Source organism: Hyla sarda, chromosome 9, assembly GCF_029499605.1.
Source record: "Hyla sarda isolate aHylSar1 chromosome 9, aHylSar1.hap1, whole genome shotgun sequence".
Taxonomy (NCBI): Eukaryota; Metazoa; Chordata; class Amphibia; order Anura; family Hylidae; genus Hyla; species Hyla sarda.
In genome coordinates this window covers 149,180,672-149,252,760 of record NC_079197.1, presented here as the reverse complement: position 1 = coordinate 149,252,760, position 72,089 = coordinate 149,180,672, and the positions used below count along the sequence as shown (strand labels likewise).

The following is a 72,089-nucleotide window of genomic DNA, read 5'->3' as shown; positions in this document are numbered from 1 at the left end:
TCAAATTTTTCATCAAATTTGGGGATTTTTCACCAAGAAAGGATGCAAGATACCACAAAATTTTACCACTATTTTAAAGTAGAATATGTCATGAAAAAACAATCTCGGAATCAGAATGATAACTAAAAGCATCCCAGAGTAATTAATGTTTAAAGTGACAGTGGTCAGATGTGCAAAAAAATGGCCGGGTCCTGAGGTGTAAAATGGCCTGGGTACTTAAGGGGTTAAAATGGTTTACACTGCACTATTTGGGTTCAATATTCTCCCCTCCCCGGATTTTCTGGACAGAATTATCAGTTGCCCAAGTGCCAAAAACCCTTGACAAATTTGTATCATGGTGTCTGGACGTGGACCCATTCTGGTTCCTACTGGAAATTAGTAGCAAGTTATATTTATGACCATTGGGGAGCGAGAGTCCTGGTTACACCAAGAAGCATGCTCCTTCACCAGATACATCCCCTGGAGGGTGGGACGGGGAGGGAGGGAAGGAAGCCCCCTCAGATGGTTCATGAGGCCTTGTTGGTGGCTTTACGCTGCCTCTTTGTTACTTGGCTCTCGGATGCTACACCGGATTTGCCCATGCTAATTGCTGAAATGAAGGTCTTCTTCGGGGTGGATAGGCTTGATGCAGAGCCACACAAACTGACTGGCACTAAAAAGTTCTTCCAGAAATGGAAATCATTCATAGTGACGCATTTCAATGAGCAGGAGATAGCCGACATAGTGCGCCCCTTTCTATACACTGAATGGTATAATATGGAGGCTCTCAAGGGCTTTTGGATAGGGGATAAGATGTCTAGGGGGTGGAGTACCCCTTTAAGGGCCCTGTCAGACAAGCAGACCCATTTTTGACATACGCTCTAATGGTTTGGGTGGTCCTTCACTTCCATTATTGTCAGCCACATATCCCCTGTGTACACCTGGAGATGTGCAGCCGACAAATGATAATTTTGAGACCCGTTAAGATTATGCGGCCGATATACAAAACATTTGCTTGTTTGTTGGCTGACCACTGGGTCTGTTACATTGGGCAATATTGGGCAGCTGGGCTGACAATCACCCTGTGTGACACACCATTAGTCCAATAGATGGTTGCAACTGATATTGGAACAATTGTTCGCCACTTTCAGTATTTTATGCTTATTTACGAGCATTGAATATACAAATTATACAGTAAGTCTAATTCTTTAATTTTGCCACTATAACTACCATCTGTACGAAGGAATATTCTCTATTCTATTTTACACCAACATTAGCCGTCAGCCTACAGTGTATCTTGCTAATAATCCCATTAGGAAGCTATTAACAAGAACAGACTGTGAATTTGAGAGCACAAACCAGTTTCCTCTTACACGCTCTTCTCGTACCCCTTGGGGATGGTTCCTATTGTTCAGACCCCGTGGTCCTCCTGACTCTGGAGCTTCGTCAATGTGTCATTGTTCTTCATCCAGGGACATGTGGCCTCGATCAGTGACAGCCAGCGCCGGCCCTCATAACCTCAGGACCAATCTGCTTTTATTCAGCAGCAAGAAACATTCCTTTTATAAATATAAACATCTTGGATTAGTCTGAGGCAAACATCACATGACGCCTACGGGCGCAGACCTTGGTGTGACTGCTCATCTTCTAATATACACACCCTAATTCCTTGGCCTCTATTTCTTCTGCTCCGTTACTGCATAGACAGGATTAGTGGGCGTCAGTTATCAGAGTAGTAAAGGATACTTCAGTAAGCCCCTAGTAAAACAGGGCCCCATATGTCCAACTGATAGGAGCTCCATTATGGGTTGACGTTGGAACCATTCTTGGTGCCACAAGAGTCCAACCAACTAGTCTTTATAGATGATGGGGGAGATTTATCAAAACCTGTGCCGAGGAAGAGTGGTGCAGTTACCCATGGCAACCAATCAGATTGCTTCTTTGATTTTTATAGAGGCCTTTAAAAAAATGAAAGAACAACTGACCACTCTTCCTCTACACCCTTCCTGTATCTTTATGGGAGAGGCGGAGATGCAGTGTTCATGCAGTTCCGCCTCTCCCGTAGAGATGTATGGAGGGGGCGTGTCTGTCGACCTCTTAGCGAGGTTGACGACACAAGCCTTAACCGCATAGAGCCGCGGCAGTTCCAAGTCGCTGCACGGGAGATCAGACACTTATCCCCTATCCTGCAGATAGGGGATAAGTTGTCTATGGCTGCAGTACTCCTTTAAGAACTCCAGCCCAGGAGTGTTCGATGATTGACAGAGTTACATGATCTTAATGCGTTATCAATGTAATGCACTCCATTTGGTTCCTGGCCAAGGTAATTTTGCTATCTTAAAGGGGAACTCCGGTGGAAACAAATGAAAACAAATGTTTTCAAATCATCTGGTGCCAGAAAGTTAAACAGATTTGTAAATGACTTCTATTTCAAAATCTGAAGCCTTCCAGTACTTATCAGCTGCTGTATACTACAGAGAAATGTGTGAATTTCTTTTCTGTCTGACAACAGTGCTCTCTGCTGACACCTCTGTCCGTGTCAGGAACTGTTCAGATTAGAAGCAAATCCCCATAGAAAACCTTTTCTGCTCTGGACAGGTCCTGACACGGACAGAGGTGTCAGCAGAGAGCACTGTGGTCAGACTGGAAAGAACTTCACAAATTTCTCTGAAGTATATCTTTAGTATACAGCAGCTGATAAGTACTAGAAGGGTTAAGATTTTTTAATAGAAGTCATTTACAAATCTGTTTAACTTCATGGCACCAGTTGATTTGAAAAAAAAAATTTTCCACCAGAGTTCATTTTTAAGTAGATCTATACAATATACTTAACCCCTTAAGGACACATGACGTACTGGAACGTCATGTGTCCACTCCCGATCTATAACGCGGGGCCACGGCGTGGCCCCGCGTCATAGCGGTTCGGGCCCGGCCTCTAACAACGGCCGGAACCCGTGGCTAATAGCGCGCGGCATTGATCGCTGTGCCGCGCGCTATTAACCCTTTAGACGCGGCGTTCAAAGTTGAACGCCGCGTCTAAAGTGAAACCGAAAGCATGCCGGCTAGCTCAGTGGGCTGTTCGGGATAGCCGCGGTGAAATCGCGGCATCCCGAACAGCTGACAGGACAGCGGGAGGGCCCCTACCTGCCTCCTCGCTGTCCGATCGCCGAATGACTGCTCAGTGCCTGAGATCCAGGCATGAGCAGTCATGCGGCAGAATCATCGATCACTGGTTTCTTATGAGAAACCAGTGATCAATGTAAAAGATCAGTGTGTGCAGTGTTATAGGTCCCTATGGGACCTATAACACTGCAAAAAAAAAGTGCAAAAAAAAGTGAATAAACATCATTTAACCCCTTCCCTATTAAAAGTTTGAATCACCCCCCTTTTCCCATAAAAGAAAAAACACAGTGTAAATAAAAATAAAAATAAACATAAATGGTATCGCCGCGTGCGGAAATGTCCGAATTATAAAAATATATTGTTAATTAAACCGCACGGTCAATGGCGTGCGCGCAAAAAAATTCCAAAGTCCAAAATAGTGCATTTTTGGTCACTTTCTATATCATGAAAAAATGAATAAAAAGCGATCAATAAGTCCTATCAATGCAAAAATGATACCGTTAAAAACTTCAGATCACGGCGCAAAAAATGAGCCCTCATACCGCCCCATACACGGAAAAATAAAAAAGTTATAGGGGTCAGAAGATGACAATTTTAAACGTATACATTTTTCTGCATGAAGTTATGATTTTTTCCAGAAGTCCGACAAATTCAAACCTGTATAAGTAGGGTATCATTTTAATCGTATGGACCTACAGAATACATATGAGGTGTCATTTTTACCGAAAAATGTACTACGTAGAAACGGAAGCCCCCAAAAGTTACAAAATGGCGTTTTTTTTTTCAATTTTGTCTCACAATGATTTTTTTTCCCGTTTCACCGTAGATTTTTGGGCACAATGACTGACGTCATTACAAAGTAGAATTGGTGGTGCAAAAAATAAGCCATCATATGGATTTTTAGGTGCAAAATTGAAAGAGTTATGATTTTTTAAAGGCAAGGAGCAAAAAACGAAAATGCAAAAACGGAAAAACCCCCGGTCCTTAAGGGGTTAAAGGGGTACTCTGGTGAAAACATATATATATATAAATATATATATATATATATATATATATATATATATATATATATATAATTTTTTTTTTTTTTTCAAATCAACTGGTTCCACTGGTATTACAAACAGACTTCTATTAAAATATCTTAATCCTTACAGTACTTATCAGCTGCTGTATTTTCCAGAGGAAGTTGAGTAGTTCTTTTCTGTCTCACCACAGTGCTCTCTGCTGACACCTCTGTCCCTGTCAGGAACTGTCTGGAGTAGTAGCAAATCCCCATAGCAAACCTATCCTGCTCTGGACACTTCCTGACATGGACAGAGGTGTCAGCAGAGAGAACTTTGGTCAGACTGGAAAGAACTACACAACTTCTTCTGGAGCATACAGCATCTGAAAAGTACTGGAAGAATTAAGATTTTTTAATAGAAGTAATTTACAAATCTGTTTAACTTTCTGGCACTAGTTGATTTGAAAAAAAATTATAATAATGTTTTCCACCGTAGTACTCCCTTAATGAACCATTTTTGTTATGTCTATATCATGCACACTCACCGTCACTAGTCCCAAAGCGCCATCTGTTTTATCCCAGCACAACTGAATCCATATCCAAATTGCTTCATTACAATACTTCACCAGTCTGACTCTCCAAACCTTCCAGTGCCTAATGTGTCAGAACAGGATGTCCGTACTGGGTCAGCTGACTTCCTGTTGACTACAGGATGACATCATCACCTACCAGATCCCTCCTACTAGCTCCCAGGCCCCTCCCAGCTCCATCTGCTACATTGGATCAGGATATATAGTAGTTATAACTCTCCTGAGGCTGTGTTCACATATTACATTTTTTGTTGCATATCACCTCTCCTCCTTGCGAGAAGAGAGATTTTTCTTCACGCCTCTTTTGGTTGGCTGCACATGTGGAGGAGAGGGGATATGCTGCAGAGGGGAGCTCCATTCTGCAGCATAGGAGCCTCAGCACATAGGGGAGGAAGTACTTCTTCTGAGAAGAGGACACTATGCATGGGAATCTAAATGAAATACAAGAGCACTCCATAGCGTAAAACCACCAGCGGGTAATCCACAAAGTGAGTGGTATAGGCTCTTATCGCAGGGGGTTGTGTGAACTCACACGCAACATTGGTCAGCGTGAATGAGGAACAAGGTCCCGTCTGCAGCGTTCATAGCCGAATGAACAATACAATATAACGACTTCACAGGACACGGCAGGTTCCGGACGGTGCTGACCAGGACAGGCACAAGAGATAAGTAACGATTTAATGAATAAAATGCAACGCGTTTCACCGCACATGCGTGGTTTCATCAGGCATGCCTGGTGAAACCGCGCATGTGCAGTGAAACGCCTTGCATTTTATTCATTAAATCGTTCCTTATCTTATCTCTTGTACCTGTCCTGGTCAGCGCCATTCGTATCCTGCCGTATCCTGTGAAGTCGTTATATTGTACCTGGCCATAGGTAGAATAAAGCAAGTACGGCACTGCCACATACCTGAATGAGCAGGAGGCAGTGTGAATGCAGTCCTTCACCTGGGCACAAAAAACTTGGCTGGTCACCGTGCTCAATCCTCCGGAAGTTAAACAGTATTCAGGCTTGGAAGAAGAAACGAGGAGGCACTGGTGTTACTGCCACGTGAAGTTTATTCCATGAGGTCAGTGATACAACATTGGCCGACGGGCCATTTCTCGCTCACATGTGCTCAATCATGGCCATGATTAAGCACATGTGAGCGAGAAAAGGCCCATTGGCCAATGTTGTATCACTGACCTCATGGAAAAAAACTTAATGTGGCAGCAACACCAGTGCCTCCTCGTTTCTTCTTCCAAGCTTGAATATTGTACTATGCATGGGGAGCTTGGGAACACCCCCCTTGTGCACCAAGATCCTGATTAGCATATGAAGAAAAGGAAGAATATTGGGGACCCCTGCGATCTCCGGGCTGGCACCCTGTCATTCGGGTCACAGAGCGAACTCCCCTCCATGCCCGATGACTGGCATTGCAGGCCGCCAAGCCCCCTCCCAAAGACATGAATGGAGGGGGGGCGGTGTGACGTCCAGAATGTGGAAGCTGCAAGTTTCTGTGTTCCGGATGCCGCAGCTGCTGGCCGGGAGATCGCAGGAGTCTCGCCGCTAGGGACTCCGGCAATCTAACATCTTATGCCCAATCCTTTGGATAGGGGATAAGATGTGTGCGGCGGAGTACCCCTTTAAAGTGTAGCCCATACGAGGAGGAAAAAAAAAAGAATCTCCTTTCATTTCAAAATCTTTGTCCTTAGGTCCCTACCATATGTATGTAATGAGTTCAAGAGGGTGGGCGATGGACATAATAAAGTTCCTGGAGTCCTGGCTATTTGCTCCTATGAAACCCAAATATTTCTGACAGCGGTTCTGGTTGGGGACATGAAGAAAACCCTGACTTGTCTGGCACATGTTCTCACTTTCTGTATTTATTTGTTTGCTCTTACTTAGACATTTGTGTATAATAGTCCAGATGTAGACATCAGGCCATGACCACTAAATGTAATTCTTACCATACATGGGACGGGGCCTTTATTCTTCTCTAAACAGAACAAGGAAATAATCTGGATTTTGCAGCAAACTGGTGAATGTGGCTACAAATATTATGCAAACAAAACAGTGAAGAAAAACAAGTTTTTATTCTAAAAGCACTATTACTGCAAGGCAATAAGGACACTCCTCAGCGGGTCACAGGTCAGATCCTCAGAGCATTTTTCATCTTTTATCACAGCCCATTTTATTTTTGTATTTTCCTTTTACATTTTTCTTTTGCATTTTTACGCCTCGCCTTTTAGAAATCCCAACTCTAAGAATCATAATTCTAAATTTCCATTTACATACCCACGTGAAGGCTTGTTTTTTGCGTGACCAATTGCACTTTGTAATGACATCACTCATTTTACCATACAATGTACAGCAAACCCAAAAAATGATTATTTGTGTGAGGAAATTGAAAAGAAAACCAAAGTTTTGCAAGCTTTGAAGGGTTTGGTTTTCACGCTGTACACTTTATGTTAAAAACGACATTTTTTCTTTATTCGGTGGGTCAATATGATTAAAATGATACCCATGGTTAGATGCTTTTCTATTATTGTACTGCTTTTAAAATGTTTCCGTATATGGGGCTGTATGAGGAAATGTAAGGCTATTGACAACAGATGAAGGATGACCCCGCAGGTGCCCCCCTGGACCCCACGCGATGCGTTGCCTATCGGCAACTTTTGTCACAACACCCCTGAGGTAGTTGCTCACGGGCAACGGAACGCATGGGGTCCAGGGGAGGCACCTGCGGGGTCATCCTTCATCTGTTGTCAATAGCCCTACCTTTCCATTGGTATACATATTGGATGAGGTTTTATTTATTATATTATTGCTTAAAGGTTTAATATCACCATCATTATTATCTTCAAACTGAGAAAAGTTTATATGTGATATTGTACTCTATTCATTGATGGTTCTGGACTATTGGGACTATTGTAATATCTATGTCTTGATTTAGCTGGTTTTAAGTGTTTTTGTCTGCTTTATCATCTATGTGTAAATTGCAATAAAGTATACTTTCTAATGGTACATGAATAGTGTGTGTGCGCTTTTTGGTATATTGTCTTTTCTTGTGGTGTTATGTGAATTTACTGATATACACAGTGGCACCCTGGGTATGATTATTGTTGCTGAGCCCGCTTGAGGTTGTATATGGTATGCAAGGTCTCTGAGGCACCTCCTTGGACCCTGGCTGAACTGTATAGAATCTACTAACTGTCTACCCTCAGTAAAGCTACCGTTGTCCGTAACTTGGCGTCAGAGTCTTTATTGCCCCCGTGCCTAGCCCAGGATTCAGCGGTATACCTTCAGGTGTTTATAGGCAAAACCACGCCCTGGCATCACAAATACAAGGGGTTTATGCCATCTGCCCCTAGGGTAACTACATCTGCCCTGCACCTCACACCCCGCCACCACAACTTTTGGCGTCACGAACAAGATACGGGTATGCGCCTTATGCTGCAAGTCCTCCCCCCTAGTCTGAACTGTGCCCGATACTGTCTGCAAAAATGAATTTGTGCCAGAAAGTGTACGAGACTTTTTCAGTGGAATGTGCTTTACCCAAGGTGCTTGTGAAATAGAGGAAGAGGTGAAGAAAAGACTGCTATCTGCTATTGAGGATAACCCTGAAGTCGTGAACATTACAGTGGGGATCAAAAGTTTGGGCACCCTAGGTAAAAAATTTGTATTAATGTGCATAAAGAAGCCAAGGAAAGATGGAAAAATCTCCAAAAGGCATCAAATTACAGATTAGACATTCTTATAATATGTCAACAAAAGTTAGATTTTATTTCCATCATTTACACTTTCAAAAAAACAGAAAACAAAAACATGGCATCTGCAAAAGTTTGGGCACCCTGCAGAGTTAATATCTTGTACTGCCCCCTTTGGCAATTATCACAGCTTGAAACGCTTTTTGTAGCCAGCCAAGAGTCTTTCAATTCTTGTTTGAGGTATCTTTGCCCATTCTTTCTTACAAAGGTCTTCCAGTTCTTTGAGATTTCTGGGCTGTCTGTCACACACTGCTCTTTTAAGGTCTATCCATAGATTTTCAATTATGTTGAGGTCAGGAGATTGTGAGGGCAATGGCAAAACCTTCAGTTTATGCCTCTTGATGTAATCCCCTGTGGATTTCGAGGTGTGTTTAGGATCATTATCCATTTGTAGAAGCCATCCTCTCTTTAACTTCAGCTTTTTCACAGATGGCATCAAGTTAGCATCCAAAATTTGCTGAAATTTTATTGAATCCATTTTTCCTTCTACTCGTGAGATGTTCCCTGTGCCACTGGCTGCAATACAACTCCAAAGCATGATTGATCCACCCCCATGCTTAACAGTTGAACAGAGGATCTTTTCATTAAATTCTGTTCCCCTTCTGCTCCAAACGTACCTTTGCTCATTCCGGCCAAAAAGTTCAATTTTAACCTCATCGGTCCACAGAACTTGTTTCCAAAATGCATCAGGCTTGTCAATATGTTCATTTGCACTCAAACACTGAGTTTTGTGGTGAGGACGTAGAAGAGGTTTTCTTCTGATGACTCTTCCATGAAGACCATATTTGTACAAGTATCTCTTAATAGTGGAATAGTGTACCACAACTCCAGTGTCTGCCAGATCTTTCTGGAGGGATTGTGTAGTCAAACATGGGTTTTTCTCACAATCCTGCGAGCTGTTCTGTCTGATATTTTTCTTGGTCTTCCAGTCCTTGCTTTAACTTCCACTGTTTCTGATGACTGCCATTTCTTAATTACATTGCGAACAGATATTGACATCTGAAAACGTTTTGCTATCTTCTTATAGCCTTCTCCAGCTTTGTGAGCATCAACTATTTTCAGTTTCAGATTTCTAGACAACTGCTTAGAAAAACCCATGGTGCTGATTGTTGGGGCAAGGTCAGATGAGTCTGGGCATTTAAAACCTTTGAGATTGACATCACCTGGTCTTCCCAGATGAGGATTGAAAACAATCCATGACACTGGCAGGTCTCAGCTTTGCTAAGGGGGCAGTGCCTGCTATAAATTCTGCAGGGTGCCCAAACTTTTGCAGATGCCATTTTTTTGTTTTCTGTAATTGTGAAAGTGTAAATGATGGAAATAAAATCTAACTTTTGTTGACATAATATACGAATGTCTAATCTGTAATTTGATGCCTTTTGGAGATTTTTCCATCTTTGCTTGGCTTCTTTATGCACATTAATACAAATTTTTACCTGGGGTGCCCAAACTTTTGATCCCCACTGTATGTGCAAAATTCATGCTGAAGCAATGTTACATGCCAAGATGTCTGCCACCATACCTGAAACGGTTAATCTGTTGGAAGAAAAGCGTGCGAAAGCATGGCCAGTGTCCCGCCTCCGGGCATGGAAGCCAAGTCATAGATTCTCATTCGGGGCTGAAGACGCCCACCTGAAGGTTCCTTTGCCAAGGACGATAGGGATTGACCTGCGACCCCAGCAGAAGGCACGCCAAAGTCTTCACGAGAACCGTCGCTGGTGAGGCTGTCACCCCATCACTGGACCTGGGGATCCTGGGCGGAGATCTACACAGAGGAGTGGGAAGTGAGTACCCCGGCCGAGGCCGTGTTTTCTACCCTTCCATCTACCCACAGTCCAGAGCCAGCTCCCCAGGTCCAGCAGCCCCCAGCACATCCCCAGTCACCATTGCTACCCAAGTGGTTATTCGGCAATGAGCTGGCACTTATCCAGTTCATGAGGGATCATCTCCTACCCCTGCCAGGGAAGGCATATCCTTTTGTCCCAACTGCCCAGGCCGAGAAGGCAAAATGGGAGGCCGAAGTGGCTACCATCATGGAAGAATTAAGGACGCAGAGGAGAATAGAGTATGGCCCTCAAGCCATGCCATATGAAGTCCATCAAGTCCAGCAGCAGGACACTAAGAGCCTTGAAGCCTTGTACATCAGAATGCTAGAACAACCCCTGAGAAGGAGAGCCACCCCTAGAGCGGCAGAGAGCCACAGTCATCAAATTCGACAGAGTGAGGGGGTATGGCACATTGATGGACTGCCACCACGGTAGTACTAGTCTAGTCAACAGGAGAGTGGTGAAGAGAGACTACCTCCCTCCACCTCTACACTCCCTAGAGCGCGGGGAGATTGTAGAATACAAACCTGTACACCAAGCATCAAGGGGAAAGTCGTTCAAGAAGAATGGTATCCTGAGTCACCTGTTATGGACCCCAGATATCTGCATCGAGGGTCTTCTACAGATGTGCCCAGGCCTACTCCTGTGGTCGAGGAAATTTTGCCTAACCAACGGGAACTCAAAATGTACCTGAACTGTAGAGCGGTACCCTTTATATGTATATTCAATGTAATATATTTTGTCTATGTTTTGCACAGGTGAATACACATGTTGCTGTACTATATTGTTTCTGGAGTGTTGAAATAAAATATGTATAATAGGTAAATACAGAGTCGTAGTTGTATCTATGGCAATTTATCTAGGAGGCATCCTGCTAGGTCAGGAAAAGCGTAACTGCCTCACCGCCATGACAACTCCCTGGGAGGTACAAAGATTAGTTAATAAAGTAAAGTTATGTACCACACATAGTCCATTCATATATCGCAAAATAGTTCACACATGTAAATATATAAGTTAGGAATGTAGCCTTATTTGAAGTCCCAGTCCACTAGCTTTAAATGTGTGTAGAAATGTGTCTAAATGTTCTCTCTCATGTCCACGTGTCCAGGATATTCATGATATCTAAACAGAACACGTACAATGACAGAAGTGAAAGTGTCAAGGTAACATTATTGTCCAGTGTAAAATGTATTGAGTACTGGGGGGAAGTGTGTAGAACCGAGGGCCCCCAGCAGCCAAGGCATTGGGTAGATAGCCTTCACAAAAAAAAACACACCACATGATACAAGAATATATCAAATTATAACAAACTTTATTGGTTAAAACAAGAAAACAAGAAAGTAAAGAATAGTGATACAAAGACACATAAATGTGTACTCCGGCGTGGCTAGTAGCACTAACAGAAAAAAAGGGAGGGCTGTACTAGGTAACATATAGGTGGTAAATGTTCAATACAATATCACAAATATGCATATTTAGGGGTATACAACATAGGAAAAACAGCAAACATTGACTGCAAAGAAAGAAGGCTACTTGCCTACATACTGGCATCAGCAATAGAAAAGATGAACTGTGCACCTAGTGGACATCTCACCTCCAGCCCCAAACACGCGTTTTCGCCCTGTGCTTCGTCAGGGGGCGTGTACTTGGCATCAGACAGGAAGGGTATATATCTGCAGAGGCCACCAATCAGCACCTCATTCATGCTTGATGGATGTCCCATTCATTCAATCCCATTCATACGGTTATTATCCTATCAGGATGGCTTCATCAGGGCATCTGTGATAATCATATGCGCTTGCGCAGGAGATACCTGATGTTGCGTCGCCATGGTGATTGTATGCTATTGTGCGCCGGCCGCAGTAATCGCGGTCATTGGTAGTATTCAGTGGTGTGTGCGTCAGTTCTGGTCTCGTACTCGTCAGTGACATAAGCACACCACATATAGTGTATTCCCGAGCTGCCGGTCATGTGACTCGAGCTGCCGATCACGTGTGCCGCATATAGTGTATTCCCGAGCTGCCAAGCATGTGGCCAGGCAGGTGACCGTCACATGAGCGGACTCGGAGATTATTGAATACAGCGCCATTATTCACAAGCCTGAGCATTAACCCCCAGTTGTCCACAAAGGTGCATGCAATAGGCATGAAGGTGAATACTGTGTATGAGGGGTAAAGAGGTGCAAAAGACACAATAGGGTGATGGGTAGGTAGCCTCCGGCAGCCCAATCCGAAAGGTCGTATATAATTGTTATGCATATTGTTGTTGGAGTGTGTCAAGAAAGCAGTTACAAGGTCAAAATTCCCTTCATATGTTTAAGAGCATGTCTGGACATTCACCATGCCATATCGACTTATTTTTATCTGTCATCAGACCTGGAAAGGACATTGTGTTAAAAATGCCTCAGGAACTGTCATTGGCCCCTCAGCCCTCCAGGACTGGGCGTCAAGGGCAACTGTACTTAAGAGGGGGAGTTTGTGGTGGCCCAGTACTTGTGGTGGCCCAGCACGGGATGGTGTTAACCCGTACCTTTCCTGCCCGGTCCGGCAGTGTCCCTCAGGGCCCCCTGTAGTTGTTTCCCCATTTCTACATATGTTTTTTATTATAAGATGTGTTATACCTTTAATAAAATGTACCATGTGATTGTTACCCAGGAGGTATCAGTGACCAGCTGACCACAAGGGTGACCTATGGGCTCCCTGCTTGTTCTCCCCCATATAAGCTATGGGTGGAGCTTCTCTCTCTTGTTGCTGAGGTCCAGTGCAGTAAAGCTGTCTCAGTGTGTTTCCAGAGCATTGGAGGCCTCAAGCCCAGTCTGCAGCCACAGTCAAGTGCAAGTAAGCTAAACCTGCAATAATTGTCAGTCACCAGTCAAGTCAAGTCGTCTGTCTATTCAACGTGGCATGCACTAAAATACCCAGGACAAGGAGGGCTCTGTGCACTGAGGACAAGCAGGGTTCTGTACACTGAGGACAAGCAGGGCTCTGTACACCGAGGACAAGCAGGGCTCTGTACACCGAGGACAAGCAGGGCTCTGTACACTGAGGACAAGCAGGGCCCTGTACACTGAGAACAAGCAGGGCTCTGTACACTGAGGACAAGCAGGGCTCTGTACACTGAGGACAATCAGGGCTCTGTACACTGAGGACAAGCAGGGTTCTGTACCTGAGGACAAGCAGGGTTCTGTACCTGAGCACAAGGAGGGCTCTGTACACTGAGGACAATCAGGGCTCTGTACACTGAGGACAATCAGGGCTCTGTACACTGAGGACAAGCAGGGTTCTGTACCTGAGGACAAGCAGGGTTCTATACCTAAGCACAAGGAGGGCTCTGTGCACTGAGGACAAGCAGGGCTCTGTACACTGAGAACAAGCTGGGCTCTGTACACTGAGGACAAGCAGGGCTCTGTACACTGAGGACAAGCAGGGCTCTGTACACTGAGGACAAGCAGGGCTCTGTACACTGAGGACAAGCAGGGCTCTGTACACTGAGGACAAGCCGGGCTCTGTACACTGAGGACAAGCAGGGCTCTGTACACTGAGGACAAGCAGGGCTCTGTGCACTGAGGACAAGCAGGGCTCTGTGCACTGAGGACAAGCAGGGCTCTGTGCACTGAGGAGAAGCAGGGCTCTGTACACTGAGGACAAGCAGGTCTCTGTACACTGAGGACAAGCAGGGCTCTGTACACTGAGGACAAGCAGGGCTCTGTACACTGAGGACAAGCAGGGTTCTGTACACTGAGGACAAGCAGGGCCCTGTACACTGAGGACAAGCAGGGCTCTGTACACTGAGGACAAGCAGGGCTCTGTACACTGAGGATGAACAGGACTGTGTGCACTGTGGTTTTGTAACATGCCCCTGGCTCACACAGCAGGCTGATTGATAAGCCCTTATTGTCCTGCCCTCACTTCCTGTGTTTTGTCTCGGCACACAGGAAATAGCTGCACAGACAATACAGCATTTTTTCACCTAAAAATATGCACATTTATTTTAATATATTTTACATATATTGTTAGAATCGACATTATATAAACAGTTTTTTTTACAAATTATAGGTACACCTTATGTAAACTTACATAAACTTACAAGGGAATTGTTTCCTGAGATAGTATTATTATGTGATGTTCCCATTAAGTTCCCATTAAGTTCACATCATCATTATGCTCATCCCCTTCAGAGCTCAAAAGACAATGCCGGGTCCCGAATGGTCCCATTGACTTTGAATGGAGTCCATTGTGTTTCCGTCAGTTGTTTGAACGGAGAAAAAAATATATACTGCTTGCAGTCAGTGGTGTACCAAGGGGGGTGCATCACCTAGACTCCATTATTTTGGTTCAGTACCATAATTCAGGGCTTTTCAAAAAGTCTCCCTTTTTAGGCTGTCCGGGCATGCTTGGAGTAGTAGTTTTTCAACATCTGGAGGGCATCAGTTTGGAGACATAGACATAGGATAAATAGGTTTGGTTACCAGACACATATAAGCCGGCGACACCAGAGAGGCAAAGCTGCCTAATCCCTTTTGTTCAATTGGTATAACTACAACAGACAAAAACAAGAGTTGCTGGGACTATCGTTCCTAGCAATGTGGTCAGTAGCTGATGTGTCAGATTCACAAACCCTGATTAAAGGGGTACTCCGGTGGAAAACTTTTTTTTTTTTTTTAATCAACTGGTGCCAGAAAGTTAAACAGATTTGTAAATTACTTCTATTAAAAATCTTAATCCTTCCGGTACTTATTAGCTGCTGAATACTACAGAGGATTTTTTTTTCTTTTTGGAACACAGAGCTCTCTGCTGACATCATGACCCCAGTGCTCTCTCCTGACATCTCTGTCCATTTTAGGAACTGTCCAGAGCAGCATATGTTTGCTATGGGGATTTTCTTCTACTCTGGACAGTTCTTAAAATGGACAGAGATGTCTGCAGAGAGCACTGGGGTCATGATGTCAGCAGAGAGCTCTGTGTTCCAAAAAGAAAAGAATTTCCTTTGTAGTATTCAGCAGCTAATAAGTACTAGAAGGATTAAGATTTTTTAATAGAAGTAATTTACAAATCTGTTTAACTTTCTGGCATCAGTTGATTTAAAATAAATAAATAAATAAATAAATAAAAGTTTTCCACCGGAGTACCCCTTTAAGGTTCCTTTTTTAACTTGTAGGGTTAACTGCTCCTAGAGGAGTGTTACCCAACCTGGCTGTCAGGGCATGATGGGAGTTGTAGTATTGCAACAGCTGTTGAGTTTCAGGTTTGGTGAAACCTGCCTAAAAAATAGTTTCTTTATCCACCATTGTTTCTCAAAATATGCATAAATATTACAATGCTGCCCTCTACAGGGTAACTTAGATTCTGCAACTACTAAAATACATTGGTTACAACATTGGTTGGTTCCAGGATGACTATTGTAGGTTGAAACCATTGTATGTTGAGACCAGAACGCTATGGAAACCTGGTAATTGGTTCTGAAGCCTCAAAATGTCATCCAAAAATAGGAAAAAGTGAGGATTAAAGAAAAATAAGTAGATAACTAATACAGATAAAGCAAATCCTTACATATAAAAGTAATAAAGATCTGCTGGGAGCTTCAGGGTCCTGAACTGTACAAACAGTGTCCCAAAAAGTAAAATGGAGCCCCGCTCACCTTTTTGACACAAGGCTTGGTAGTGAAAACCGTGGACTTAGTTTATATAGGACTATTAAATTGCTTTTTATTCAATTGTTTAAATGTGATGTGACAAAAAAAACTACAATTCTGGTGTATGGGTTTCAATAAGTTTTTTTTTATGTATATATATATATATTTTTTTTACGCTATTCACTGTGCAGGATCAATAATGTTATCTTTTATAGATTGGACAATTCTGCATGCGCGGATACCAAATATGTGTATCTCTACTAGTAAGGCCTGACACGGGCAGGCTCGACCAATAGAAGAGCCACAGCAGCGACAAGAATCAACCTACAGCTTCTTCCCCGCCAAAAAGTTTCTGGAGCAACTGAGCCCACGTGTTTGTCTGCAGTAAAATATACAAAGCTCTGCCTGACACGAGCGGCGCACCCAGCCTGTCTGGCACGGATGACCCCACCAGGAGCACTAACTCCAGCCAGTCTACGACTTCCAATGGAGGGCGCCGTAGCTTCAATGTCCGATACAGACTTTGTACACTTTTATATGTGGTACGCCTCGGGGGTATGTAGGGTAGTTGGGGTGTTGCTGTTCTGAATAATAAAGGGCGCTGTTAACCCTTGTTACTCGTGACGCCAGGGTGAGGGTTAAATACTGTAATGGTGCTGGGCCTATCACCACCCTTCCCAAGAACGATAGGTGAATGCGTAATAAATGTATTGTCCACAACCGTTGTTTAACTGAAAACTTGCAGGAACTTTTACTGAAGATTTTCTGTAGCAGACAATAGCAATAACAGTCCAGATAACAGAGTCTATTTCTAGTTGAGCAGCGATTGACAGTTGGTTGGGATCAGATAAGCTCAATTTAGCTTTAGGAAGATTCTGTAGCATAGATCCTCTGGATTTAGGGGTGCGTTTAGGTCCAGTGGTCTTGCGGAGAGTAGCGGGGAATTGTAGATATATAACCGCTGTAGTATAAGCCGAGGCCGCAAGGCTTTGGCCTAGTAGACGTACTTGTAAGTTGCGGAGGTCCTACCTCATTCAGTGACAGCAACCCAAGAGAGCGATCAATGGCCGCAGCTCCCTTATATGGGCAGGGGCTGAGCCGTTTTGGATTGGTCCATGACAACTGTCACTCACCTTTACACAGCATTGTGGGTGAACACGTGACACAAGAACCACCTAAGGTCCTTCAACATTCAATAGAGTTCTGAGTAACGGGTCACATGACCTAAGGTCCTGCGACGCCAAACAAGTGAGTAATGCAATATACATATTTACAATGACAATATTTATAAATATCAACTTACTAAGGGGTGATTAGGGGCTAACTAGGGAAGCGGACCCCCACAGTCCTAGGGACTCTGACTTTGGGGATCCCCCCACCAAGGCACAGTATGAAATACGGTGCCGGGACACCACATATACACATTATGGACACACATATATGTGGTGGCCCAGTATGGGAGATGTTGCCCCGTACCCTTGCTGTCCTGTCAGGCAGCCTCCTTCATTGTCCCCAGGGCCCCTTGTACCTGTTTCCCCCCTGTACATATGTTCTGCAGTGTATTGTATTATAAAGTGTGTTGTATCTTTAAGAGTTATACCATGTGATATACCATGTGATTGTTACCCAGGAGGTACCAGTGACCAGGTGATACCAAGAGTGACCTATGGGCTCCCTGCTAGTCTCCCCCATATAAGCCCTGGGTGGAGCTTCTCTCTCTTTCCTTACAAGTATTTGCTGAGGTCCAGTGCAGTCTTGTCTAGTGTGTGTGTCCAGAGTGTTGGAGACCTCAAAGTCCAGTCCTGCAGCCACCATCAAGTCAAGTAAGATAAAGTCACAGCTTTATGAGTCAAGTCAAGTCAGTCCCTGTCATCTGCCAAGTCAGTCATCTGTCATGTCCCAGCAAACCCTTAAGGTCTCTGAGTCACTGGTCACCTCCTTGGGCCCTGGCTGAACTGTATAGACTTTACCATCTGTCTACCCTCAGTAAAGCTACTGTTGTCCGTAACTTGGCGTTGGAGTCTTTATTGCCCCCCGTGCCTAGCCCAGGATCCAGCGGTATACCTTCAGGTGGTTATAGGCTAAACCACACCCTGGCGTCACGAATACAAGGGGTTAATGCCATCAGCCCCTAGGGTAACAACATCTGCCCTCATCACACCCTCACCACATATGGATCGCATTTTCTAATATGCCGGCTGTAGACAACCTTCATCCATATCACTCTGTGGGCCATTAGAGAGCCAATAATCCAGTGACAGTTCTAGGATCCATTGCCACCATTAAAGAAGTAATGTACAGATCCGTCTTATATTCACCTGAGATAAAGAGCACTAATCCTGTCTTATACACAGCCCCTAACATTAACAGCTCCCCAGTCTAGTCTTATACACGGTTCCTTACATTAAAGGGGTATGAGGCACGAGGCACAGTATTGGGGGGCAGGCATTAGGCACAGTAAGGGGGGCGAGGGGCAGGCATGAGGCACAGTATTGGGGGGGCGGGCATGAGGCACAGTATTGGGGGGGGCGAGGGGCAGGCATGAGGAACAGTAAGGGGGGGTGAGGGGCAGGCATAAGGCACAGTAAGAGGGATTGGCATCAGGCATGAGGCACAGTATTGGGGGGCAGGCATTAGGCACAGTAAGGGGGGCGAGGGGCAGGCATGAGGCATAGTATTGGGGGGGCAGGCATGAGGCACAGTAAGGGGGGGCGAGGGGCAGGCATGAGGAACAGTAAGGGGGGGTTGAGGGGCAGGCATGAGGCACAGTAAGGGGGGCGAGGGCAGTCATGAGGCACAGTATTGGGGGAGTGGGGCAGGCATGAGGCACAGTAAGGGGGGCCGAGGGGCAGGCATGAGGCACAGTAAGGGGGGGTGAGGGGCAGTCATGAGGCACAGTATTGGGAGAGTGGGGCAGGCATGAGGCACAGTAAGGGGGGGCGAGGGGCAGGCATGAGGGACAGTAATGGGGTCAGACATGAGGCACAGTAATGGGGGGGCAGGGGCTGTTGATTTGTATCACTATAACTGGGAAAAACAAGAGATGCTGGGACTAAGAATGTAAAGTGAGTGGCGATGCATGCAATGTATACATCAGCACTAAGTATTGTACAGGTGCAGGGGGTCCTTCGATAAACAGGAATCCCTGCTCCTGTATGTACATTCTATGGAACAATATGCTCATAGCTTTTAGCGCTACCAAATGTACGGTACAGGAGCAGGGACTCCTGTCCTGTCTGGACTCCTTTCTCCTGTATGGTACAGCGGCACAGAGCTTCTGGTGCAAGCTGAGCGTAACAACATCATTTCATCACTTGCAGACTGCAGAAGAAGGTCCTGCGCTGCTCTGGGTGCCATAAAATACAAAATCCCCATATGCCTATAGAAGACTAACAGCACAATGTCTTTGGGCCAAATTTAAATGAATACTCCGGGATATGAAAACTTATTCCCCATCCTAAGGATGGGACTCCCCACGATCTCCCATACAGGGCCCCAGCAGTCCACAGGAAACCATCAATCAATTGCTATTTGGCTGGAGAGCCCCATACAGGAGATCATGGTATGCTTAGGATTGGGGATGAGTTTTCATATCCCGGAGTAGTCTTTAACCCCTTAAGGACGCAGCCCTTTTTCACCTTAAAGGGGTTCTCCGGTGCTTAGACATCTTATCCCCTATCCAAAGGATAGGGGATAAGATGCCTCATCGCGGGAGTCCCGCCGCTGGGGACCCCCTGGATCATGCACGCGGCACCCCGTTTGTAATCAGTCCCCAGAGCATGTTCGCTCCGGGACTGATTACCGGCGACCACAGGGCGGGCGGCGTGTGACGTCACGCCTGCGCCCCCGTGCGAAGTCACGCTCCGCCCCTCAATGCAAGCCTACGGAAGGGGGCGGGATAGCTATCACGCCCCCTCCCGTAGGCTTGCATTGCGGGGCAGAGCGTGACGTCACACGCCGCCCGCCCTGTAGTCGCCCATAAGATGTTTAAGATGTTTAAGCACAGGAGGACATGGCAACCCACTGTCCTGCCCTGCCATTGGTCAGAATCAGTTCTGACCAATGGCAGGGGATAGGAAGAGATCGCAGCACTGCAACCTCGCTCCTAGCCTTCAGGCTGATCAGGGCTGTCCCTGACCGCTCCGATCATCCCTATTTTCCTGGTGATCGGGTCACCAGAGACCCGATCAGCCCGGAATAGCAGAAAATCACATGTCTGATTTGACATGGGATTTTCTGTGATCGCCGACATGGGGGAACCGGAATTCCCACGGGCGTATGCATACGCCTCACGTCCTTAAGGACTCGGGATGCAGGGCGTATGCATACGCCCGGCGTCCTTAAAAGGTTAAAGGGTACTCCACTGGAAAACATTCATTTTTTAAATCAACTGGTGCCATAAAGTTAAACAGATTTGTAAATGACTTCTATTAAAAAATCTTAATCCTTCTGTCAAGGATGCCGTAAGGTGAGGCCTTAAACTGTGAGTGACTACCGCTGTGCTATTTTGCTGAGTGTCGACATAAGCAAATTCCCACCAGACAATGTTGGTATAAATCCCCTTCTCAGCACTGACTCCCAAGGAGTTCTGCCCTTTACTAGAAAATCACATTCGTTTTTACAATTGACAAAAAGATGAGGGTAAAACTATCGCATCAAATCATGATTTTATATGCTGGTCATTAGAGCGTGGCGTAGCATTGGTCACTTATGTTGCAACTTCTCTATCTTGAGATTTTTCCATCCTTCCACAAAAGCCCAATGTTTAGACTTCAGCTCCTAACTTTTTGCATCTTCATTCTCCATCCAGGGTTCTCGTCTTAATTAAAGGCAAAGAGCAGCTGAAATGTTTTGAATTAAGGAAAACAAAGTTCTTCTGCAATATTTTAGCAATAGCATATAGCAAAGGCATTTGAGTATAGATATAGCGATCAATATATCAGAATAATATAGACCCAATGCTTCCAGTACTTATCAGCTGCTGTTATGATCCACAGGAAGTTATTTTCTTTTTGAATTTCCTTTCTGCCTGACCACAGTTCTCTCTGCTGACACCTCTGTCCATTTTAGGAACTGTCCAGAGTAGGAGTAAATCACCATAGCAAACCTCTCCTGCTCTGGACAGTTTCTAAAATCAACAGAGGTGTCAGCAGAGAGCACTGTGGTCAGGCAGAAAGGAAATTACAGCAGCTGATAAGTACTGGAAGGATTTAATTTTTTTTTTATAGAAGAAGTGATTTATCAATCTGTTTAACTTTCTGTCACCGGTTGATAAAAAAAAAAAAAAAAAAATTCCAGTGGAGTACCCCTTTAAGAGTGGAATCTCAGTACCCTCTACATTTTACCATTTAATCTTACTAAAAGGGGTACTCCGGCACTAAGACATCTTATCTCCTATCCAAAGGAAAGAGGATAAGATGCCGTATCGCGGGGGTCCTGCCGCTGGGAACCCCCGTGATCTTCCACACCGCACCCCGTTAGAATCAGCCCCCGGAGCGTGCTCGCTCCGGGTCTGATTACTAGCGTTCACGGGGACGGAACATAGTGACGTCATGGCTCCGCCCCCATGTGACGTCACGCTCCGCCCCCTCAATGCAAGCCTATGGAGGGGGTGTGACAACTATCATAGGTGACCAGAAGGTGCCATAGGTGACCAGAAGGCGCTGGTGCAAGGCAAAGCAATTCGGGGTCTATAATTCAGGACAAAGACACAGAAAACAATGTAGAAATATTGATTTTTTTTTATTAAAACTATCAAACTAATATCTAAAAAAAAAAAAAAAAAACACTTGATATATGTGAATGTGGATACTTTACAAACATTGAATCAGCAGAAAAAGTTCTTAGAAAGAATTTCCTCCTAAAGTCATAACAATGGAAGCAACATTAAATAGTATAAATAAGCGGAACGTGGTCTTGGAATTTACATGGAACCTATAGAGTCGACAGACCCTTATCCCTAGTCCCTGACAGGGATTTTCGTCAATGAAGAAGCGAAGCAATCTGGGGAAAAAATTAAATTAAAATCAGACACCATGTGTTTGCGATTCAGTGTGCAGGTTATGCGCCTTTGCCTTACAGTAAAGTATACAGTAAAGCACAATTCATAGTTCAAATAGATATAGAATATACAAGTTATTTTTTAAACAAAATATTGCGGTAATACCCATTTTTGACCAGCAGAGAGCAGTAGAGGTGTCCGAATGATTTCTTGTAACCCATAGTTTAGCGTAGTGTTTCACATCCTGCTGCAAAGCTATTGCAAAACTACAACTCCCAGCATGCCCGGACAGCCAAAGGCTGTCCGGGCATGCTAGGAGTTGTAGTTTTGCAACAGCTGAAGGCACAGTGGTTGGGAAACACTGGTTAGCGTCTCCACTGTATTTTGTAAGTGTTCTAGATACTGTCAGGAGATCATCATTGTTTTTTAGGTCATGGGATTTAAGTGCTTATCTCTAAAAATAACAAATAACTTTCCTCCAGAATTGTGCCTGCTATGGGGGCCATCAATCATCACTACCTTCCTAAAATCATATATAACATAATAACTATACAATCTCCCCCCTGACAGAAGGTTTCCGGGATAAACAATACATGAGCAAACTGTGGTGAGGACTTTTAGGTTATATATATATATATATATATATATATATATATATTTATATATATATATATATATATATATATATATATATATATATATTATCATCATATTTCAAACAAAGATGGTACCCATGTTACTTATATGGCAACTAAAAATATGGTGTTAAATTAAAGGGGGTATCCAGGAAAAAACTTATATATATATATATATATATATATATATATATATATATATATATATCAACTGGCTCCAGAAAGTTAAACAGATTTGTAAATTACTTCTATTAAAAAATCTTAATCCTTTCAGTACTTATGAGCTTCTGAAGTTAAGGTTGTTCTGTCTAAGTGCTCTCTGATGACACGTGTCCCGGGAACCGCCCAGTTTAGAAGAGGTTTGCTATGGGGATTTGCTTCTAAACTGGGCGTTTCCCCGAGACAGGTGTCATCAGAGAGCACTTAGACAGAAAAGAACAACCTTAACTTCAGAAGCTCATAAGTACTGAAAGGATTAAGATTTTTTAATAGAAGTAATTTACAAATCTGTTTAACCTTCTGGAGCCAGTTGATATATATATATATATATATATATATATATATATATATATATAAAGTTTTTTCCTGGAATACCCCTTTAATCTTAAATCACACCCTTATGTGAGGGTAGGGTTTTTTTCTGAAGTCCCATGCAAGTCTATAGGACTTCTGCTCCATCTCCTGATCAGGTTACTCTGAGGCTGCAGAGATTGCCCGGGACTTTTAAACATCCTCACGACTGCAGGGGCAGGATATGAGGTCAGGATATGAGGACGAGATTTGAGGTCGGAATATGAGGTTGGGTTATGTGATCGGGATATGAGGTCAGTTTATGAGGAGAGGTTAGAAGGTCAGGATAGGGGAATGGGATATGAGTACTGGATTTGAGGACCGAAATTGAGGATGGGATATGAGGATGGAATATGAGGTTGGGATATAAGGCCAGGATAGGAGGTCAGGATATAAAGACCGATATGAGGGCGGTATATAAGGACAGGATATGAGATCGGAATATAAGAACATGATGAGTACAGGATATGAGGTCGGGATATGAGGACAGAACTTGAGGTCGGAATATGAGGATGGGATATATGTACAGGATATTTGGTCGGAATATGAGGATGGGATATATGTACAGGATATTTGGTCGGAATATGAGGATGGGATATATGTACAGGATATTTGGTTGGGATATGAGGATGGGATATATGTACAGGATATTTGGTTGGGATATGAGGATGGGATATATGTACAGGATATTTGGTCGGAATATGAGGATGGGATATATGTACAGGATATTTGGTCGGAATATGAGGATGGGATATATGTACAGGATATTTGGTTGGGATATGAGGATGGGATATATGTACAGGATATGAGGTCAGAATATAAGGGCGGGATATATTTACAGGATATGTGGTCAGGATATGAGGATGAGATATTAGGTTGGGATATGAGGTCAGTATATGAGGATGGAATAAAAAGACAGGATATGAAGACAGGATATGAGGATGCCATATGAGGTCAGGATAGGAGGTTGGGATATGAGGATGGCATTTGAAGACAGGATATAAGGATGGCATATGAGGTTGGGATATGAGGTCGGGATATGAGGATGGCATATGAGGTCAAGATAAGCGGTTGGGATATGAGGCATATGAAGACAGGATATAAGGATGGCATATGAGGAGAGAATATGAGGATGGGATATGAGGTCGGGATATGAGGACAGGATATAAGGTCAGGATAGGAGGACGGGAAATGAGGTCAGGATATGAGGGCAGGATATAAGGACAAGAACGTCATTGTTGGTTTTCCTCTCCCACAATGTTATGTCAAGGGAGACAGATTTTGCTTAGCATTGTGGCCTTAACCAATGTGAACAGTTACACCAATCTAGTGACCTTTATAAATACAGTAGCTGAACCCAATTTTGTGATCTCAATGCAAAGTTGAGCCCAATTTGGTGACTTAGACATAAAGCCAAGCCTAATCTGGTAAGAAGTATACAACACAAAGTCCAATCTCATCACTAGTCTACAAAACTAAGACCAGTCTAGTGACATGTATACAAGGCTAAGCCCAGTCTGGTAAATGGTATACAAAGCCATAATGGGGACCTGTATTTAAAACTGTGCCCAGTTAGGTGATCTCTGTGTAAGGCGATCTCTAAGCAGTATACAAAGCAGAGCTCAAATCCTTCGCCCAGTATGTATTACAGAGTCCAATCTAGTGACCAGTATACACAGTATACTGATAACATGATAACCAGTATACAAATTGCGGTGGCCCAGTACAGGAGGTGTTACCCCGCACCCTTGCTGTCCTGTCCAGAAGCCTCCCTTCAGTGTCCCCTGGGCTCCCTTGTACTTGTTTCCCCCCTGTACATATGTTCTACATTGTAATGTATTATAAAATGTAATGTTGCTTTAAGAGTTATACCATGTGATATGTCATGTGATTGTTACTCAGCAGGTATCAGTGACCAGGTGACCTCAAGAGTGACCTATGGGCTCCCTGCTAGTCTCCCCCACATAAGCCCTGGTCCAGTGCAGTCTTGTCTAGTGTGTGTGTCCAGAGTGTTGGAGACCTCAAAGTCAAGTCCTGCAGCCGCCATCAAGTCAGCTAAGCTACAGTCATAGCTTTGTCAGTCTTCAGTCAAGTCAGTCCCTGTCATCTGTCAAGTCAGCGTGGCCTGCATTACATTGTCCAGTCCTACTACAAGTCCCAGCAAGCCCTTAAGGTCTCTGAGTCACCTCCGTGGGTCCTGGCTGAACTGTATAGACTTTACCACCTGTCTACCCTCAGTAAAGCTACTGTTATCTGTAACTTGGCGTCGGAGTCATTATTCCCCCCGTGCCTAGCCCAGGATCTAGCGGTATACCTTCAGGTGGTTATAGGCTAAACCACGCCCTGGCGTCACGATTACAAGGTGTTAATGCCATCTGCCCCTAGGGTAACAACATCTGCCCTCATCACCACCTCAAAATGAAAGAGCCTTCCAGTGACCAGAGCACAAAGCGGAGTTCAATCCTGTGAATACCAAACACAGTAGAGCCCAATCTGGTGACTAGTACACACATCTGTATATACAATGAGGCAATGTCTGGTGGCAGAATCATAGGCTACACCCATTGGGCCATCATACGTCTTCCATCACTTTCCTGCATCTCACTTTCTCTTATGTCTCTCTGATACTTTCCACATTTTATTGAACCTTGTAATTCTTTCTCTTCTATGTTTTGTTCCTGGAGCCATTTGAGAACTGCACGTACATAAGTGACCATTAAGATTATTCAGACGTGGCACATTTTATTTCAGAAGTTTCTTTGACTGCCCAAGTCATCTGAATGGAATTTACAGAAACCCATATGCTTGCCACCAAACCAGGCCCATATATATATATATATATATATATATATATATATATATATTTAAAAAAAAGAACAGATTTTTCACAAATTTCTCCTCCAAAATCTGCCTTGTGCGTACCCACCCTTGACTTATGGCAGTGGTCTTGACTACTATTCACATGTTTATGAGATTACGGAGCTAATATGTCTCGGACAATGCAACAATCGGATGCCACTTTAAGAAAGACATGGTAAAAAAACATGGAAACATTAAAAAAAAAATTCTATGGTGAACTTTTTAGGCATATTTTGTAACAAAGCCATAAAATCTGACAAACAGTCAATAATTAAGTTTTGGATATCCATAGGAAAAGAAGAAACTCATTTTGGGGAATTAAGTGTCAGAGTTCTTGGGGGGGGGGGGGGGGTTTGAATTTTCCAAAATGATCCAATATTCACAGTGTCACCAATGTCAATAGAGTAAGTCACAGAATTACCTGGAATAAGCCAAATTTCTCAAAGAATTTTATATTTTTTCTTCTTTAATGAATCAAATTTTTTACAAAAAATAACATGCATTTCATGGGATTTTTTTTTACCAGTAAGGTAAATCTTAAATCTTAGGAACTCATGTAAAATACTGATATAAAAGGGTCTGATTGAAAAGATGTTATCCATTACTCTAGATGACTAGATTGTCGATCGCTGAAGCATCGCTACACAATAATAAATAATGTCCATTAATGTCCATCTTCAGTTCCCTATGGTCATTCAGTCATGAGGCTTTGTAATCATCCATTATCCTCAGAACATCATCCAGAATTGAAGGCCCGAGGTCCAGCTCCAGCCCAAAGAGAGATTCGGAAGGAGGATTCTCCTGGTTTTGGGAGTCCGTGTTGTCCATTTTACTTTGTGATACATTGGTCCCATATCCAGGACTGAACATTCCACTTCCAGTAATGGAACCTTCAGAGGAACTTGCAGAAGGTGTCAAAAACCTGCTGCTTTCTTCTTTAGAGATGGACGAGAAAGACATGTCTTCTTCTCTACGAAAACATCCTTCTCCGTAGCTGATGGACATAGAACGTTGGCTCGGGACTTCTTCCAAATGGAGCCTTGGGGGTTTCGGAGGAGCTCTCTCCTTACTCTGCGTTCCAGTGAAAACGGGAAGAGAAACTGCATTTTTTAAGAAAGGGCGAAAACTTCCATCACCGTCATGAAACTCTTGGCTGTTGTCTGTGTTTTGAAGGGTCAACTTTCGACCCGAATTTGGGATCAGGTCATACTTTCCTTGTAAGAAAGACAACTCCCCAAACATGTCTTCTTCTCCATCTAGTCCTATATGAGCGCTGTGTCTGAAGTCACCCAAAGGAGGGCTGATCATTTCCCTTGACAACACATCTCGAAGTTTCAGCTTCTTACCTCTCTTGGGAGTGGAGGTTTTTAAGTACATTGGGGTTTTCGCTGGCATCTTGTACACTGGGAGGTCAAAGTTTCTAATGGAAGTCACTTCTGATGAATGAAAACCATCAACTGGAACCCTCACTTTAACCTGGAGGACATTATCTTCATATTTAACCAATATCCCAAGATTTATTTTGGATTTTCAGCAAATCTTCCGTTGGATCTGGAATAAAAATTTGATATGTTAAAAATGGAACATCGTATATGGACACATACAAACTGTCTTAAATGGGTTCCTAGTGGGGACTGTATGGAGATTTATCAAAACCAGTACAGAGGAAAAGTTGCCCAGTTGCCCATAGAAACCAATCAGATCGCTTCTTTCATTTTTTAGAGACCTTGTTAAAAATGAAAGAAGCAATCTGATTGGTTGCTATGGGCAACTTTTCTTTTCTATAAGATTAGATGGAGCATGCCACAATTAGCTTTCTGTGTAGTGGTCTCAAACTGTGGCCCTCCAAATGTTGCAAAACTTCAACTCCCAGCATGCCCGGACAGCCGTTGGCTGTCCGGGCATGCTGGGAGTTGAAGTTTTGCAACATCTGGAGGGCCACAGTTTGAGACCAATGTTTCTGTGGGATGGGTAGGCCTCATGGTCAATGTCCCTCAGTACCCATAGATCTCTAATACATCTCCCCATGGAGGGAATTATTCCTCTGTGAAGTCATGTTGGCAGTGCCTTAGAAGAGTTTTCCCCCTAATCTGGATCAGCCAAGGTTAACCAGGGTAACCTTCTGTTTGGTCTCATGGTAAGTCAAATAAAGTAGCAGTAAAATTAATCTTCAATGTACCAGGGAGGATTGGTATTGGGATATAAATATCTGTTCCTATGCTCATTAGTTCATGGGATTTATATAGATTTCCTGTGGAAATGAGGGCCTTTGGGATAAGCTTCCTTCCCATTAAACAAACAGGATGGAAGCCCCTCCCAGAGCGAACGGCGGACACGATCCACTGTCACAGTCACTTTCATCCCACTTGGCAAACTTTCTCTTGTGCACATTGTACATCTATTTATCTTCTATTTATCTAATATCTATCTATCTATCTCATATCTATCTATTTATCTACATATCTCATATCTATCTATCTAATATCTATATATCTCATATCTATCCATCTCATATCTATCTATCTATTGTTACGCCGAGCGCTCCGGGTCCCCGCTCCTCCCCGGAGCGCTCGCTACACTCTTCTCACTGCAGCGCTCCGGTCGGATCCACTGACCCGGGGCGCTGCGATACCGCCTCCAGCCGGGATGCGATTCGCAATGCGGGTAGCGCCCGCTCGCGATGCGCACCCCGGCTCCCGTACCTGACTCGCTCCCCGTCAGTCCTGTCCCGGCGCGCGCGGCCCCGCTCCCTAGGGCGCGCGCGCGCCGGGTCTTTGCGATTTAAAGGGCCACTGCGCCGCTGATTGGCGCAGTGGTTCCAATTAGTGTTATCACCTGTGCACTTCCCTATATCACCTCACTTCCCCTGCACTTCCTTGCCGGATCTTGTTGCCATCGTGCCAGTGAAAGCGTTTCCTTGTGTGTTCCTAGCCTGTGTTCCAGACCTCCTGCCGTTGCCCCTGACTACGATCCTTGCTGCCTGCCCCGACCTTCTGCTACGTCCGACTTTGCTTCTGTCTACTCCCTTGTACCGCGCCTATCTACAGCAGCCAGAGAGGTTGAGCCGTTGCTAGTGGATACGACCTGGTCACTACCGCCGCAGCAAGACCATCCCGCTTTGCGGCGGGCTCTGGTGAAAACCAGTAGTGACTTAGAACCGATCCACTAGCACGGTCCACGCCAATCCCTCTCTGGCACAGAGGATCCACTACCTGCCAGCCGGCATCGTGACAGTAGATCCGGCCATGGATCCCGCTGAAGTTCCTCTGCCAGTTGTCGCTGACCTCACCACGGTGGTCGCCCAGCAGTCACAACAGATAGCGCAACAAGGCCAACAGCTGTCTCAACTGACCGTTATGCTACAGCAGTTACTACCACAGCTTCAGCAGTCATCTCCTCCGCCAGCTCCTGCATCTCCTCCGCAGCGAGTGGCCGCTTCTGGACTACGACTATCCTTGCCGGATAAATTTGATGGGGACTCTAAATTTTGCCGTGGCTTTCTTTCCCAATGTTCATTGCACTTGGAGATGATGTCGGACCAGTTTCCCACTGAAAGGTCTAAGGTGGCTTTCGTAGTCAGCCTTCTGTCTGGAAAAGCCCTGTCTTGGGCCACACCGCTCTGGGACCGCAATGACCCCGTCACTGCCTCTGTACACTCCTTCTTCTCGGAAATTCGAAGTGTCTTTGAGGAACCTGCCCGAGCCTCTTCTGCTGAGACTGCCCTGTTGAACCTGGTCCAGGGTAATTCTTCCGTTGGCGAGTATGCCGTACAATTCCGTACTCTTGCTTCAGAATTGTCCTGGAATAATGAGGCCCTCTGCGCGACCTTTAAAAAAGGCCTATCCAGCAACATTAAAGATGTTCTGGCCGCACGAGAAATCCCTGCTAATCTACATGAACTCATTCACCTAGCCACTCGCATTGACATGCGTTTTTCCGAAAGGCGTCAGGAGCTCCGCCAGGATATGGACTCTGTTCGCACGAGGCGTTTCTTCTCCCCGGCTCCTCTCTCCTCTGGTCCCCTGCAATCTGTTCCTGTGCCTCCCGCCGTGGAGGCTATGCAGGTCGACCGGTCTCGCCTGACACCTCAAGAGAGGACACGACGCCGCATGGAGAATCTCTGCCTGTACTGTGCTAGTACCGAACACTTCCTGAAGGATTGTCCTATCCGTCCTCCCCGCCTGGAAAGACGTACGCTGACTCCGCACAAAGGTGAGACAGTCCTTGATGTCTACTCTGCTTCTCCACGTCTTACTGTGCCTGTGCGGATGTCTGCCTCTGCCTTCTCCTTCTCTACTATGGCCTTCTTGGACTCCGGATCTGCAGGAAATTTTATTTTGGCCTCTCTCGTCAACAGGTTCAACATCCCGGTGACCAGTCTCGCCAGACCCCTCTACATCAATTGTGTAAATAATGAAAGATTGGACTGTACCATACGTTTCCGCACGGAGCCCCTCCTAATGTGCATCGGATCTCATCACGAGAGGATTGAACTTTTGGTCCTCCCCAATTGCACTTCTGAAATTCTCCTTGGACTTCCCTGGCTTCAACTTCATTCCCCAACCCTGGATTGGTCCTCTGGGGAGATCAAGAGTTGGGGGCCCTCTTGTTCCAAGGACTGCCTAAAACCGGTTCCCAGTAACCCTTGCCGTGACTCTGTGGTTCCTCCTGTAACCGGTCTCCCCAAGGCCTATATGGACTTTGCGGATGTTTTTTGCAAAAAACAAGCTGAGACTCTACCTCCTCACAGGCCTTATGATTGTCCTATCGACCTCCTCCCGGGCACTACTCCACCCCGGGGCAGAATCTATCCTCTGTCCGTCCCAGAGACTCTTGCCATGTCTGAATACGTCCAGGAAAATTTAAAAAAGGGCTTTATCCGTAAATCCTCCTCTCCTGCCGGAGCCGGATTTTTCTTTGTGTCCAAAAAAGATGGCTCCCTACGTCCTTGCATTGACTACCGCGGTCTTAATAAAATCACGGTTAAGAACCGCTACCCCCTACCCCTCATCTCTGAACTCTTTGATCGCCTCCAAGGTGCCCATATCTTTACCAAACTGGACTTAAGAGGTGCTTATAATCTCATCCGCATCAGAGAGGGGGATGAATGGAAAACGGCATTTAACACCAGAGATGGACACTTTGAGTATCTGGTCATGCCCTTTGGCCTGTGCAACGCCCCTGCCGTCTTCCAAGACTTTGTTAATGAAATTTTTCGTGATCTCCTATACTCCTGTGTTGTTGTATATCTAGACGATATCCTGATTTTTTCTGCCAATCTAGAAGAACACCGCCAGCATGTCCGTATGGTTCTTCAGAGACTTCGTAACAATCAACTCTATGCCAAAATAGAGAAATGTCTGTTTGAATGCCAATCTCTTCCTTTCCTAGGATACTTGGTCTCTGGCCAGGGACTACAAATGGATCCAGACAAACTCTCTGCAGTCTTAGATTGGCCACGCCCCTCCGGACTCCGTGCCATCCAACGTTTTTTGGGGTTCGCCAATTATTACAGGCAATTTATTCCACATTTTTCTACCATTGTGGCTCCTATCGTGGCTTTAACCAAAAAAAATGCCGATCCCAAGTCTTGGCCTCCTCAAGCGGAAGACGCCTTTAAACGGCTCAAGTCTGCCTTTTCTTCGGCTCCCGTGCTCTCCAGACCTGACCCATCTAAACCCTTCCTATTGGAGGTTGATGCCTCCTCAGTGGGAGCTGGAGCTGTCCTTCTACAAAAAAATTCTTCCGGGCATGCTGTTACTTGTGGTTTTTTTTCTAGGACCTTCTCTCCGGCGGAGAGGAACTACTCCATCGGGGATCGAGAGCTTCTAGCCATTAAATTAGCACTTGAGGAATGGAGGCATCTGCTGGAGGGATCAAGATTTCCAGTTATTATTTACACCGATCACAAAAACCTCTCCTACCTCCAGTCTGCCCAACGGCTGAATCCTCGCCAGGCCAGGTGGTCTCTGTTCTTTGCCCGATTTAATTTTGAAATTCACTTTCGGCCTGCCGATAAGAACATTAGGGCCGATGCTCTCTCTCGTTCCTCAGATGCTTCTGAAGTTGAACTCTCTCCGCAACACATCATTCCACCTGACTGCCTGATCTCCACTTCTCCTGCCTCCATCAGGCAGACTCCTCCAGGAAAGACCTTCGTCTCTCCACGCCAACGTCTCGGAATCCTCAAATGGGGTCACTCCTCCCATCTCGCAGGTCATGCGGGCATCAAGAAATCTGTGCAACTCATCTCTCGCTTCTATTGGTGGCCGACTCTAGAGACAGATGTGGTGGACTTTGTGCGAGCCTGCACTATCTGTGCCCGGGATAAGACTCCTCGCCAGAAGCCCGCTGGTTTTCTTCATCCTCTGCCTGTCCCCGAACAGCCTTGGTCTCTGATTGGTATGGATTTTATTACTGACTTACCCCCATCCCGTGGCAACACTGTTATTTGGGTGGTCGTTGATCGATTCTCCAAAATGGCACATTTCATCCCTCTTCCTGGTCTTCCTTCAGCGCCTCAGTTGGCTAAACAATTTTTTGTACACATTTTTCGTCTTCACGGGTTGCCTACGCAGATCGTCTCGGATAGAGGCGTCCAATTCGTGTCTAAATTCTGGAGGGCTCTCTGTAAACAACTCAAGATTAAATTAAATTTTTCTTCTGCATATCATCCTCAATCCAATGGACAAGTAGAAAGAATTAACCAGGTCTTGGGTGATTATTTACGACATTTTGTTTCCTCCCGCCAGGATGACTGGGCAGATCTTCTACCATGGGCCGAATTCTCGTATAACTTCAGAATCTCTGAATCCTCCTCCAAATCCCCATTTTTCGTGGTGTACGGCCGTCACCCTCTTCCCCCCCTCCCTACCCCCTTGCCCTCTGGTCTGCCCGCTGTGGATGAAATTTCTCGTGATCTTTCCATCATATGGAGAGAGACCCAAAATTCTCTCTTAAAGGCTTCTTCACGCATGAAGAAATTCGCGGATAAGAAAAGAAGAGCTCCTCCCATTTTTTCCCCTGGAGACAAGGTATGGCTCTCCGCTAAATATGTCCGCTTCCGTGTCCCTAGCTATAAGTTGGGACCACGCTATCTTGGTCCTTTCAAAATTTTGTGCCAGATTAATCCTGTCTCTTACAAACTTCTTCTTCCTCCTTCTCTTCGTATTCCTAATGCCTTTCACGTTTCTCTCCTTAAACCACTTATCATTAACCGTTTTTCTCCCAAATCTGTTCCTCCCACTCCTGTTTCCGGCTCCTCAGACATCTTCTCCGTCAAAGAGATTTTGGCATCCAAAAAGGTCAGAGGGAAAACCTTTTTTTTAGTGGATTGGGAGGGTTGTGGTCCAGAAGAGAGATCCTGGGAACCTGAGGACAATATCCTAGACAAAAGTCTGCTCCTCAGGTTCTCAGGCTCTAAGAAGAGGGGGAGACCCAAGGGGGGGTACTGTTACGCCGAGCGCTCCGGGTCCCCGCTCCTCCCCGGAGCGCTCGCTACACTCTTCTCACTGCAGCGCTCCGGTCGGATCCACTGACCCGGGGCGCTGCGATACCGCCTCCAGCCGGGATGCGATTCGCAATGCGGGTAGCGCCCGCTCGCGATGCGCACCCCGGCTCCCGTACCTGACTCGCTCCCCGTCAGTCCTGTCCCGGCGCGCGCGGCCACGCTCCCTAGGGCGCGCGCGCGCCGGGTCTTTGCGATTTAAAGGGCCACTGCGCCGCTGATTGGCGCAGTGGTTCCAATTAGTGTTATCACCTGTGCACTTCCCTATATCACCTCACTTCCCCTGCACTTCCTTGCCGGATCTTGTTGCCATCGTGCCAGTGAAAGCGTTTCCTTGTGTGTTCCTAGCCTGTGTTCCAGACCTCCTGCCGTTGCCCCTGACTACGATCCTTGCTGCCTGCCCCGACCTTCTGCTACGTCCGACTTTGCTTCTGTCTACTCCCTTGTACCGTGCCTATCTACAGCAGCCAGAGAGGTTGAGCCGTTGCTAGTGGATACGACCTGGTCACTACCGCCGCAGCAAGACCATCCCGCTTTGCGGCGGGCTCTGGTGAAAACCAGTAGTGACTTAGAACCGATCCACTAGCACGGTCCACGCCAATCCCTCTCTGGCACAGAGGATCCACTACCTGCCAGCCGGCATCGTGACATCTATCTATCTATCTAATATCTATCCATCTCATATCTATCTATCTCATATCTATCCATCTCATATCTATCCATCTCATATCTATCTATCTAATATCTATCTATCTCATATCTATCCATCTCATATCTATCCATCTCATATCTGTCTATCTAATATCTATCTATCCATCTCATATCTATCCATCTCATATCTATCCATCTATCTCATATCTATCTATCTCATATCTATCTATGTATCTCATATCTATCTCATATCTATCTCATATCTATCTATCTATCTATCTATCTATCTCATGTCTATCTATCTATCTATCTCATATCTATCTCATATCTATCTATCTATCTATCTATCTCATATCTATCTCATCTATCTCATATCTATCTAATATCTATCTGTCTATATATCTAATTTCTATTTATCTATCTATTTATCTCATATCTATCTATCTCACATCTATCTATCTCATATCTATCTAATATCTATCTGTCTATATATCTAATATCTATTTATCTCATATCTATCTATCTCATATCTATCTATTTATCTACGTATCTCATATCTATCTAATATCTGTCTATATATATATATATATATATACTATCTATTTATCTATCTATCTATAAATTATCGTCTATCTATCTATCTCATATCTATCTGTCTATCTACAATCTATTTATCCATCTATCTCATGTCTATCTATCTAATATCTATCTATTCATCTCATAAATATCTATCTATTCATTTATCATCTATCTATATCTATCTATCTATCTATGGTATCTATCTTATCTTTCTCATCTATCAATCTATCTAATATCAATTCATCTCATATCTATCTCATATTTATCTATCCTATCTCTCTAATCTATCTCTTCTATCTATCTGTCTGTCTATCTAATATCTATCTATTCATCTCATAACTATCTATGTATCCATTTACTGTATCATCTATCTATCTATTTATCATCTATCTCTACTATCTATCTCCTATCTATCTGTCTATTAATGTGCATAAAGAAGCCAAGGAAAGATGGAAAAATCTCCAAAAGGCATCAAATTACAGATTAGACATTCTTATAATATGTCAACAAAAGTTAGATTTTATTTCCATCATTTACACTTTCAAAATAACAGAAAACAAAAAAATGGAGTCTGCAAAAGTTTGGGCACCCTGCAGAATTTATAGCATGCACTGCCCCCTTTGCAAAGCTGAGACCTGCCAGTGTCATGGATTGTTCTCAATCATCATCTGGGAAGACCAGGTGATGTCAATCTCAAAGGTTTTAAATGCCCAGACTCATCTGACTTTGCCCCAACAATCAGCACTATGGGTTCTTCTAAGCAATTGTCTAGAAATCTGAAACTGAAAATAGTTGACGCTCACAAAGCTGGAGAAGGCTATAAGAAGATAGCAAAAAGTTTTCAGATGTCAATATCCTCTGTTCGGAATGTAATTAAGAAATTTCAGTCATCAGGAACAGTGGAAGTTAAAGCAAGATCTGGAAGACCAAGAAAAATATCAGACAGAACAGCTCACAGGATTGTGAGAAAAACAATTCAAAACCCACGTTTGACTGCACAATCCCTCCAGAAAGATCTGGGAGACACTGGAGTTGTGGTACACTATTCCCCTATAAAGAGATACTTGTACAAATATGGTCTTCATGGAAGAGTCATCAGAAGAAAACCTCTGCTACGTCCTCACCACAAAAATCAGCGTTTGAACTTTGCAAATGAACATATAGACAAGCCTGATGCATTTTGGAAACAAGTTCTGTGGACCGATGAGGTTAAAATTGAACTTTTTTGCCGGAATGAGCAAAGGTACGTTTGGAGAAGAAGGGGAACAAAATTTAATGAAAAGAACCTCTGTCCAACTGTTAAGCATGGGGGTGGATCAATCATGCTTTGGGTTTGTATTGCAGCCAGTGGCACAGGGAACATCTCACGAGTAGAAGGAAAAATGGATTCAATAAAATTTCAGCAAATTTTGGATGCTAACTTGATGCCATTTGTGAAAAAGCTGAAGTTAAAGAGAGGATGGCTTCTATAAATGGATAATGATCCTTAACACACCTCGAAATCCACGGGGGATTACATCAAGAGGCGTAAACTGAAGGTTTTGCCATGGCCTTCACAATCTCCTGACCTCAACATAATTGAAAATCTATGGATAGACCTTAAAAGAGCAGTGCGTGACAGACAGCCCAGCAATCTCAAAGAACTGGAAGACTTTTGTAAGGAAGAATGGGCACAGATACCTCAAACAAGAATTGAAAGACTCTTGGCTGGCTACAAAAAGCGTTTACAAGCTGTGATACTTGCCAAAGGGGGCAATACAAGATATTAATTCTGCAGGGTGCCCAAACTCTTGCAGATGCCATTTTTTGTTTTCTGTTATTTTGAAAGTGTAAATGATGGAAATAAAATCTAACTTTTGTTGACATATTATAAGAATGTCTAATCTGTAATTTGATGTCTTTTGGAGATTTTTTCATCTTTCCTTGGCTTCTTTATGCACATTAATACAAATTTTGATCCCCACTGTATCTATCTATCTTTCTATCTATTCATCCCCTATCTATCTATCTAGATATCAAGAACCAGGGCAGCACTAAAGATAAATGCGATGGTGCAAGCTGTAGTCGACTTGAGTCCACAAGTCCAAGGCAATCCACGTACACAGAATGGCAGCAACAATCAGGAAATATAAGGAATGTGTGGCATTATTCACCAAACATAGGCGACGTTTTGGCCGTCTCGCATGTTTCGGCTCCACAATGGCCGTGCGAGATGGCCGAAACATCGCCTATAATAAAGCCACACATTCTATATATTTCCTGAGTGCTGCTGCCATTCTGTGTTTATCTATCTATCTATCTATTTATCTCACATCTATCTATCTATCTATCTATCTATCTATCTATCTATCCATCTCTATGCACCATAAATATATGAAATATATCCCTCCTCCAATATTACAGTTTTGGCCTTAGTTCAGGGGGTTTACATTGGGGTTATTCCTATTTGTTGTAGACTGCTTTCCATCGAGCAGCGTACAGTAATAGACAGTATATGGCATGGTATATGTTTTTTCACATGTATGTATGACGGATGCCTCTTAGGTGACACGCCGGTCATTGGTATATCAGTATATACATCCGACAGACACAGTGTGTGAAAAGATCCTGACTGAAAACTGGGGGAATATAAAGCAGAGATTTATAGGAACATGGAGTCAGATAATAAACGTGGGTCTGACACAGGGGAGAGGATGGTAGACATGTTTTCTTCAGTCAGCCCCCCCACCCTTTTCACTATATAAATGGAGTGCTCTGGTGGACAGATGGCCGTAAAGCTGATCTCATAGATTATATCAGATAGCAGTCACCTCCCAGCTGGCCGCCTCTGTTAATGGGAGACACGGGATCCATTACAGGACTGGTCTCTGCTGCTCCTTTATAGTGGGAAGTGGCTGGAGAGTAAGAAATGTATGAAGTTCAGAGAATCCCAAATGTAAAACACGACTCCATCTGGTGCAGTCATGTGGTGACCGACCCTCTAGAATACATTCCCCCCATGGAGAGTCCTTAGCTACAAGCCTTTAATCCTTGTGGAAACGAGCAAAATAGAATGTGTCTCAAACATACCTGGGCCCAAAAGGCTTTCTCAGAAACACAATTGGTTCCTTCCCAGTTGGCCACCGGATGTCACCAACTTATTATAACCAGATAACGCGCAAAATACAGAGCGCTACCTTGTGTGGTAACTTCTAATGCGGTGAGTTATGGCACTGACCAAAACAAACTGTTACGCCTAGCGCTCCGGGTCCCCGCTCCTCCCCGGAGCGCTTACGGCGTCTCTCTCTCCGCAGCGCCCCGGTCAGTCCCGCTGAACGGGAGCGCCGCACTGTCATGGCCGGATCTTGTTGCCATCGTGCCAGTGAAAGCGTCTCCTTGTGTGTTCCTAGCCTGTGTTCCAGACCTCCTGCCGTTGCCCCTGACTACGATCCTTGCTGCCTGCCCCGACCTTCTGCTACGTCCGACCTTGCTTCTGTCTACTCCCTTGTACCGCGCCTATCTTCAGCAGTCAGAGAGGTTGAGCCGTTGCTAGTGGATACGACCTGGTCACTACCGCCGCAGCAAGATCATCCCGCTTTGCGGCGGGCTCTGGTGAACACCAGTAGTGACTTAGAACCGGTCCACTAGCACGGTCCACGCCAATCCCTCTCTGGCACAGAGGATCCACCTCCTGCCAGCCGGCATCGTGACAGTAGATCCGGCCATGGATCCCGCTGAGGTTCCCCTGCCAGTTGTCTCTGACCTCACTACGCTGGTCGGCGACAACTGGCAGAGGAACTTCAGTCGCAGCTACAGCAGCTTCAGTCACAGCTACAGCAATTTCAGTCACAGCTACAGCAGCTTCAGTCACAGCTACAGCAATTTCAGTCACAGCTACAGCAGCAACAACCATCTCCTCCGCCGGCTCCTGCACCTCTTCCGCAGCGAGTGGCCACTCCTAGCCTCCGCTTGTCCCTGCCGGACAAATTTGATGGGGACTCTAAGTTTTGCCGTGGCTTTCTTTCGCAATGTTCCCTGCACTTGGAGATGATGTCGGACCAGTTTCCTACTGAAAGGTCTAAGGTGGCTTTCGTAGTCAGCCTTCTGTCTGGGAAAGCTCTGTCATGGGCCACACCGCTCTGGGACCGCAATGACCCCGTCACTGTCTCGGTACACTCCTTCTTCTCGGAAATTCGAAGTGTCTTTGAGGAACCTGCCCGAGCCTCTTCTGCTGAGACTGCCCTGCTGAACCTGGTCCAGGGTAATTCTTCCGTTGGCGAGTACGCCATACAATTCCGTACTCTTGCTTCCGAACTATCCTGGAATAATGAGGCCCTCTGCGCGACCTTTAAAAAAGGCCTATCCAGCAACATTAAAGATGTTCTGGCCGCACGAGAAATTCCTGCTAACCTGCATGAACTCATTCATCTAGCCACTCGCATTGACATGCGTTTTTCTGAGAGACATCAAGAGCTCCGCCAGGAAAAAGACTTAGATCTCTGGGCACCTCTCCCACAGTCTCCGTTGCAATCTACGCCTAGGCCTCCCGCCGAGGAGGCCATGCAAGTGGATCGGTCTCGCCTGTCCCAGGAAGAGAGGAATCGCCGTAGGGAAGAAAATCTTTGTCTGTACTGTGCCAGTACCGAACATTTCTTGGTGGATTGCCCTATTCGTCCTCCACGTCTGGGAAACGCACGCTCGCACCCAGCTCACGTGGGTGTGGCGTCTCTCGATTCAAAGTCGGCTTCTCCACGTCTCACGGTGCCCGTACGGATTTCTCCGTCAGCCAACTCCTCCCTCTCAGCCGTGGCCTGCTTGGACTCTGGTGCCTCTGGGAATTTTATTCTGGATTCCTTGGTGAATAAATTCCGCATTCCGGTGACCCGTCTCGTCAAGCCGCTCTACATTTCCGCGGTCAACGGAGTCAGGTTGGATTGCACCGTGCGTTACCGCACAGAACCCCTCCTGATGTGTATAGGACCCCATCATGAAGTCATTGAGTTCTTCGTCCTTCCCAACTGTACCTCTGAGGTCCTCCTCGGTCTGCCATGGCTCCGGCTTCATTCTCCCACCCTTGATTGGACCACCGGGGAGATCAAGAACTGGGACTCTGCCTGCCATAGGAAGTGCCTCTCCCCCCCTCCCAGTCCAGTCAGGCAAGCCTCGGTGCCTCCTCATGGCCCCCGTCCTGGTGTCACACTGCCCCGTGCCAGGCCTCGCCCTCTGCCCTCCCTCCCCATTCCCACTCCTGCTGTACTGCCTGCCGTTGAGGAAACCCTCCATTCTTTCCCGGAGTCCTCATCCCAGGGGAGGCAGTTACCGGACAAAGAGAAGGGGAGACCTAAGGGGGGGGGTACTGTTACGCCTAGCGCTCCGGGTCCCCGCTCCTACCCGGAGCGCTTACGGCGTCTCTCTCTCCGCAGCGCCCCGGTCAGTCCCGCTGACCGGGAGCGCCGCACTGTCATGGCCGGATCTTGTTGCCATCGTGCCAGTGAAAGCGTTTCCTTGTGTGTTCCTAGCCTGTGTTCCAGACCTCCTGCCGTTGCCCCTGACTACGATCCTTGCTGCCTGCCCCGACCTTCTGCTACGTCCGACCTTGCTTCTGTCTACTCCCTTGTACCGCGCCTATCTTCAGCAGTCAGAGAGTAGTGTTGAGCGGCATAGGCCATATTCGAATTCGCGAATATTCGCGAATATATGGACGAATATTCGTCATACATTCGCGAATATTCGCACATTCGTTATATTCTCGTTATATTTTCGCATATGCGAATATACGCGTATGCGAAAATTAACATATGTGAATATTAGCACATACAAAGTTAGCATACGCGCAAATTCGCATATGCGAAAATTAGCATATGCTAATATTCGCATATGCGAATTTTCGCACGCCAGTCTCACACAGTAGTATTACAGCCTTCTTTACACCACACAAGCTGGAAGCAGAGAGGGATGATCACTGTGATGTGTACTGTGAAGAAAAAAAAAATAAAAAAAAAACGAATATTCGTAATTACGAATATATAGCGCTATATTCGCGAAATTTGCGAATTCGCGAATATGCGATATTCGCGAATAATATTTGAATTGCGAATATTCGTGAGCAACACTATCAGAGAGGTTGAGCCGTTGCTAGTGGATACGACCTGGTCACTACCGCCGCAGCAAGACCATCCCGCTTTGGGGCGGGCTCTGGTGAACACCAGTAGTGACTTAGAACCGGTCCACTAGCACGGTCCACGCCTATCCCTCTCTGGCACAGAGGATCCACCTCCTGCCAGCCGGCATCGTGACACAAACTCACTCAGGGATTAAAGGTCGCTGCCAGGAATTTTCATATGATCAACAGAATCAAAGTATAGTAAAGTGCAATGTTAATGTTCGCGTACAACGTGTTTCTGGGCTGGTATGTCCCCTTCATCAGTGACTGGATGGATCAGGGGATGGATGGAATACAGCCAGGAGGTGTGAGTGTTGTACATTGGGGGGTGTATATGTCTTATACCCCCCCTCCCCCTGATTATATAATCCCACCCATTACCCATCACTTCTATTATTAAATTAAGTTCACGCCCATCTGACTGACTCCATATATTGTCAGACAAACTATAAACCCTTATATCTCGGAAACAGAAGGATGTATCAGGAAACTGTAAAAAAGTGTGTGATCAGGGCCCCTATTTAGCTATTTAAATGGGCACTGTCAGATACAATAACTTTTGATATGTTATAAAGCATGCAAAAACAATATGTTTTGCAATTGCTTTTATCAGAAAATTTTCAGTATTTAATACTGAAAAAGCCAGTCAAAAAAGTGGCCACTAGGGGTGCCTCCTGGGACACATACCAGTCCTGCAGTGTCCAGTGGTCATCGACACGTCATGGACACCATGAGTGATTGACAGGGCTGCAGGCAGGTCTAGAGCTGCTGTGCTCGCTCTTGGCCCTCTGTGAGTCAGAGCAGAGTGAGGGAGGGGGAGGAGTCATCACAGTGAGGAGAAGAGAGGGACACGCCCCATGCCTCTGCATGGACGGAAACCTCACTGAGCAATGATGGCAAGTAAATAAAGGTAATTCTGAGAAAAATATAGGTCGTTGACACATACAAATTAGATGTACATGATCAGGATGAGGTACTGAGCAACATATAACAGTATTATTATTTTTTTGTTTTCTTTTTTTTTTTGGGGGGGGGGATCTGACAGGTACTCTTTAATGATAATGCAATCTCATCTTTTGGGGGTTGGCCCTAGGTCCTCTTTAAACTAGGTAGTCTACAGGTGCCCCAATTGTTTTCACAATGACTTATGCGGTATGATAACCTTGTAACTTTAAACTTGTCTGACTTTCTTCCATTGTAAACCCACCCTTAGGCTAGACCACACCAATTCCATCTAAGCCAAATGAATTTTCGACAACACATAATAAATGTGGTACAAAAGTACCTACAAAGAGATGCATCAAATTTCACCAAAAACTGCTGAATTTCTGCACATTTTACATCAAGGACTAGACACAAACGCTGCCCCAATATCCTACCGATGGAGGACATGTAAAGATGTATTTGCTATAAGGATTTCATCCATTTCTACATATATTGGCAGTAATGCCAAGACCACTTTATGGTACAGGTAGAAGATGCCCCTGGACCCTCGTGTCTTAAGGGGCCCAAATGCCACAAAGAAGGACTCTAGTGTTATGAATTGCACTTGTTGCTTGTGGGGAGCTTGTTTAACATTTTGTATTGGGGCCAAATCTTTGATGAAGACTTGTGCCTCATCTTACCTGGCATCACGTTGGTGCCTGACTCTGGAGATTACACCTAATTAAAGGGTACACGACCCGGAGGCTGGTAATGCAAATAGTAGTGGATGTATATATAGCGGCATAATCCACGGTGCTAGATCAACAGATTCTTTGGCAACAAACATATAAGCCAATCAGTGTAGAAGTATGAATACTGTTCTAATCCCCATATGACTTCACCATCACGTTACTCATTGGAGATCGCCCTGAGAATAAGAAATCTTATGAACGCGACATCATGTTACTGCCAAATGGTTAAATTTAATGGTTTTCATGATGTCATCTCCTGCCACATGTAGATGCTAATATAGATATAATGAATGATTAGGTCATCTTGTAAGATATGTAATCGGTTCCATGTACAACATGTGTATCCAATTTCTGAACTGTACTTATGCCAGGACGTAGATTTAAAGGGGATATCTGTTCCAGGTCTCTCTACATCAGATGGTAGTGTGTGAAACTTAAACATTTCAGATGGTTTGATCAGAGCCTCCGTTGTAGATTCTACTACAATGGATTTTGGACAGGAAAAGCAGCTCTAAATGCCGCACTATTTGTTCCAGATAGCTTATAAGTCAGGGGATTCCATAGGGTACCATTGTTGGTCCTCTTTGAAGTGCATCTGTCAAGGCATATATACTAGTTAATCTGGCGACATGTAGCAGAAGGGGGTCACAAGTAAATGGTAGGCCTACCATGGTTGCTTTATCTTCATTATAAAAACCCTTATAATACCGTTCCTGGGTGTCAGAGAGGTGTGGCCTGGGGTCCGCTATGACGCCATTCTCTCAGCTGATGTCACGCCTGCCCATCCTCCTTCCCACTGCGGCCCTGTGTGGTTAGTCAGCACATGCACTTCAATATGTATTACGGTGCACACGCGGTGAGTCTGTGAGTGATTCCGAACCTCTCTGACTAACCGCACAATTGCCATAATACACATGATGTGTGGGCTTACTACACTATCATTCACCGAGAGTTGCTGGTGTGATGTCAGTGAAGAGAGGTGCTGTGATACTCAGGACGAGATTAAAAATGTTTTTTAATGGAAATAAGGCAACCAAATTGCCAAAGAAAGGCATACTTGGTATATGCTTGTTAACCCCTATCGCCAGTTTAACAACGGAATTCTGCCAGACTGCATTGGGATCTATAAGACGGCACACGTCTGCGGAGTCCTACCGCCGCCGATTTCGATGGAGCCTGCTGAAGCGGACATTGAGCCCGCCGATTGAATGTCCTCAGTGTGAACGAGCCCTAAAGCTACGTTACCATGGCATATATCCGCACAGAAAATCTCATAGACGGCAATGCATTTCCGTGTGGACATATCCATTCTATTCTTTCCGCGGACACCGGAATTTTATTTCTGTTGTGTGAACAGTACAGTAGAATCCCACTGATATTAATGCTGCTGCAGAAATTCCGTGTGGAACCCTAATGCGGAATTCTGCATGGAAATTCCGTTGTGTGAACATACCCTAAGTCTGCCTAGCAGCTGCAGAAAATCAAAAAACAGATACTTTTATCCCCTTAGTGACTGCCCAGACGCGTTTTTACGGTTGGTTACTGCACATGGAGCTAACTCAGAAGCCCAGTCCGCTCCATATGCGTCAGGTGCCAGCTGTATCTCTACTAATACAACCTGCCACAGGCTGTATTAGTGGAATATGCAGAATGAGCACCGGACCGGGGAACCCAACCTGCTGCGCTCCTCATTTTGGCATTCACAATTAATGAACTCGATCAGATCTTAAAGGGGTACTCCCGTGGAAAACTTTTTTTTTTTTTTTTTTTTTTTATCAACTGGTGCCAGAAAGTTAAACAGATTTGTAAATGACTTCTATTAAAAAATCTTAATCCTTCCAATACATTTTAGCGGCTGTATACTTCAGAGGAAATGCTTTTCTTTTTGGATTTCTCTGATGTCACGACCACAGTGCTCTCTGCTGACATCTCTGTCCATTTTAGGAACTGCCCAGAGCAGCATATGTTTTCTATGGGGATTTTCTCCTGCTCTGGACAGAGCTGTCAGCAGAGAGCACTGTAGTCGTGACATCAGGGTAATCCAAAAAGAAAACCATTTCCTCTGTAGTATACAGCCCATAAAAAGTACTGGAAGGATTAAGATTTTTTAATAGAAGTAATTTACAAATCTGTTTAACTTTCTGGCACCAGTTGATTAAAAAAAAAAAAAAAAAAATTTCCACGGGTGTACCCCTTTAAATAACAGATACCAGCTGATTAACTTTTGTCATTAGTTGTGGCCTCAGTTGGGTTCACAGAGCTGGACGCCAGACATATGTGAACCAAGCCTTATTAGGAGCGTGTGCACGCTTGGCAGAGTCGAACATGCATGTGTATGGGAAAGTGAACAGCTATCTTAAAGGGGTATTCTGGGCAAAAAAATCATCTTATCCCCTAGCCAAAGGATAGGGGATAAGATGTCTGATCGCTGGGGGGCTGGAGACGTGACATCACACTATGCCCCCTCGTGATGTTGTGCCACGCCCCCTCCATTCATGTCTATGGGAAGGGGCGTGACTGCTGTCATGCCCCCTCCCATAGACATGAATGGAGGGGGCGTGGCATAACATCACGTCTCCAGTCCCAGAAACCCAGAGGTTGCAGGGCGGGCCCCCCACAATCAGATGTTAGGTTGTATGGCCACATTAACACTAGAACATTGGCCCCACCTTATCTCCTTCCGCGGGACTTAAAGGAGTAGTCCAGTGGTGAACCCAGTGGTGAACAACTTATCCCCTATCCTAAGGATAGGGGATAAGTTTGAGATCACGGGGAGTCTGACCACTGGGGCCCCCCGCAATCTCCTGTACGGAGCCCCAACAGCCCGCGGAAAGGGGGCGTGTCGACCTCCGCACGAAACGGCGGCCGACACGCCCCCTCAATACAACTCTATGGCAGAGCCGAAGCGCTGCCTTCGGCAATCTCTGGCTCTGCCATAAAGATGTATTGAGGGGGCGTGTCGGCCGCCGCTTCGTGCGGGGGTCGCCACCCGCTATCTGGCCGGAGAGCCAGGGCCCTGTACAGAGAGATCGCAGGGGGCCCCAGCGGTCTGACCCCCGCGATCTCAAACTTATCCCCTATCCTTAGGATAGGGGATAAGTTTTTCACCACTGGACTACCCCTTTAACTTCCAAGACCTTCCAGGATGAGTCGGGTGCAGGACAGTGAAATCATGTTCTTCTCATCAGAACCCAGTGATCAGTGTCAGCATTTCCTCGCAGGAAGAAGGTTATGTTACACATATCAGTCTCCTTACTCCTGTCCAGATCCCTCAGCCAAGAATGTGTCAGTATAGAGGAGTGGACCGCCATCTGTCAGTCCATCCCTGATGATAAACTCTCACTGACTCTGCAGGGATCGTCCGGGTGCAGAATGGAAACCTATTGTACTCTGTCAGTTGTCCCAGACTGACCACGTCCACAACACATTGTATTATACATCTCCAATATCATAATTCAAACTATTTCATAAAAAGACAATGCCATGGTTTCATCTTAAAGCAGGATTTCTAAAGGTTCTTACATTTTTTAAAGTCCCAGCATACCCCCCATGCCATCTGATACTTGTAACTCAATGACGGCTGGGGAGCCATAATCTTCCTAAGCATTCCGCAGATACTGTTCAGATGACATATTGTGTCTATGGAGTATAGAAGTGCAGATCAATCAATCCCTTTATGGGTAACATTCTCCCTTGTACAAGTTGTGCAGAGGCAATTTATTCAGGCCTGTATTTTAAAGGGTATTCCTGATGCCAAAAAGTTATACAGATTTGTAAATTGCTTAAATGTAATAATCTTAATCCTTCCAGTACTTATCAGCTGCTGTATACTACAGTGGAAGTTGTGTAGTTTTTTTCCAGTCTGAGCACAGTGCTCTTTGCTGACACCTCTGTCTGTGTCAGGAACTGTCCAGAGCAGGAGCAAATCCCTACTGCAGTACTGTTTTAAGGGTGTTTATTCCCAGATCATGTGCAGTGGTTCAGACCCTAAGGGCCATTTCTCAAGTTTGAGAAAGACCCCTCAAGTGTTGAAACATTGCACATGATCTGATGAATAATCGCCCTTTTTTCTCTCGATGTCACTGTCTAGGAGTGCGGCGGCTTTCTTTTGAAATGCTAGTATCTGAAAGGGATCATTGTACCAGGATTTTTTTTCTACTGTCCTGTGGCACTTGCTATATATGTGGTTGTTCCTGACACGGACCACGGACCGAAATCAACCACAAACCCCCAACATAATGAGTGGCTGCAAATCTACAGGTACATTTTAGGTGCATGAAAATAGAAAAATTAAAGGAACAAACAAGTCTCCAACGTAGCGTTTCACATTTAGATCATCAGGGGGACTCAGCCTACAAGCCTACATACAATGTGGCAATGAGTTTTACCCTGACCATATTTGACATGATACATGTATAGGGATTGATAACAGTATGTACAAATGCTAAATAGGCATTACAAATATTTGTTGTGGGATTTTGTGGATTTTTACCCTTTAATTCTATTAAAATGTTATCTTGCAAAATTTCGTAACCAGGTATTTTTGGTTTATAATTCCCACTTGATTGGTGGGATAGGTGTTCTCTAGAAACATTAGTATTTGCCCCAGTAATGTTTGGTGAAAACACTGTCCTAATGCAGCAGGAAAGATTCATCAACAAGGTACACGCCATCCCTATCTGGTTAAAAAATAAAAATAATAACATTAATAATTAAAAATAAATAAATATTTACCGTAAATAACCAAATAAATACACACACACACACATATATATATACAGTCCAAAAGTTTGGACACCTTCTCAGTCAGAGTTTTCTTTATTTTCATGACTATGGAAATTGTAGATTCACACTGGAGGCATCAAAACTATGAAGTCACACATGTGGAATTATAGACATAACAAAAAAGTGTAAAACAACTGAAAATATGTCATATTCTAGGTTCTTCAAAGTAGCCACCTTTCGCTTTGATTACTGCTTTGCACACTCTTGGCATTCTCTTGTTGAGATTCAAGAGGTAGTCACCTGAAATGGTTTTCACTTCACAGGTGTGCTGGTGTGGAGGAGGCGGTAAGATGGTGTGGGGGAGGAGGTGTGATGGTGTGGGGGTGCTTTGCTGGTGACACTGTTGGGGATTTATTCAAAACTGAAGGCATACTGAACCAGCATGGCTACCACAGCATCTTGCAGCGGCTGCTATTCCATCCGGATTGCGTTTAGTTGGACCATCATTTATTTTTCAACAGGACAATGACCCCAAACACCTCCAGGCTGTGTAAGGGCTATTTGACCAAGAAGGAGAGTGATGGGGTGCTGCGCCAGATGACCTGGCCTCCACAGTCACCGGACCTAAACCCAATCCAGATGGTTTGGGGTGGGCTGGACCGCAGAGTGAAGGCAAAAGGGCCAACAAGTTCTAAGCATATCTGGGAACTCCTTCAAGACTGTTGGAAGACCATTTCAGGTGACTACCTCTTGAAGCTCATCAAGAGAATGCCAAGAGTGTGCAAAGCAGTAACCAAAGCAAAAGGTGGCAGGAGCCTAGAATATGACATATTTTCACACTTTTTTGTTATGTCTATAATCCCACATGTGTTAATTCATAGTTTTGATGCCTTCAGTGTGAATCTACAATATTCATAGTCATGAAAATAAAGAAAACTCTGAATGAGAAGGTGAGTCCAAACTTTTGGTCAGTACTGTATATACATATATATATATATATATATGTATATATGTGTGTGTGTGTGTGTGTGTGTGAAAAGCAGCCATGTATAGCAAGTGCCACACGACAGTAGAGAAAAAAAACTGGTACAATGATCCCTTTCAGATACTAGCATTTCAAAAGAAAGCCGCCGCACTCCTGGACAGTAACATCGAGAGAAAAAAAAGGGCGATTATTCATCAGATATGCAATGTTTCAACACTTGAGGGGTCTTTCTCAAACTTGAGAAATATCCCTTAGGGGCTGACCCATTGTACATGATCTGGGAATAAACACCCTTAAAGGAGTCCTACAGTGATAGACACTTCTCCCCTTTCCGCAGGATAGTAGATAAGTGTCTGATCGCGAGGGATCCAACCGCTGGGACCCCCTGCAATCTCCCGTACGGAGGCACGACATTGCTGCGGCACTGTGCCGCTAATGCGTGTATCGACGTCCTCATTGAGGTCAACGACACATCCCCCCCCCCCTCCATACAGCTCTATGGGAGAGACGGGGATGCACGAACGCTGCATCTCCGCCCCTCCCATAGAGATACATGGAGGGGGAGTCTCGGCCACGGCGTCATGCCTCCTTTGTTGTTCTTAGTGCCCATTCACACTACGGAATTTTTCAGTTCAGAAATTCCAATGCAGCAGCTTCCCATTGTTTTCAATGGGATTCTGCCGCTCAGTGCACACTGCTGAGCCCACCTCTGTGCCCAACAAGAATATTGTGCCCCATAATAATAATGCACCCATACAAAAACACTTTTCCCCATTATGCTGTATGTCTGTAATGGCCTATACACAGCACTGGCACCTTCAGAGAATGGAAGGCCAGGGAGCCAAAGGCTTCCAGTGGATGTAGACATAGGTCAATGTAATGGTCACCAGGGGATCAAGGGCACTGACCCATAATCCAGGGCATGGGCTGCTTAATATTAGCAATGTTTTCAGTTATGTTAGGTCCTTGACCTGAGAGACGTCAGATGACAGTATTGGGGTTCATGAGTTAAAGGGTTACTCCGACCCTAAGACATCTTATCCCGCTGCCAGCTCATAAACTGCCGGGTGCTGACCACAGGGCCGGAGTATCATGACGTCACGACTCCGCCCCTGTGTAATGTCTCGCCCCGCCCCCGCTATGCAAGTCTATGGGAGGGGGCGTGACGGCCGTCACGCCCCCTCCCATAGACTTGCATAGCGGGGGTTGACGTCACACGAGTCGTGACGTCACGATACTCCTGCCCCGTGGTCGGCACCCGGCAGTTTGTGAGCTGGCAGCGCGGCGTGCAGCCCAAAGAGGTGGGTTCCGAATGCAAGATGGCGGGAGTCCCCAGCGGCAGGACCCCCGCGGTCAGATAAGATGTCTTAGGGCCGGAGTACCCCTTTAAGAATCTCAACCTGGGTCTTTCATAGAAATGCTGGCTGTCATGTTGGGCATCTGACCTCAGAGAAGGAGTTTTTACAATGAGAAGAGGGATAGCAGGTGGTGAAGTCCCTTGGGTCTATCATGACATCACATTACTATGGTAAAACAACGCCAAATCGATGACATCGTGCAATACTCACATCAAGATGATGGTCACCAAGTAACATGATGGTCACCTTTATATGACAACATATCCTTCTCATATATATTTAGCCAGGGACAGCACCAGATATGCAGCGTATCCCGGTGTGTTGTTGCATTAGTAGAGAATGTTGCTCTAATAGTTAATATTGAGATATATTCCTCTGGCAATGTCTTTTAATCTCCATTGTGACTCTGCACATTATCACGTCAAGGCTGGAATTCATGGGCTACCAGTGGATGGGTTGAGGTTCTTGGCCTCTTGCATCTGTTGCATTCTTCATGTGGGACCACCATGGGGCTGCAAGGGGGTCTGAGGTGAGAGTTCACCCACTTCTCACAATCCCCTTTCTGGAGAACCAGCGTTCCTGTTAACCCTTACACTTCCAGAGGTTCACCCTAAGAGACGTAGAAGCCTTACAGATAGAGTTGTGTGTTTACAGTGAGGTTCCTCCCTCAGGGTCTTTAATCATGTGCTGGACATCTATGGTATGCGGTGGTCTTCTAGGAGCAGGAAGTGTGTGTTTATGTACTTAATATTATTGTGCTCGGTACAGTACACCAGGCATTTTTGTTGTTTTTTCGTAGATGCACGCTATATTTCCTATGTGTTAAAGGGGTACTCCGGTGGAAAACATTATTTTTTTTTAATCAACTGGTGCCAGAAAGATTTGTAAATTTCTTCTATTAAAAAATCTTAATCCTTCCAGTACTTATGAGCTGTTGTATAATACAGAGGAAGTTCATTTATTTTTTTATTTTTTTCTGTCTTACCACAGTGCTCTCTGCTGACACCTCTGTCCATATCAGGAACTGTCTAGAGGAGGAACAATTCCCCATAGCAAACCTCTCCTACTCTGGGCAGTTCTTGACATGAACAGAGGTTTCAGCAGAGAGCAGTGTGGTCAGAAATTCAAAAAGAAAATAACTTCCTATGTAGTATACAGCAGCTGATAAGTACTGGAAAGATTAAGATTTTTTTTATAGAAGTAATTTACAAATCTGTTTAACTTTCTGGCACCAGTTGATTAAAAAAAAAAAAAAAAATGTTTTCCACCGGAATACCCCTTTAAGTAAGCAGTAGGTATTAATACAGGAATACAATCCACATATACAGTGACCCCCCAACCTACGATGGCCCCGACATACGATCATTTCAGCATACGATCACTCTCAGAGGCCATCGCATGTTGAAGGCAGCATCAACATACGATGCTTTTGTATGTCGGGGCCATCGCATAAACGGCTATCCGGCAGCGCAGACTGCTTCAGCCACCGCCGGATAGCCGTTTACGGTGCCCTGTGTGGTCCGGTGATGGTCACTTACCTGTCCTCGGGGCTCCGGCGCGTCCTCTTCAGGATCCCCGCATCGTCGGCGCTCTCCATCATCGTCATCACGTCGCTGCGCACGCCGTCCCGTCATCCAATAGGAGCGGCGTGCATAGTGACGTGATGGCGGCGACGGAGAGCGAGGATGCCGGGGAAGCAGAGGCCTTGCCGGAGCGTCGGGGACACCTCGGGGACGCGGCGACAGTGATGGACGGCGACATCAAGGGCAGCGGTGACGAGCGGTGACGGTCCGGAGCGGCAGGGACAGGTGAGTACAACTTCCTCTAACAGTGGTCTACAACCTGCGGACCTCCAGATGTTGCAGAACTACAACACCCAGCATGCCCGGACAGCCAACGGCTGTCCGGGCATGCTTGGTGTTGTAGTTTTGCAACATCTGGAGGTCCGCAGGTTGTAGACCACTGTCCTATACTTTACATTGCACGGATCCCTCAACATACGATGGTTTCAACAAACGATGGTCCATTTGGAACGGATTACCATCATATGTTGAGGGACCACTGTACTGTATGTATACAATCAGAATATTGGAGTTATATGTAGCTATTCTAAATGTCTGTGCATGATCCAGGTCAAGTACAACTTCTGCCATACGTATACATAGGGTGGTTTATGGGGAAATTGTCATCCAAGTTCTGGCTGACCAAGAGGAAACCGGTCTTTATAATCAATATGGACACTGAGAGTAAAAGACAAAAGTTTCTTGGCAGCCATTTCTGCACATTAGATCAGTGTTTCTGGACCGGGGTGCCTCCAGCTGTCACAAAACTACAACTCCCAGCATGCCCAGACAGCCTTTGGTGAGGCTCGGATGTGCTGCTGTAGACTATTCCCCCTCCGTATGTGTACATTATCTTGTTAGTGTGGTAGCACGGTGCTGCCCCTCTCAGGTTCACCCTAAGGACCATCAGGTACACAGCCACCTTAGTGCCCACCAGTGCTCTGTGCAGATATAAAGTCCTCTTTTGCGCTGTATAATACTTGAAGATGCCGCCCCATACTGTCTGACTGCTATCTGAGTCCATAGGGCCCAGCAGTGCCCTGGGCACACATCATGGCACATCTGCTTACAGTAGCAACACATGGCTGGTTGGCCACCATTACTACCCCCAACACCATTACAGGGACTTTTATATGAGTTGTAAAATGTGCCTTTGCCATTCAAAAACATGGGAAAGCTGGGTGTGACATACTTGCCTAGCTCTTCCATGCTTCTGAATGGCATACCTGCTTATAGCTGTATCACTTTACGCACTGGCACCCTTCACAAGTCATATAATAGTCTCTGTAAATTACTGGCGGCCATGTGGATTGCAGAATTAAAGGGGTACTCCACTGATGCGCATCTTATCCTTTATCCAAAGGATAGGGGATAAGATGTCCCAGCGGCGGGACCCCCGTGATCTCACACCACGCACCATGCCTTCTCCATTCGTGTCTCCCATAGACACGAATGGAGGGGTCGTGGTGTGATGTCACGAGGGGGTGTGGCGAGACGTCACGACCACTGCCGCAGGGCTCTACTGTGGTATTACTACTTCATTCACTTCATGCACGGACCTTGATTGACAGCTGCACAGAAAGTGAAAGCTCCACAGATTCTCACAGAAAGCTGCACAGACTGAAAGCTGCAGAAAAGCCTCACTGATAGCAACACAGACTGAGACATGCACAGAGTCTGTGGTCTTCTATTCATCACAGCACTTCAACCATGTGAGGGCGGAAGTGGTCCCCCAACAGGCTTCAGTGATGTAATTCCTGCTGGGAAACACCCACTTTCTCCTGATGGGAAATTGCACTATGTGAGCAAGAAGAACGGTAAGATACACAACTTTTTAAAGCTCTGAATTTTTTTTAAGGGCAGAAGGGGTGTTAGGAGTAGTTAGAGAACATAGCCTGAGTTAGTTTAGAACAGTTTATTTGGTGACAGGTACTCTTTAAGATTCAAAGTGATTTAGCTTTTGGAGACCCAATGTAGTATTACATGGCCATCGGCCATCGTACAGTTGGCATGAGTTTACTAGAGGGAGATCTGCTTTTTGTCTCCTGTGATGTCCCAGTACGGGATATGCATCTCACAGTCCTATCAGCTTGAGTCCCTGCACGTCCCCAGGACTCACCTGCAGTGTACCCCAATAATCTATATAATTGTATATTATGTGTAAAGGACCTTTGATATGGTCACATGGTTATTAGTCACATGATAATGGTTGTCACATGTTAAAGTCACATGTTTTGTAACCCAGAGAGCACCAGGTGAGCAGATGACCTGCAGCTAGCCAATGCACTGCCCCCTTTATAAGGGGGGGAGGTACTACAATCACGCTCTTAGATCCTGAGGTCCAGCCCAGACATCTCAGAGCCAGTGTCCAGCACATCTGGAGGCCTCAACCTAAATTCCAGCCACAAGTCCGTAAGTCAAGTCATCTCTGTCTGCTGTCACTATCCTCAGTCAAGTCAAGTCTATTACAGTCAGCGTGGCTGTGCTAAAGTCTGTCCAAGTCACTGCAAGTCCCAGCAAGCTGCGAGGTCCCATGTGTTACTGGTCACCTCTCTGGGATCCTGGCCTAGCTGTAAAGCTACCATTAACCCTGACCTGGACTCTTATTTGCCCTGCCTAACTAGGACTAGCGGTGCTACCATTCAGGTGGTTCTCGGTTGAAACCATGCCCTGGCGTCACGAACATTTAGGAGTTAACCCCATCTGCCGCGGGCTACAACATCTGCCCCTACACCTCACATCTCACCCCCGTGGAGTACCACACTTCTAATGGCAGTTCCAGAGTAGATGGTATAATAGGGACGGAGATTTCTATGGGTGACGTCATGGAGATTGTCTGGGTGAGAAGTCTTACGCTGCTTATGCTCATTGAGTTATATCCCCAGTCTATTTATATATAAACCTCTGATCGTGTAAAAACAAGGCAGAATAGAGACTGTTCATAATCTGTGCAGAGGAATAAATAAGGTAATAAATGGCTGACATATGGAAGATGAAACCCCTGTAGGTTACTGCTGGGGGGGGAGTCCAGATAGAGCGGACGTCTCAGACATGACATCACTGGCAGCTCATTGTATGTGACAGACGCTCATTACTGGTATCTAATGAGTCAGAGGAGGAAATAAATCACCAAATCACAGAATTTCCACACTGTGATGTAACTGCGTAAAAATGCCCCCGATCCCCCCCATCTCACATTCCAGGCTTACCTGGTACAACATGACACTGCTACATCAGATCAGATTACACACTGGAGGCACTATAGCTGTGCTCCACAAGATACTGGGAGATTTGCAACAGCTGGAGAACCACAGCTCGGGGAACACTGAACTATAACTCAATGAAGAGACTCATTCGCAAATCACAAAATGCTAAAAACATTAACATACACCATATATTGTATTGTACCCAATAATTGTAAGCGCTGCGGAATCTGTAGGCGCAATATAAATAAAATTATTATTATTATTATTATATATTTATACATTTTTGTTGTTGTCATGTACAGTGGGGGATATTTATCAAAGGATTTAGACTGTTTTTTCTTGTCTAAATTTGTCCCACAGAAAGTCGCAGTCTTTTGATAAATTTGATAAATTTTCTATATTTTATTTATTTCTATTATATATATATTTATATATAATTATATATTATATAGAATTGATAAAAGCCATTTGATAAATTAGGCGCACAATAGACCAGTCAAACCCTCTGTAGTTTGGTCTATATTGATGCGGGACATAGACAGCTTTGATAAATATCCCCCATTATGTCTATATACAAGCAGTGGCATAGCATGGGTTGCCTGCACCTGAAGAAGACAAGTATTGCTTCCCCTAACCCAGTGTTTCCCGACCAGGGTGCCTCCAGCTGTTGCAAAACTACAACTCCCAGCATGCCCGGACAGCGTTCAGACAGATGATAGATAGATAGATAGATATGAGATAGATAGATATGAGATAGATAGATATGAGATAGATAGATATAGATAATAAAAAATAGATAGATATGAGATAGATAATAAAAGACAGATATATAGATATACCGTATTTTTCGCCCTATAGGACGCATCGGCGTATAAGACGCACCCAATTTATAGGTGCAAAATCTAAAAAAATTAAGATTTTGAACCCAATAGTGGTCTTCAACCTGCGGACCTCCAGATGTTGCAAAACTACAACTCCCAGTATGCCCGGACAGCCGTTGGCTGTCCGGGCATGCTGGGAGTTGTAGTTTTGCAACATCTGGAGGTCCGCAGATTGAAGACCACTGTATAGGAGGTAATACTCACGTGTCCCCGCCGCTCCGGACCCGTCACCGCTGCCCTGGATGTCGCTCCATCGCTGTCGCCGTGTCCCCGTCGCTCCGGAACGTCTCTGCTGCCGGCCGGGTATCCTCGCTCTCCGTCGCCGCCATCACGTCGTTACGCACGCCGACGCACTAGGAAGGAGAGCGCCGGCCATGCAGGGGATCCCTGAACGGAGAAGACACCGAGGAGGTAGGTAAGGTCCCTCCCGGTGTCCTGTAAGCACTAACCCAGCTATTCAGTCGGGCTGTTCAGGACCGCCGCGGTGAAATCGCGGCGGTCCCGAACAGCCCGACTGAACAGCCGGGTTAGTGTCACTTTCCCTTCAGATGCGGCGGTCAGCTTTGATCGCCGTGTCTGAAGGGTTAATACAGGGCATCACCGCGATCGGTGATGTCCTGTATTAGACGCGGGTCCCGGCCGTTGATGGCCGCAGGGACCGCCGCGATAGGGGTGTATTCGGCGTATAAGACGCACCGACTTTTTCCCCCCAGTTTTGGGGAAGAAAAAGTGTGTCTTATACGGCGAAAAATACGGTAGATATGAGGTAACTAGATATAGATGACACATAATAAAAGACAGATAGAAGATAGATAAATAGATAGATAGATAGATACAGAGCAAATAAAAACGGCACAACCAAAGTCCAGAAGAAAATAAGAAGTCGGGGTGCCCACATACTTGGAACCTGGGTCCACTGGTTCCTCAATCAATACACAGAACAATATGATGCAGCACGCCACGAGGTTGCAGAAAATGGTGGTTTATTCCATCATGTGCATATGCAACGTTTCACCAGTCTCACACTGGCTTTTTCAGTTGAATATTGTCTATGCACATGATGGAATAAACCACCATTTTCTGCAACCTTGTGGCGTACTGCATCATATTGTTCTGTGTATTAATAGATAGATAGAAATAAGATAGATAATAAAAGACATATATATATATATATATATATATATATATATATATATATATATATGAGATAAATAGATATAGATAATAAAAGATAGATAGAAGATAGATAAATAGATATGAGATAGATAATAAAAGATAGATATATATGAGATGAATAGATATAGATTATAGATAATAAAAGATAGATAGATAGATAGATAGTACACTGCCTATACACTGGGAGATGATTTAGAGCAGTGTCGGGAGTTGTAGTTTTGCAACAGCTGAGGCACACTGTCTGGGAAATACTGCTATATAGGATACTATGTCATACTAGGTCCATGTATATCTGATTCTGCCATGATAACATCTGATCAGAAGATCTCTTTCCTCTATACTAGGTTGCATAGGGTATGCTGGGAGTTGTAGTTGTGCAATAGCTGGAGACATTCTGGTTGGGATTTAGAGATTATTAGTGAATGGTAACACCTTATGTTCTCAGACTTAAAGGGGTTATCCAGGAAAAAACTTTTTTTTTATATATCAACTGGCTCCAGAAAGTTAAACAGATTTGTAAATTACTTCTATTAAAAAAAATCTTAATTCTTTCAGTACTTATGAGCTTCTGAAGTTTTTATTTTCTGTCTAAGTGCTCTCTGATGACACCTGTCTCGGGAACCGCCCAGTTTAGAAGCAAATCCCCATAGCAAACCTCTTCTAAACTGGGCGTTCCCCGAGACATGTGTCATCAGAGAGCACTTAGACAGAAAAGAACAACTTTAACTTCAGAAGCTCATAAGTACTGAAAGGAGTAAGATTTTTTAATAGAAGTAATTTACAAATCTGTTTAACTTTCTGGAGCCAGTTGATATATATATATATATATATATATATATATATATATATAAAGGTTTTTTTCCTGGAATACCCCTTTAAGTCAAAGCGTTAGGGCAGTGGTCTTCAAACTGTGGCCCTCCAGATGTTGCAAAACTACAATTCCCAGCATGCCCGGACAGCCGTTGGCTGTCCGGGCATGCTGGGAGTTGTAATTTTGCAACATCTGGATGGCCACAGTTTGAAGACCGCTGCTTTAGGGGTCTGATCCTGTTTCTTCAAATAAGGATTGGTAAAAGGTGATTTCCAGTTTCATGTCAGCGGTGTAAAATGTCTTCCCTGCCCTGAGGGGTTTCTGTAATGTATCGGTAACATATGTCTAAAGGGGATTGTCTAGACTGGATACATTGTATCCACCTCTTATTTGTTTGCGCTGGGCTAGTTCTGAATGAATTTGCAGCTCGTGGATGTAAATAGGAAAGTTTCTATACCATGACAGCAAGCAGAGATCTTAGGAGTATTCCCTTTGTATTTGTTTATTTATATATTTTTATTTATTTTGTCTGCTCATAATATTATGTTTGGTTATATTTCTATCCATCACTTTTCCAGACATGTCCAAATTGTTGGCTCTGTTATAGCCTTGGGTCAAATCGCCATGTGACCAGTCACATGTCACAGCAGTACTCAGAGATATAGGTACCATAGAGTCAGACAAAAACGCCATTTTGTAACTTTTGGGGGCTTCCGTTTCTACGTAGTAAATTTTTCGGTAAAAATGATACCTGATATTTATTCTGTAGGTCCATACGGTTAAAATGATACCCTACTTATATAGGTTTGACTTTGTCGCACTTCTGGAAAAAATCCTAACTACATGCAGGAAAATGTATACGTTTAAAAGTGTCATCTTCTGACCCCTATAACTTTTTTATTTTTCCACGTACAGGGTGGTATGAGGACTCATTTTTTGCGCCGTCATATGAAGTTTTTATCAGTATGATTTTTGTTTTGATCGGACTTTTTGATTTCTTTTTATTCATTTTTTAATGGTATAAAAATACACTTTTTTGGACTTTGGAATTTTTTTACGTGTACGCCATTGACCGTGCGATTTAATTAACGATATATTTTTATAGTTCGGACATTTAGGGAAGGGGTTAAATGACCTTTATTAACACTTTTTTAACTTTTTTTTTTTGCAGTGTTATAGGTCACATAGGGACCTATAACACTGCACACACTGATCTCCTATGCTGATCACTGGCGTGTATTAACTCGTCTGTGATCAGTGTTATCGGCGCTTGACTGCTCCTGCCTGGATCTCAGGCACGGAGCAGTCATTCGTCGATCGGACACGGAGGAGGCAGGTAAGGTCCCTCCCGGTGTCCTGTAAGCTGTTCGGGACGCCGCGATTTCACCGTGGCGGTCCCGAACAGCCCGACTGACTAGCCGGGATACTTTCACTTTCGCTTTAGAAGGGTTAATACCGCACATTGCCGCGATCGGCGATGTGTGGTATTAGCTGCGGGTCCCGGCCGTTGATGAGCACCGGGACCGACGCGATGTGATGCGGAGTCACAGCGCGACCCCGCATCATATCGCGGGAGCCAGCGCAGGACGTAAATATACGTCCTGCATCGTTAAGGGGTTAAAGGGGTCTGTCGGTTTCCATCCAGTGTCTGAACAGAATCTCTGCTGCAAATGTGCACATAGCCTCTTTGCTATGGTGCCCTCTCACCTCTGTGTACCCTTTAATAAGCATGTATAGCTTTTGATGTTTTTTTTTTTTTTACTGATTTGCACCAGATACTGAAACATGTTTTTCCCCCCCCCCCCCCCCCCCCCCCGAATGTGTTTCTATTTTCTGATTTCTGTTTTTTTATTTAATTTTTAATGCATTATTATGGAGGCTGCCATCTTGCCTGAGTTTATCAGCTTTTAGTGATTTGCTTTACAGCATGACCCTAGCCAACAATAGACAGGTACCGTCCCATGCACAGTGGAAAACACATCTAGGCATTCTCAGTGACCTTTGAAGTGGTTATTCTCCGGGATGGGGGAGTCTGAGCTGTGAGCTTCAGCTATTGTAAAGATCCTGTCTTATCTATCTACTGGTGTCACCTTTTAATATAATGCTGCAAAATCCCTTTCCAGCAACCTCCTCTTTATCATCACAGGCTGAACAGGAAGGCTGGGTTCACATGACGTTTTTGCCATACTGTTTTCACTCCATTTTTCTAAAGAAAACCGTATGGCAAAAAAAAAAAAAAACGTGTTTTTAAACCAGAGACATAAACAACCAAATTTTTGTCTCCGGTTTAAAAACCGCACTGAAACCGCATACATTTTTTTTTAAATGGACGTCAATGGGAAACGCACATGTATACAGTTCCATACGGGAAACCGTATACGGTTTTTACTATGCACATGCGCATTTGCATCCTAAAGTCCCCAGCCAACACTCCTCCCATTAAAAATGGACAAAATTATCAAAAATTTATGTTTAAAAAAAAAATAAAAACGGATGGAACCGTATGCACTTTTAAAAACAGTATACAGTTTAAAAACGCATACGGTTTACTTTATCCCATACTGTCCCATCCGTTTTTTTTGCCATACGGTTTTCTTTAGAAAAACTGATTGAAAACAGCATAGCAAAAACGTGGTGTGAACCCAGCCGAAGTCTCAGCTTTGTTTCAGGCCAAGTGACAAAATTAAGACTGCAATATTTTAGGACTCAAGAGAAAATTAGAAAAAAAATCACCAACAATTCTCAAAAAATAGGTCATTTTCTGAGGAAACGTTCCCTTTAGTGTATTAGCTGACTTCTGCACTTCAAAATGTATCCTATATCCATTGGATAAGCATCTGATCGCAGGGATCTGATTGCTTGGGCCCCCAATGTGAATCAACTGGTGCCAGAAAGTTATACAGATTTGTATCATTCTACTAATTATCAGCTGCTGTATGCTCCAGAGGAAGTTGTGTAGTTCTTTTCAGTCTGCCACAGTGCTCTCTGCTGACTCCTCTGTCTGTGTCAGGAACTGTCTGTGTGGTGTCCCAGCACCAGTGGCTGTCCCGTGGTTTTGGACTGTATATTAATTATGTGTATATTGTAATATAAGAATAATATATTTTTCCTAAATTATTTTGTTCTGGTTCCATGTATGTATGTTTAACATGTTACTGTACCTTTAAAATGTGAGCAGCGAACCCCATGTGACCATGTGAGCCAATGAGACCCCAAAAGTTCCCCCCTACATAGTGAGGTGCAGGGGAGGAGTTCTAGTGCTGGACATTGTTCAGTCTAATACATCCAGGCGCCTGAGCATCAGCTAAGCTCAGGTGTGCTGTGTCCTAAGCAGAGGCCTACTCCAGCTTTAAAGGGGAACATTAAAAAAATTATAATTTTTTAAATCAACTGGTGCCAGAAAGTTAAACAGATTTGTAAATTACTTCTATTTAAAAATCTTAATTCTTCCAGTACTTATCAGCTGCTGTATGCTCCACAGGAAGTTCTTTTCTTTTTGAATTTCTTTTCTGTCTGACCACGGTGCTCTCTGCCGACACCTCTGTCCATTTTAGGAACTGTCCAGAGTAGGAGCAAATCCCCATAGCAAACCTCTCCTGCTCTGGACAATTCCTGACATAGGACAGAGGTGTCAACAGAGAGCACTGTGGTCAGACAGAAAGGAACTTCAAAAAGAAAAGAATTTCCTGTGGATCATCGAGCAGCTGATAAGTACTGGAAGCATTAAGATTTGTATATAGAAGTAATTTACAAATCTGTTTAACTTTCTGGCGCCAGTTAATTTAAATAAAAATGTTTTTCCAGTGCAGTACCCCTTTAATCTTTCTACTGGTCATCCTACAAGTGTCACTCGCGGGAGGATTGGATGCCCCTGCAGTATAGTCTAAAGTGCCTTGGAAGGACCCTAGCTACCAGAACCTCAAGTAACAACAAGGCTCGCAAGGCGTACGCTGCACTCTCACACTAAGGCCAGCTGTCCGTGTATTTACATCTTCACAAGCTCAGTAAAGGCTGTTATCCGTAACCTGACGTCGGTGTGTTAATTCGCTCATTGTGTCCGGCCCAGGAGAAGCTTTCTCCCTACCTTCGGACCGTGGATCGGAAAAACAGTGCCCTGGCGTCACGAAGTGATCAGGTACGTCTACTAACACGTAGTGGCCACTAGTGATGAGCGGCATTGTCCATATTCGAATTTGCGTTATTTTGCGAATATATAGATGAATATTCGTCCTATATTCGTGAATTTAGCGTATTCGTTATATTCGCATATTCGAGGAAGAAAACAGTGAGGGGGGGGCAACTTTACTATTGGTTGCTAGGGATGTTGTTGATAACCTCTAACAAGTGAATTTGCATCATTCTAATCGGCCCAAAAGTGAAAAGAAGGAATATGCAGAGAAAAGTGAATATTCATAATTTCGAATATATAGCGAATATATTGGCAATGTTCGTGAATTCGCGATATTCACGATAAAAATTCTACATGCGAATATTCGCGTTTAACACTAGCGGCCACCACATCTGCAGCAGGAGAGGTTTGCTATGGGGATTTGCTCCTGCTCTGCCCAGTTTCTGACACGGACAGAGGTGTCAGCAGAGAGCACTGTGGTCAGATTGGAAAGAACTACACAACTTCCTGTAGGGAATACAGCGGCTGATAAGCACTGGAAGGACTTTCTGGCACCTGTTGATTTGAAAACAAGAGTTCCCCTTTAAGTACTGTCCTATTCTGTTTTTTTTGGTTCACTTTACTTTAAAGGGGTACTCCGGTGAAAACCTTTTTTCTTTTAAATCAACTGGTGGCAGAAAGAATTTCCTATGTAGTATTCAGCAGCTAATAAGTACAGGAAGGATTAAGATTTTTTAATGGAAGTCATTTACAAATATGATTAACTTTCTGCCACCAGTTGATTTAAAAGAAAAAAGGTTTTCACCGGAGTACCCCTTCAACACATCCTGAACAGCTAAACATTGCAGCCATTACAGTGCCCACTGTTATGGTCCTCATCCAACTTTCCGCGCAACCTGAATGGCATGCGCATCCAATTCCCTTCCCCTTACTACCCTGCCTGTGTTAGTGACAGTCCTCATTGCTGTTCCAGCATCCAGGTTTATCAAAACCTATGTAGAAGGAAAAGTTGCCCAGTTGCCCATAGCAACCAATCAGATCGCTTCTTTCATTTTTCACAGGCCTTTTTAAAAAGGAAAGAAGCGAGCTGATTGGTTGCTATGGGCAACTCAGCCTCTCTTCCTCTACTACACAGGTTTTGATCAATCTCCCCCCCTCGGTGCGTGAACCAGAAGGATCAGGATGAACGTTAATACAATCATAGGAAGGAGCTAGTGGCTGTACTTTTAGTTTTACTGCAGAGTATAGTAGAATAATATTTTTTAATACTATAGATAATATACACATCAAATCACTGTAATGAAGAAAACTTTCACATCCTACACCACATAGGTATAGAAATATTGAACATAAAAATCTAGATGCTAATAAAAGTAGGGTAAAAACGACATAGCATCTTATATAGCAGTATTTTCCAACCAGTGTGCCTCCAGCTGTTGCAAAACTACAACTCCCAGCATGCCCGGACAGCCGTTGGCTGTCCGGGCATGCTGGGAGTTGTAGTTTTGCAACAGCTGGAGGCACACTGGTTGGCAAACACTGCTATATAGCAAGGGTCTAAAATATGAACGCACTCCAGGTAGTCGTACCGCATCGTCCTGACTGTGCGCAAAGATGAAACAAATTCGGCTCTGCTACATCTATAGGTCATTGTCCTATGTGAATCGTTGAAATAGTCAGATTTTTGTACAATGATAAATAGATCAGCAGTAGTCTATGGGGCCCCTCCATAAGGCGGTATCATTACAGCTACCACTCCCTGTTACAGTGTATATTGAGGCACACCGGTTGGGATACACAGCTACATAGCAAGGGTCCAAAATATTTCATATAGTCTTTAAGATATAGTGGTGCTGAGTTAGTCGTTTGGCACGATAATCATGTCCTATCTAGGACTCTCCTAACGCACTCCAGATAGTCGAACCGCATTATCCGGATTGTGCGCAGAGATTAAACACATTCGGCTCTGCTACATCTATATGTCATATGTGAAGTCTATTTGTATAGAAAAGGGTTGTATAGACAAGGGTTGTATAGACAAGGGTTGTATAGAAAAGAGTTGTATGACAAGGTATGTATGACAAGGGTTGTATAGACAAGGGTTGTATAGACAAGGGTTGTATAGACAAGGATTGTATAGACAAGGGTTGTATAGAAAAGGGTTGTATGACAAGGGTTCTATAGACAAGGGTTGTATAGACAAGGGTTGTATAGACAAGGATTGTATAGACAAGGATTGTATAGACAAGGATTGTATAGACAAGGATTGTATAGACAAGGGTTGTATAGAAAAGGGTTGTATGACAAGGGATATATGACAAGGGTTGTATAGACAAGGGTTGTATAGACAAGGATTGTATAGACAAGGCCTGTATAGAAAAGGGTTGTATAGACAAGGGTTGTATAGATAAGGGTTGTATAGACAAGGGTTGTATAGAAAAGGGTTGTATAGAAAAGGGTTGTATAGACAAGGGTTGTATAGAAATGGGTTGTATAGAAATGGGTTGTATAGACAGGGGTTGTATAGACAGGGGTTGTATAGACAGGGGTTGTATAGACAAGGATTGTATAGAAAAGGGTTGTATAGACAAGGGTTGTATAGACAGGGGTTGTATAGACAGGGGTTGTATAGACAAGGATTGTATAGACAAGGATTGTATAGACAAGGATTGTATAGACAGGGATTGTATAGACAAGGGTTGTATAGACAAGGATTACATAGACAAGGGTTGTATAGACAAGGGTTGTATAGACAAGGGTTGTATAGACAGGGGTTGTATAGACAGGGGTTGTATAGACAGGGGTTGTATAGACAGGGGTTGTATAGACAGGGGGTGTATAGACAAAGATTACATAGACAAGGGTTGTATAGACAGGGATTGTATAGACAAGGGTTGTATAGACAAAGATTGTATAGACAAGGGTTGTATAGACAAGGATTACATAGACAAGGGTTGTATAGACAGGGATTGTATAGACAAGGGTTGTATAGACAAGGGTTGTATAGACAAGGGTTGTATAGACAGGGGTTGTATAGACAGGGGTTGTATAGACAGGGGTTGTATAGACAGGGGTTGTATAGACAGGGGTTGTATAGACAGGGGTTGTATAGACAAGGATTGTATAGAAAAGGGTTGTATAGACAAGGGTTGTATAGACAAGGGTTGTATAGACAGGGGTTGTATAGACAGGGGTTGTATAGACAAGGATTGTATAGAAAAGGGTTGTATAGACAAGGGTTGTATAGACAGGGGTTGTATGGACAGGGGTTGTATAGACAAGGATTGTATAGACAAGGGTTGTATTGACAAGGGTTGTATAGACAAGGATTGTATAGAAAAGGGTTGTATAGACAAGGATTGTATAGACAAGGGTTGTATAGACAAGGGTTGTATAGACAAGGATTATAAAGACAAGGGTTGTATAGACAAGGATTGTATAGACAAGGGTTGTATAGACAAGGATTATATAGACAAGGATTGTATAGACAAGGATTGTATAGACACGGGTTGTATATTATCCTATACAACCCTTGTCTATTGCAATGAATCCGTAGAGTCTATAGAAAGCCATAGGCGATCATTGTGCTAGCCATCGACTCATGCCAGGGTAGAGGTGGGCATCAGGGCAGCAGTCATTGCATTATAAATGATTACATCATGCCGCACTATGGTGCTAATACTGCTATATAGTCAGCCTTACCTGTGAGGGTCCTCAGGCAGACAGCCACATAGATAGAGGTATAATAGCCGCTATATAGTGTTCTCCTCCTTGTCACACAAGTCTCTGATCTGTGGATCATTCAGAGCTGAGTACAGAGCCAGGGAGGAGCCACAAAACATTCACCTTCCCTTGCCCTGACTATGGAATCCCTAAAGACTGTGACGTCAGCCTCATAGTAGTAACCCCTCAATGACTGGACGTTGCAATGAAGCCCCCTGGCTGCCAGGAATAACATCCTGTATGTTGTTATTATTGGGACAGGATCAGAAGGTGACAGCTCCCCGCAATCTAGTATAGAGGAAAGAGAGATCTGATACACATAGACCTAGAATGGCCTATAGTATCCTATATAGCAGTATTTACCAACCAGCAAAACTACAACTCCCAGCATGCTTGGACAGCCAAATGCGGCGTGACTATGTGAAGTCCTGTAGGAAAGTCATAGATAGGACATGATTATTATTATTATTATTATTATTATTATTATTCTTAAAGACCTTTATAGGCTTTATAACGTAATGTACATATTTTCAATCCTTGCTATATAGCGGTGTTTTTCGACTAGTGTGCATCCAGCTGTTCCAAAACTACAACTCCCAGCATACCCAGACAGCCTTTGGCTTTCTGGGCATGCTGGGAGTTGTAGTTTTGCAACAGCAGAAGGCACACTGTTTGGAAAATACTGCTATATAGAATACTATGTAATGGGTTTTTTGTTATTTTTATTATATTTTTATTATATTTATATTATATAGTGGTGTTTCTCGACTAGTGTGCATCCAGCTGTTCCATAACTACAATTCCCACCATGCCCAGACAGCCTTTGGCTGTCTGGGCATGCTGGGAGTTGTAGTTTTTCAACAGCTGGAGGCACACTGTTTGGAAAATACTGCTATATAGGATACTATGTAATGGGCTTTTTGTTATTTTTATGTAGTAAATTTGAGTAGCCGTATTAGTCCAGTGATACGGATTTGCTTTGGACTTGATAAAGGGAGGAATCCCAAAAGCTTGTCTCTACAAAATGCTGTTAGTCCAATAAAAAAGGTATTACAAGATACTGCAACATTTTATGATTTGTTAATTTTATTATATTTTTATTATATTTATATTATATAGCGGTGTTTCTCGACCAGTGTGCATCCAGCTGTTCCAAAACTACAATTCCCTGCTGGGAGTTGTAGTTTTCTGCAACAGCTGGAGGCACACTGTTTGGAAAACACTGCTATATAGGATACTATGTAATGGGCTTTTTGTTATTTTTATTATATTTCTATTATATAGCAGTGTTTCTCGACCAGTGCACATCCAGCTGTTCCAAGACTGCAACTCCCACCATGCTCAGACAGCCTTTGGCTGTCTGGGCATGCTGGGAGTTGTAGTTTTGCAACAGCTGGAGGCACACTGATTGGAAAATACTGCTATATAGGATACTATGTAATGGGCTATTTGTTATTTTTATTATATTTATATTATTTAGCGGCGTTTCTCGGCCAGTGTGCCTCCAGCTGTTCCAAAACTACAACTCCCACCACTCCCAGTCTTCGGCTGTCTGGGCATGCTGGGAGTTGTAGTTTTGCAACAGCTGGAGGCACACTGATTGGAAAATACTGCTATATAGGATACTATGTAATGGGCTATTTGTTATTTTTATTATATTTATATTATATAGCGGCGTTTCTCGGCCAGTGTGCCTCCAGCTGTTCCAAAACTACAACTTCCACCACGCCCAGACAGTCTTCGGCTGTCTGGGCATGCTGGGAGTTGTAGTTTTGCAACAGCTGGAGGCACACTCTTTGGAAAATACTGCTATATAGGATACTATGTAATGGGCTTTTTGTTATTTTTATTATATTTTTATTATATTTATATTATATAGCGGTGTTTCTCGACCAGTGTGCATCCAGCTGTTCCAAAACTACAACTCCCACCATGCCCAGACATCCTTCGGCTGTCTGGGCATGCTGGGAGTTGTAGTTTTGCAACAGTTGGAGGCACACTGTTTGGAAAATACTGCTATATAGAATACTATGTAATGGGCTTTTTGTTATTTTTATCATATTTTTATTAAAATATAGACTGATGTGTGGTGTCCCGGTACCGTATCCTATCCGGTACCTGTGTATATAGGTCCCCTTAGCCAGAGTCCCTAGGACGTCGGGGTCCTTATTGTTTAGTTCACCCCTAGTCACCTCTCATCCAGATAGTAATTATCCAGTAACCATTTGGTGAACTCTATGGTTTTGTGCTTCAGGCTATGACGTATATCTCCCATCACTCTTTGTAAAGGTGAGTGGCAGCTAATTGGACCAGTGAAAGCGGCCCTGCCCCTGCCCATATAAGGGAGCGGCGGCCATTGCTCTCTCTCTTTGCTCCTGCGCTCCTGACGAGGAAGGACCTGTACAGCTATCTCCCGCAGTGAGTTAGGCCCGAGCCTTGCGGCAATGGCTGATCAATTCTAAATTGAGAGTGTATCAATCCCTAAGCACTCTGCAAGATCACCGGATCTTATCTATCCCCTAAATCCGTACGGATCTGCAAAATTACCCTAAATTCAGAGACTGTATCTAAAGTCAAGGTCCGCAACAACTGTCAGTCATTGCACTATATAGAGACTGTATTCCTGAGACTTACTGTGCCTTGGATGTACCGCAAGCCGTTCAGTAAAGTTATCCAAGTTCAAGTACCTTGTGGACCTTCAGTCATTTTATGCATGCACCTATCGTTACTGGGAAGGGTGGCGATAGGCCGGAGAATTACCTCAGCATACTAGCCCTCAGCATGGCGTCACGAACGATACGGTTAACATTAACCCCTCATCTATCACAACACCCCAACTACCATACACCCCCCAAGGCATCCCACAAAGCCTTTTTGGCATTGCACGAACAGGATTCGGTTGTGTGCCTACTACAGTCACCACTAGTGAAAGTGTACTCCCCCCAGAAAACAAAGTTTTTTCACGTGCTGTAAACCATGTTGCTGTGTACAGGAGCGGTGCCCGTGGTGCACCATACAAGGGGGCCACGAGAAAAGTAAGGGGGAAGGCGAAGATCTATCTACAACTGAAATGTGTAAACTGCGCAATGAGTTCATGCTGCGATCCTTTGGTCTGGTCGGCACAGGCGGAGCCGAACTGCTGCCGTAAAAGCGTGCAAAGAAAGCCAGTGCAGCGCCACGTCCCACCCCTGGACGTGGCCACCAAGTTGCAGTGTCGCAGCCGAAAGGGAACTCAGAGATACAGGAGTCATTTCTGGAGGGACCGGAAGTCCGTGCTGCACCGATAGTGTCCTTCCTACCGGGCGCCATTTTGGAGAAGCCCACTATAAAAGACGCCCAGCGACCTCTTCAGTCTGCACGGAGAGCCGGAGAGTACAGACATGGTGGAGAGCAGCGTTCCACGTGGTGAAGTTGGCAAAATGGCGCCTGAAAAGCGGAAAGTTGTGGCATTCGCAGCCCGACTTTTCCAAGAACTTGCTGACCGTCTGCCTCGGTTGTCATTAGATGAAGAGGGGGCCTGCAATCTTCCCCCACTGCCTGATGATGACGACGATTGGCCAGAGACACCTCCAGCGGACAGCGCAGGGACACCTGGAGGTGCATCACCGGTGAGATTGTCCCCTCACCACAGGACCTGGGGCTCATGGGCCAAGATCCTGTCGGAGGAGTCTGCTGTGAGTACCCCGCCAGAGGCGGCCTATTCTTTCTCCTCCAGCCCTGAGGTCATACCTCGATCAAGCTTGCCAAGTGCACGACCGTGCTCACCAAAATGGCCGCAATGGGTGTTCGGAGATGAGCCGGAGCTGATCGAGTACATCTCCCACCAATCCCAACTGCAGAAAAAGAAAGGGCCCATCAAGAAGCCAAGCTGGCCGTATTGATGGAAAAGCTAAAGGCCCGACACAAAGAACTCTATGCCCCCAAGCATGTGCATTTGTCTTATGAGGAAAAAGTGCGGTATCAAGAAAATACCAAAGAAATGGAGGCATTGTACATCCGCAAATGGGATCACCCCCGAGAAGGGGAGGAGCCATTAGAAAGAAGAAGAGCAACTGTGGCCAAGTTCGACAAGGTCAGAGGTTATGGGACACTCCTTGACTGCCACACTGGGCAGACCATCCTCGTAAACCGGCGAGCAGTGCAAAAGCCATATCTCCATAAGAAGTTCTACACCTTGGAGGTGGGTGAAATTGTGGAGTACACCCCTGTCCAGAGCCTTCGTGAAGAATGGGCTGCAGCGGTCACCAGACCAACAGCCCCAACACAGCTTCCCTTCCCGTCAACGGATTGGGAGTCTGATCCCTTCAACTTGAGGCCGAAAAGGTCTGCTCCTAAAGCCTCCACCAGCGTACCCAAGGAGGAGGAGCCTCCACAGCCAAGTTCATCATCTTCTATGTACAGCAAAGAGCCAAGTTCTTAATTTTCTACAGATTGTCGAGAGTCAAGTCCTGCTCAAGTTCAAGAAAGTAAGCCCAAATTGCGGGCACCAAAGACCGTACCTAGGCCCTCTCGGAGCAATGAGAGTTTTCCTCCTACACAGGTACCAATGTATGTACCAAGGCCCTCTTCTAACATGGAGAGTTTGCCTGCTTCCAGAGTACCAACGAAAGAGTCATGGGTCCATCCTAGTTTGGAGATGGTACTCAAGCCCTTAATGAATCTCCTACAGGCTAGGAGTCTCTTGACTTAATAGTCAGGCACAAGCTTAGTGGTTATGTTGCTGAACTTTGAACTGGAACAATCTTAGCACAGTCCTGCTAGGCACAATTCTTGAACTTGGTTGCTGCAAAATAAAAGTGGTTAACACAAGAAACAATCTGACATTACTTTAGAGTCTCTTTAAAGAATATTCTTCTTTACTCTTCTAGTGCCTCTCCGGATTCCTCTGTATCCGCCAACATCAGGGGCAGGTGTAGAATTGACATAGCTTTGCCATACCACATTGGTGAGGATGGAGTGGTGAAAAGCAGCATTAGAAGGGGTTATAGGCTTACTAGCTGGGATCAAAGTGAGGCAATAGGACTGTACCCGGCTGAGTTGTGGTTAAGGCTGTGTTTACCTTTCTCTTTAATTGAACTCTTAGTGTAGGTGGACTGCTGATCCTTATAAGCCAATTTGTATATTTTTTTGGACTCCTAGTGTAGGTGGACTGCTGATCCTTACACGTCTATTTTATGTATATACCAGCAGCTTCATAAGAACTCTTATGCTAAATGTTGCACTTATCAGGTGAATGTGCCTGAACCATGTTGGAGTGTTGATATAGGTCTGTATAGTAGATATGTATATGGTCCTTGTACACAGGAAGATATCCTCGTGTCTGTGTACATAAAAAGTAAGTCAGAGCTGTACACAGAAAATATCGACGTGCTGCACGTGTACACTCAACACTAAAAACATAAATAATTCTTGTACATATAAATGTATAGAATGCTAAAGGTGTTTAGTAGGTAACTCAACAGGTAACACTCCGGCTTCTCCGTGGGTAGTATTATTGCTGTCGCCCATCGCTAGCACCTGTCTCAACAAAAATAATAGGGAAGCCTGGCCAGTAGGTGCTCTTGCAAATATAGGATTAAACAAGTATTTCTAAGGATAACCTAGTTAGGTTGTTTTGAAAGTGCTCTAGAGATAAGTAGCGTGTAGCCGATAGACCCTAGCAGCCACCTTTACTGTGACCTAGCTTCCGGCTAGCCAGTATACCTTTCGTGTACTAATAGGTAACTTATTGTTGGCGAATAAAATGTGTGAGATAATAAAAAATGTCTAGTCAGCTTGAAACTAAACGTATATAGAGCTGTACTAATGTTTAGTTTAGCCTCATAAAAATGTGTAGAGAGCTAATACAATGTCTTAGGAGCTAGCAACTACATGTCAAATAGCTGCCTAATTGTCTAGTAAGCTTTATAGTGTATCATAAGGTTAATAGAATGTGTAAGAAGCTAGAAACTAAAGGATAGATAGCTTCATTAATGTCTAGATAGCATTTATGTCTAGATAGATTTCTAATTGTCTAGTTCAGATACTAGTAAGAGTATCAGAGAATGTAAATGTGTTCAATGTTTAGTTAGGATGTATAGCAAATGTATAGATCATCCTGTTCTAGTCCTAGTCCCTCTGTCTTAGGGGGCAGGCGTCGAGGTCGACTTATCTTAAGTAAGGGGGTTTGTGGTGTCCCGGTACCGTATCCTATCCGGTACCTGTGTATATAGGTCCCCTTAGCCAGAGTCCCTAGGACGTCGGGGTCCTTATTGTTTAGTTCACCCCTAGTCACCTCTCATCCAGATAGTAATTATCCAGTAACCATTTGGGATTTATATCTATAGGATTGTATAAATGTAAATAAATAGTTAATTACCTGTCCATAGCGTAGCAGGACCTGCGGGTCACATGATCAGGTGAACTCTATGGTTTTGTGCTTCAGGACCTTTGCAGGTCCCTATGACGTATATCTCCCATCACTCTTTGTAACGGTGAGTGACAGTTAATTGGACCAGTGAAAGTGGCCCTGCCCCTGCCCATAAAAGGGAGCGGCGGCCATTGCTCTCTCTCTCTTTGCTCCTGCGCTCCTGACGAGGAAGGACTTATACAGCTATCTCCCGCAGTGAATTAGGCCCGAGCCTTGCGGCAACGGCTGATCGATTCTAAATTGAGAGTGTATCAATCCCTAAGCACTCTGCAAGATCACCGGACCTTATCTATCCCCTAAATCCGGACGGATCTGCAAAATTACCCTAAATTCAGAGACTGTATCTAAAGTCAAGGTCCGCAGCAACTGTCAGTCATTGCACTATATAGAGACCGTATTCTTGAGACTGTTATTGTGCATTGGATGTACCGCAAGCCGTTCAGTAAAGTTATCCAAGTTCAAGTACCTTGTGGACCTTCAGTCATTATTTGCATGCACCTATCGTTACTGGGAAGGGCGACGATAGGCCGAAGAATTACCTCAGCATACTAGTCCTCAGCCTGGCGTCACGAACTATAGGGTTAACATTAACCTCTCATCTA

General features: G+C 44.6%; 1 protein-coding gene across 3 annotated transcripts; it reads right to left on the bottom strand.

Annotated features, from left to right (window-relative positions):
• Window positions 1–21,705: 21,705 nt before the first annotated feature.
• On the bottom strand, window positions 21,706–65,195 carry LOC130291315 (cdc42 effector protein 3-like). 3 transcript variants are annotated; one of them, XR_008847882.1, is made up of 2 exons: window positions 65,058–65,191; window positions 21,706–21,905 (listed from the first exon to the last, which is right to left on the bottom strand). XR_008847882.1 is itself a non-coding variant. In XM_056539953.1 (2 exons), exon 2 carries the CDS (start codon window positions 27,360–27,362, stop codon window positions 26,667–26,669), a length of 696 nt encoding a protein of 231 aa, XP_056395928.1. In that variant the 5' UTR covers window positions 27,363–27,518; window positions 65,058–65,195; the 3' UTR covers window positions 26,003–26,666. The 3 variants fall into 3 exon arrangements, 2 of the variants coding, with proteins under 2 accessions (XP_056395928.1, XP_056395929.1); XM_056539953.1 differs by lacking the exon at window positions 21,706–21,905 and adding an exon at window positions 26,003–27,518 and having other exon boundaries at window positions 65,058–65,195; XM_056539954.1 differs by lacking the exons at window positions 21,706–21,905; window positions 65,058–65,191 and adding exons at window positions 26,003–27,518; window positions 62,291–62,358.
• Between the last annotated feature and the right edge of the window lie 6,894 nt (window positions 65,196–72,089).

Coding starts and splice junctions, on each gene's coding strand:
- LOC130291315 (XM_056539953.1), bottom strand. CDS start 27,362: ATGCCAGCGAAAACCCCAATGTACTTAAAAACCTCCACTCCCAAGAGA.